We start from the raw sequence: 64,927 nt of genomic DNA, 5'->3' as shown, positions 1-64,927 counted from the left end.
AAAAGGCCGAGAAAGCCCAAAGAAAGCAAACGGGCTGAGGATGCCCAAGGGAAAGCCAAAAGGGACATAGGAGCCCATAAATAAAAGCAGACCAGTGGCCATGCCAAGCCACTGAGAGAAGGAATAAACGGTTGGCCTAAAAGAGGCCCAGCAGGATTAAATTATTACAGTAGGAATAACAAAACGACATTGCAAGAAATAAGGGAAACCAAGGAATGAGCCAAAGAATATGTAAGACCCATCATCAAATAAAGCCTAGCTCCTGAGAGGAGCGGGAAAATAAAAGGCAGCCCATATAAGAGGTCAAGAAACACGGACAACGAGCCTCCAGACCACGGCAGATGAATGGGCAGCAGGCAAGTTTTGGACACATATGGAATGAAGGCACGCGCAAGGCCCAAGCACCACCAGCCTGTACCCAGCCAATACAGAGCATGGTAAGGTTGGGGGGTCAGAGAATCAGAGGGCATGGTTTGGTGGTGGGGAGAGGGGAAAATTTTATTTTGAAGGTTCTGGCTCAGGCTCTTTCGGGGAGGTGTCCTGTTGGGATGGTTTACTACCTAAAAGAGGCAAGCTGAGTTGGAACCATTAGGTGCATGCCATGAGGGATAGGGAGAGAGAAATAACACAGACCGTAGCAGGAAAAGAGTGCCATGGCAGACTAGCAAACAAAATACTCTTCCTTGTCTGGCGATGGGAGGGCGACACAGAGACGGAACAGTGATGGTCGGTTAGTACACCCAGACCAGACAAAGGGAGTTAAGGGTTAAAACAGTAAAATCTGGTCACGGCAAACACTATAAAAGGAGGGTCTTGCCGTGAACAGAGGAGGGGGAGGAACAACGGAACTTGGACTAAGAAATAGAAAACCTAAAAGAAATAGCAAAGAAAATGTAGTGAGAGGAAAGAAAGAAATAGTGAGAATTAGAAAGGTGGGCATGCACCGGTAGGTTGGTCCCTTCTCTCTCTCATGAAATCCGGTCCTCTGTAAGAAAACTTGAGAGTATCTACGCAGAAAACCACTCAGATCCGTTTCCCTCAGGGAGGTTAACCTCTACGGCAAGACTCTTTCCTGAGAGATTGACTGCTTTGAGGAGGAACGTTCTTCCCTTTGTGGTTCTGCTCCTGCGGATTGGATTTCTGGTCGATTTCCTCTAATATTCAAACTAACCCATGCGTATTAACATTTGATGTTCTCTTTTATGTTTTTTTTTTTTTCTTCCGTAAAAAAGAAAACAATTAGTATTGCTGTTGTAATTGATTTTAGGGGCTATTTAGTCAATTCCCCATTAATTGACTAGATATTTTTTGGTTATTTTATTATTATTATGTCTGCTTGCCATGATTTGTCTGAAACAGTTTCGCTTGCCGTGAACATGTCCCTGTCAGACTTAGCTTAGTTTGCGCACAAGCCGAAGCAACTTAAGCTGAAGCTGGGCCAGTCCTGACTCTCTTATCTAGAAAACTTGGGCTTAGTGCAATAGGAGGCAGCCTAACACCACTAGCACAGCCCACCCCCTTACACTCATTTATATATATATATATATATATAGGGGTCCACTTCCTACTGCCCCTTCTCAGTTTGAGGTGGGTAGCAGTTTCGCCACCGTCCCGGATGATGTTGCAACCTTCTTTGCCCGCTTTTGACCAGCCGGAGGTTAACGACCTTGGCCCGGCGGACTTTATGGCTTCTGGTCCTCCTTACGTGGATTTTTATGGCTTCCGAGTTCCCGAGGATTGCGTTTCTCACTTGGTGATGATCTACAGCAGCCGTGACAATTTTATGCAAGAATTCCGTCTTGGCCGTTCTGCTAGGGAGCATTTCTTGAAGATGTTGGGATGCATGTTGAACGACATTGAGTACAGCTTTATTGATTCTGTTTTTGTCGAGAGAATCCTGCAGTGGAGGGCCATGATTCAGGAGCTTATCAGCGTGGGCTTTGCTGTGGAGTTTGTTCTCGATCACCTCCGTGAAGTTGCTCGAGCCCTTTTTATAAGGAGAGTTCAGCCAGCCGTTGATGCTATAGATGCCCGTATCGAGCTTCTGAAGAAAGAGGTGGCGGATTTGGAGGGTCGTCACGAGCGCCTTCTTTCCGGCATTGGTGGGCCCAGTCGTTTTGGAGACCAGACTCTCATTTCCGGACTCTATTGATGATGACGCAGTTCCCTTCCCTTTTCTTTGTTTTCCTGTTTTTGTTATGTCGCATAGAACACTTATACGTTTCCCATAGTATTTATTTGGCGTGTGCTTGCCACAGTTTGGGTTTGTAATCGTGATACTACACCTTGCTACTTCTTTTACTATTGCTATGACATGGTGCTAATACTTCGTACTTTTTCATTACATACTTATGAAAGCACGTTACAACTTTTTCTTTTGTGACATAATCACTTGGAGGAATAAAAAGCAGTGAAGGAAACATAAAAATTTTTTAACAAAAGAAAGGGACAACCACATAACTCTTTTCCCTAAGCATAATAACGTTTCAGGCATTTCCCATTGATGGGATCCATTAAGTCCCGGCCATCCATTTGAGTTATGCGATAATACCCACTTTGATGCGCTTCCCTTATCACAAGGGACCCCTCCCACTTTGGTGCAAACTTAGATGGTCCTACCAGGCCTCACCTGATATAGTTTGCCACCTTTAACACAAGTTGTCCTTCTACAAATACTCTTTCCTTGGTCATCCTGTTGTAGGCTTCAGTCATCTTTTGTCTATACCTTCAGCTGCGTTCCTAGGCCTCTTCTCTCTTTTCATCAAGTCCTTCTAGGTCCTCGCACCTTTCTGCCACAAAGACTTCTTCCTCCTTTTCTTTTTCTCGCGTCTGCATGACCCTTAGGGACGGTGTCATTATTTCTATCGGGCTCACTACCTTAGTTCCGTAGACTAAGGAAAAGGGTGAAAAGCCCGTGGTTGACTTTGGTGATTTTCTATAAGCCCAGAGAGCATCTAGCAGGTGCGTTGTCCATCCTCCCGTATACTCTTTGCTCATTTTACTAATGATATTTATAAGAGTTTTGTTTGTTGCCTCTGCCTGCCCATTCCCTTGAGGGTAATAAGGTGATGACCTATGGTGCTTGACTTGGTAGAACTCTAGCATCCTCCTTACATCACTGTTGACAAATGGTGTGCCGTTGTCACTGATGATCCTGTGAGGCACCCCAAACCTCACAATTATATTTTCTTTGATGAAGTTTACCACTGCTCCCCCTGTGGCCTTACGGAGTGGCACTGCTTCTGCCTACTTAGTAAAATACTCTGTAGCTACTAATATCCATATGTATCCACGTGATGGTGGGTTAACTGGCCCTACTAAATCTAGCCCCCAAGTGTGGAAGGGCCATGGGGTGACCATGCTATGTAAGCCCTGCGGATGGGTATGAATCAAGTTGGCTTGTACTTGACAACTGTGACACCTTTTTACAAATTCTGCCGCATCTTTTTTCATGGTTGGCCAGTAGTAGCCCATCTGCAGCAGGAATCTGTGAAGTTTTTTCTTCCCCTGAGTATACTTCTTTTATCATTTCTTTTGCTTCTTCGGGGCCCAAACACCTCAAAGGATCTCTATCATATCATTTTTTGAAAAGGACCATGTTATGCAAGAAGTAACGTGTTGCCAACCTCTTAAGCTTGTACCTTTCACTGTGCTTTTATGGCAGGATGCCTTCTGTTAGGTACTACATGAAAGGGCTTCTTCAATCTTCGCTGACGAATACAGCGTAACTTTCCTCCCTGTCTGCCATAAGCTGGCAGGTCCCACACTGGGTTTGGACTTGATCTGCATCTTTACCCATACTTGGTCAATAAAAGCCTGCCCTCTGAAGTTTGCGGTAAAGACTGACTTCTCCGCAGGACCCGCAAGTCTTGTCGTGTATTTCTTTCAATTTTCTCTGGGCTTCTTCCTGCCCCATGCATTTGGATAAGACCCCACCTGGCATCCTGCGGTACAACTCTTCTTTTACCAAGGCGTAGTCTCTTAGTATCTTTAATTCTGCTGCATCGTCTCCCTTTATCAAGATTTCCTTTATGGGGATCTGCCAATCCCCTTCGCCCTGTTCCTCCCGGAACTTTTCCTTCAACACCTCAATGATGGATTCTTCCCTCTTGCTGACTTCTATCCTGGTGTTACTCCTTTTGAAGATTATTTGTGAACCCAGTGTGGCTAATGCGTCCGCAAACCAGTTTTTGTTTCACGGAGCATGCTCTATTTCGAAGGTTAAAAATTTTTCTTCCATTCTTTGGGCCATCGCTCTGTATGGGTCTAGGCTAGGCGCCTTCAAGGAAAAGCTCCCCTTGGCCTGGCAGACAACCAAGTTCGAATCTTCTAATACCCTCAAATGTTTGACTCCTATTTCGAGAGCCGTGGTAAGCCCAGTTAGGTAGGCTTCATACTCAGCTGTGTTGTTTGAACAGGGAAATTCCAGCTTAAATGACAGAGCCACTACCTTGTCTTCTTCACGATACAAAACTACTCCTACCCCTCCGGAATGGGTAGTAGAAGACCCATCGAATTTCATTACCCACTGTTCTCTGAATTCTTTTGCCATGGCTACTTCCCCTGGAACTTCATCATCCAACGGGAATTCTTCCTCTCCTGGAAATTGTGCCAATAAATATGCTATAGCCTGACTTTTTACTGCCCTAGGTGTCCCCATTCTCAAGTCGTATTGTGATAACTGTAGCAACCACTAGGATATTCTGCCGGAGAGGATTAGCTGTTGTAACAGAGCTTTAATGGCATGTGACTTAGTCATCAGCCATACTTCGTAGGCCAAGAAATAGTGACGCAACCTTTGCGAAGCGTATACAATGGCCAAGCATGCTCTCTCTGCCCTTGGGTAACGGGTTTCTGCATCTTCTAATGCACAGCTGATGTAGTATATTGCCTGCCCGGTACCATTTCCATCTTCCTGAGCGATTAGTGCACCGATGGCATACTAGTTGGTGGCCAAATAAAGTAGCAGTGGTCTTTTGTGGATAGGGGCCTACACCGTGGGGAGGTTCATCATTATCTGTTGTAGCCTTTTGAAGGCTGTTTGCTGCGCTTCCCCCTACTCAAAACTCTGCCCTTTTTTGAGTAACTTAGTGAAGGCAGAGGTGATTGATGCCAATCCAGGGATGAATCTCCGGATATATGAGACTTTTCCTAAGAAGCTCTTTAACTCTTTTACTGTGGCCAGAGGTCTCATAGTTGCTATGGCCGTGGCTTTGGCCGGGTCCACATCTATGCCTCTGCTGTGAACTAGGAAACCCAAGAATTTCCCAGAGGACACTCCGAATGCGCACTTGAGGGGATTCATCCTTAACTTAAAAACTCTGCATCTTTCGAATACCCTTTTTAACACGCAAAAGTGTTCTTCTCTCCTCTTTGAGTTAACCACTATGTCATCCACATAGTCTTCTAACTCCTGGTGCATCATATCGTGAAATATGGTCGTCATTGCTCGTTGATAAGTTGAACCTGCATTTTTTAACCCGAAGGGCATCACAGTATAGTAGAAATTGCCCATGGGTGTTCTGAAAGCAGTTTTCTCTGCATCCTTTGGTGCCATTCTGATCTGATTGTATCTGCTGAAACCGTCCATGAACGAAAACATGGTGCTTCCTGCCGCGGAATCTATTAGTAAATCCATGTTTGGGAATGGGAACTCGTCCTTTGGACAGACTTTGTTGAGATTTCTGAAATCTACACAACATCTTATCTGGCCGTTCTTCTTCTTCACTGGTACTATGTTGGATAGCCAGCGAGGATGCTGGATAGGCTTGATGAATCCTGCGGCCAGCAACTTCTGCACCTCTTTGACTATCTGCCCTTCTATCTCTATGTGAAATATCCTGGCATGCTGGGCCACCGGCTTGGCCTCTGGGTCTACATTTAATGTATGCGCAACTAGCCTGGGATCCAGTCCTGGCATTTCACTGTAGTCCCAAGCAAAAACGTCTTTGAATTCTTTCAACAGCAGTATCAGTTCTGACTTCTCCTTTCCTGTCAGGCTTGCACTAATTAAGATAAACCTCGGTATTCGTGAATCAAACCCTAGGTCAACTTCTTCCAATTCTTCCTCTGCCACAACCTGTGTGTCCTTTTTTGCTGCAACTTCCCCATCCTTCTCTTCTTCTTTTCCCAAACTTTCTTCAGTGACGCAACATGCCAAAAACTCTTATGTTGTCCTTTTTAGGTGGGACCCACTTGCATCTCACTTGTGGGCCCCACGCGCCTTCATAACTTATACACAATCCTGCCATCAAGGCCTCGGACCCTGATGCACTGAGGTGTTTCGTCTGGCTCTGCAGCAGACACTTCTTTTCTTTTCTTCTTTCGCGCTAGTAGCTCTCTTAGATCGGGTTTTGGGTCACCTTGGACATCTTCCCACCTAGGCACGAAGGTTCTCGTGGCTTTGAAACCGAGTTTTCCCTAGACAGAGCCCATTGGTCATAAAACATGGTTTCCACTGAGTGGGCTTCTGCCTGCTCGAATGGCGAGGGGTTTGCAGCTATGCGTATCATCCTGCCATTCAATCTTCCTTTCACACATTGGTGGTAGGTAGATGGGACTAGTCGGTGTTTGTGTAACCAGGGCTTTCCCAAAAGCACATGATAGGATATTTCTGTTCTGACCACATGGAAACGAGCTAAAGAAGCTATAGGGCCTACTTTCAACCACAACTGAATGTGGCCTACGGTGTACTCACCTCTTTCGCCGAACCCCGTTGCTTCCATTGAGCATCCTTGGATCTTTCTTTCTGAAATTCCTGCTGCTTGCAATGTGCTCAACGAAATGAGGTTTACGGAAGCACCTGTATCCACCAAGGCCCTCTTTATGGGGATTTGATTTATGGATGCTGCTAAATAGAGAGGCCTCCTGTGATCCGGGTGTCCCACCTCCATATCCTCACTGCTGAACGTGATTTCTATCAATTCCTATAGGAGGGCTCTGTCTTCTGGCATTTCTGCTGACAAGCATTCCACCCCTGCCCCGGAGGCGATACTCACCAAACCCTCCGTGGCTATTTTCCTTTTCTTTGCTGTAAGTACCAACTGGTCAAATAAATTTTTGAACTTGGCACTCTGCTGTAGAGTGGTAATCGCCGCGGCAAGTAAGGCCAAGTTTTCTTCCTCGTCCTCTCCCGGGTCTGCGCATATTACTACTACTACTATACCCTTTCCTTTGTGGTTCGGGAGTGGGTTTCTTTGGACTTCCTATTGGGTTAACTCCAATGTGCCTTCTTTAATCCTGCGGTGCACCAACCTGCGAAGCGCCAAGCATTCTGCGGTGGGATGTTGTACATAGTTGTGCAGGCGGCAGAAGGGACGATCTCTCCTTTCTTCCTCCGTGGGCTCTCTAGAAACCTGGTTGGATTTAAAGATCCCGTCTGCTATCCATTTGTCTAGCAGCACATCCAATTCCTTAGGAGTACATGGTAAGGGTGGGGGCGTATCATACTCCCTCCCCTCTGTTTTCCTCCTCCGCTCTCCAGTGGACACTGCCATAGCCTGCGGGGCGTTTCTTTTGTCTGAACTGGGTTTTACAGACTGAGTCGTCTTTCTAGCTTTCTGCAATAGTTGTGCGAATTGGGAAATTTCTAGATTTTCCAGGACAGCTCTGAATTCCCGAATCATGTTGGTCATGCACATTTCTACTAAGGTCCTTTCTTCACAGTAGTCGTAGCAGTCAAGTGCTATGTCCCTGAACCGCTTGATGTATTCTATCAAATCCTCGCCATTCCTTTACTTGGTCGCTTGTAGGGTTACGAGTGTTACTGTTTCCTCTCCGTGGAAGTACTTAGTGTAAAATACATCCACCATGTCATCTCAAGTTGGGATCGATCCTGGTTTTAAGCCGATGTACCAGGTGTATGCCCGGTCACATAGTGACTTTGAAAACTCCCGCAGACATAAGTCTTCGTCTGCTACGTAAGGGCCAATGGTATCAATAAATTTGCTCACGTGCTTAACTGCACTTCCCTTCCTGCCATCGTATTGTGCAAAGTTCCTTGGCTCATACCTCTCGGGGTATGGTTTGCTGAGTACTTTTAGAGGGTAAGGAGGTCTTCGTGTGTAAAACCTCTCCTTTGGTGTTCTGGCTCTCTCTTACTCCAAGAGAGCCGCTACTTTAGCCATAGTAATGAAGCGCTGTTTTGCGTTCCGTGGGACACCTCCTACCAGTGTCTCCTCTCTATCTGCCGCATGCTCTGGGTCATGCTGGCTGCCTTTCTCTTTTGTTTTGTCCGCCTTTAGTTGACGAATCTCTTCCATCATTTGTTGCTGCGAGTGCTGTAGTGATTGCAATACTTCAATAAAAGTGTTGACATTGTCTGCGGGGACTCTTATCTGTGGCTGAGGATCAACCATCGTTTTGTTGGCACCTTCCGTTTGGTTAAGTTATTGTTGGTGGGGCGTTGTTGGCCTGGATTCTACTTGCGAGGGTACGACACTCATATTTCGTGTCGTTCTGGACTTTGGTGGCATTGTTTGCAAGGGGCCTTTTTATTTATTTATTATTATTATTTTTTTTTACCCCTATTTGCTTCCTAACTACCTAGTGAAGTCGCCAATTGTAAGGGGGTGGGCTGTGCTAATGGTGTTGGGCTGCCTCCTGCTGCACTAAGCCCAAGTTTTCTGGATAAGAGAGTCGGGACCGGCCCAGCTTTAGCTTAAGTTGGTCCGGCTTGTGCGCAAACTAGGCCAAGTCTGCCAGGGACGTGTTCACGGCAGGCGAAATTGTTTCAGACAAATCATGGTAGGCAGACATAATAATAAAATAAACAGAAAATATCTAGCCACTTAATGGGGAATTGACCAAATAGCCCCTAAAATCAATTACAACAACAATACTAATTGTTTTCTTTTTTTACGGAAGAGAAAAAAAAAAGCATAACAGAGGACATCAAATGTTAATACGCAAGGGTTAGTCGGAATATTAGAGTAAATCGACCGAAAATCCAATCCGCGGGAGCAGAACCACAAAGGGAAGAACGTTCCTCCTCAAAGCAGTCAATCTCTCAGGAAGGAGTCCTGCCGTAGAGGTTAACCGCCCTGAGGGAAATGGGTCTGAGTGGTTTTCTGCGTAGATACTCTCGAGTTTTCTTACAGAGGGCCGGATTTCATGAGGGAGAGAAGAGACCAATCTACCGGTGTATGCCCACCTTTCTAATTCTCACTATTTCTTTCTTTCTTCTCACTTCGTTTTCTTTACTATTTCTTTTAAGTTTTCTATTTCTTAGTCAAAGTTCTCGTTGTTCCTCCCCTCTGCTCACGGCAAGACCCTCCTTTTATAGTGCCTGACATGACCCGATTTTACTGTTTTAACCCTTAACTCCCTTTGTCTGGTCTAGGTGTACTGGTCGACCATCACTGTTCCGTCTGTGTGTCGCCCTCCCAACGCCAGATAAGGAAGAGTATTTTGTTTGCTAGTTTGCTGTGGCACCCTTCCTGCTATGGTCTGGATTATTTCTCTCTCCCTATCCCTCATGGCATGCACTTAATGGTTCCAACTCAGCTTGCCTCTTTTGAGTAGTAAGTCATCCCAGCAGGACACCTCCCCGAAAGAGCCTAAGCCGGAACCTTCAAAATAGATTTTTCCCTTCTCCCCACCACCAAACCATGCCCTCTGATTCTCTGACCCCCCGACCTCACCATGCTCTATATTGGCTGGGTACAGGCTGGTGGTGCCTGGGCCTTGCGTGTGCCTTCATTCCATTTGTGTCCAAAACTTGCCTGCTGCCCATTCATCTGCCGTGGTCTGGAGGCTCGTCGTCCGTGTTTCTTGACCTCTTATGTGGATTGCCTTTTGTTTTCTCGCTCCTTTCAGGAGTTGGGCTTTATTTGATGATGGGTCTTACATTTCTTTGGCCCATTCCTTGGTTTCCCTTATTTCTTGCAATGTCGTTCTATTATTCCTGCTGTAATAACTTAATCCTGCTGGGCTTCTTTTAGGCCAGCCGTTTATTCCTTCTCTCAGTGGCTTGGCATGGCCACTGGTTTGCTTTTATTTATGGGCTCCTATGTCCCTCTTGGCTTTCCCTTGGGCATCCTCGGCTCATTTGCTTTCTTTGGGTTTCCTCGGCCCTTTTACTAATTCTACATTCCCATGGGTTTTTTACTAACTTCATTGGGCTTCCCTGGCCCAATAACCTTATTCTCATCCTTGGGGTTTATGGGCCTGCCATAAACCCCTTACTTTCTTAGTTTGCATTACTTTGGGCCTGTGGCGGCCCTTTCTTGCTTTTCTATCTCATACACTGCTCATGGGATGCTATTTCTCTCTTTTCGGGCTTCTTCAAGCCCACTTGCCTCCTCAAGACCCATTTGTTTATTTCTTGGGTCTGTGATCCATTATTCCTGCCACTTGGGCCTAATGGTTTTGCTGTCTGCTTTGTTGATTCTTTGTTGCCCTTGTTATTGGGCCTTCTTTCTTTCCACCTGGATTCTCACAAATGACCCTTAACAGTTTTCATAACTCAAAACTCAAAAAATTGAGTTAGAATAATGAAAATTGAAAACCATGACAAAGTGGATCCTATAGTTTAGAATGGAATAATTTATTCATTTAAAAAGTTGTATGGTATTTAAAATAAAAAAGAGGTAGAATAGGATAGGAATTAGGATAGGATAGGATTATTGACTCACTAGCACACGTAAGCCTAATCAAGGACCGAAGCAGGCATGAACCAGGACAAACCGGTGAGTTTCACTCGTATACACTACACACTAGTTTAGTCACTTACTCCACTCCTCTTTAGTAATTATCACCTGTGCCAAGTCCAGTGAACTTAAAGAAACATCTCTCAAATTATAGCAACTTGTCACATAAAATAAAAAATCTAGACCGCCTATATAAATCACATCATTAGCTTTAAGTTTTAACCAATAATAAAACCATATAAAGGCTTTGAAATTGAAACGATCTCAGAGGTTTCATATGAGCTCGGCTGTACTTTATAGACACCCTTAGATAATCTAAACTACCATATTTGGACGACAGAGTACAGACAAGCTATATTTAAATTTATACTCGCTACCAGCTGGCGTGTTTTATGTATATTTGTGTCTTATAAAAAAAAAAATTATACCGTTCTATCAAAAAAAAGAAAAAGAAAAAAAAGAAAAAGAAATTATACTGCTATAGCGATTCCTTACTCTTTTTTTTTTTTTTGAGAAACCAATTCCTTACTCTGTATCTTTCTTCTTTCTTCTTCCGCTTCTTTCAATTAATCTATTTGCTTTTCCTTGTAATTTTCTTTCTCTTTTGAACTCCAAAACCAAAAATTAGATAGCGTAGCGATGCAAAGGTTTATTGCAGCGAGGTCTGTATGTGCCAGTATTTTCACAAGGAAGAGACACTTTTCTACCGCTCTACTCTTCGATGATACTCAGATACAGGTCTCTCTCTCACTCTCTCAATATATGTATGCATGTATGTATGTATGTATGTGTGTTTTTGTTTATGTTTGTGCGTTCCAAAGTATCAGCTCATAAAAGGATGGGATTGCCTTTTATATTCTTGGTGAATATAAGGTATATTTCTGGTTTATTTTTGTGTGTGCGTGCGTGTTTGTTTGTGATTTGCTTGGGAAATTGTGTTATGAATCTAATTTGTTTGATTAGTATTAGGTAATAATGATAGTGCTACGTTTTTTGTTGATTTCAAATCAGTGTGTTGTTAATCTAACAAATTGATTAATCTTTGAAGGAAATGACATGGTCCGTTGATTTATTATACATACGCTAATCTCGAGGTGTTGTATTACAAAAGCAGTTTCTTTGTTCACATGTCAAAAGCCTTTTAGATATATGTTGATTTAATTTGATGTTTTGATCATAACTATCATGGTTGTGTATTTTTGTAAAGTACAAGAGAATTATATAAAATGTTATGTTTAAACTTTCTATGACTAGTTTATTAGAATACTGTTCATTGATAATTGTTTTCATTTATTATATAAAATTTTTAAGAAATTGAAATAACTTAAAAGTAAAATTTGAACTTACAAACATTATACAATTGCAAATAGGAAAGATATCGATTTTTTTTTTTTTTTAAAGTTTTTATTTTTATTTTTATTATATGTCATGAATATTTCTATTAGAGGTTATAAGATACTACTATATTTGATTCAAATATGCACTTTACTTCAATTAGGTGTGTGCTTGCCCTTTACGCTTTACTTCACTTTACATATTCTATTTTAGGTAAAAGATTGAATAACTGCAAAAGAGATGCTTTTATTGCAAAAGAAGAAAGTAGGGACTGATTTTGTTTTTGTCAGTGAGCTCCTCAAACTTCTGTTTTGGTTTTCGATTAACTGTCAATAAAAATTGTAAAAAACATTTTGACTTAGTTTCATGTTGATATGAAAGAAGAGGCACTTATGTGTTTGTTTTTGCTAAGCTTCTCCTTGTAACACAAGAAGCTGTTGAAGAATTTGATCTAACTTAAGAATCTTTTTTTAGCTATTTTTTAGAAAAGCTTTCTTCAAAGAGCATATGCTTCTACCTATAAGAAACAAAAAAGAAAAAAAGAGCATATGTTACTTGCTAAGTAGGTTCTATAATGCCTATAGCATTTTGACATATTTCTATGCAATTTTTATAGTTCAAAGAAAGTGTCGCTCAATTTGCTCAAGGGAACATTGCCCCTCATGCATCAAAAATAGATCAAACGAATTCTTTCCCACAGGTATGTACAAGTTATACTTTTTTCGTGTTATAAACTCTACTTATCCTGTAGTTAAGCTATGAATGTATTTCGTTTTCTTATTTCAGGGGATTAACTTATGGAAACTCATGGGTGAATTCAATCTCCATGGAATTACAGCACCAGGTAGAGTTTTAAATGTATAGAAGAATTTGGTTAATCCACCTTCTATAAGTGTTTTCACTGCCTTGTATTATGGTTTGTGGTATGTTTTGATGGAAGATCTCCATATTCATCTGCAACAAATTTTTTTCCTCCTCTTGGGCTGTGTTATTTCTTATTGTTTAAGATTATGGATTAATTGAACTAAGCATTTCTATTTTCAAAATATGGATTAATTGAACCAAGTGGTTCTATTTCCAAAATAAGTTTTCTTCATTAAATTAATTAAACTAAGTGTTGCTATTTCCAAAATATGGATTAATTGAACCAAGTGGTTCTATTTCCAAAATAAGTTTTCCTCATTAAGTTAATTAAACTAAGTGTTGCTATTTCCAAAATATGGATTAATTGAACCAAGTGTTTATATTTCCAAAATAAGTTTTCTTCGTTAAGTTACTTGAACTAAGTCTGGTCCCACTACAAAGAATTGGTTCCGCAATTTAGTTCATTTTTTATGTATTGTCATCATGTTCCACCCTGTTTTCAGAATTTGCAGTAGTTAACTCTTGGTTCTCTTGTAGAGGAATATGGAGGACTAGGTCTAGGTTACTTGTATCACTGTATAGCGATGGAAGAAATAAGTCGTGCTTCTGGGTCTGTTGGCCTCTCCTATGGTGCCCATTCTAACCTTTGCATTAATCAATTGGTAATAAAGAGAACTATTTTTCAGTTTGTAATAATATTTAGATATTACTTATTCTTAACGCCCTTTTCCTTCCTTTTTGTAGGTGAGGAATGGAAACACTGCCCAGAAACAGAAATACTTGCCAAAGGTTCTTTATTGATCTATTTCCAAATTATTAATTCCCATTATTTACAGCCATGGCTTATTCATATGACAAATACTTGGTCTAGGTTACTAATACTACTTATTCAGATAACTGCTCTAGCAAGTAAAGTATAAGAAGATCAATGATAACATAGCAATGGATAGTATAGCAAATTATGTTGGTTCAAGTATGGCTCATCAAGCAAATGAGTTTTACCTCAAATGTCACTTCTTTCTCCCGCAAGAATGGATGGAGGTCTCAGGTGAGCTTGTGGGTTTAGAACCCATGGGGTACTTGTGCAACTTGCCAATAAAAAATAATGGCTCATCAAAAAAAAAAGTTTTTGATGAATCTGTTGAAAGAGATGGTTGAATACTTTAATGAACTAAATAAATTGATCTCCACCGGTTTGCCAACACCAACGGCTTTTTATATGAAAACTTTCCATGCCTCATATAATCCATAATAAGGTCATAATTTGACCAATCATGGTAATTTGAGTGAATTAAACTGTGATGAAAAAAGGGGAAGAACCTCCAGGTAAATTGAATTGAATTGAATGTTACTTGCTCTCTTCTAATGCACAACACCACTTTCCCCCCCTTCCATCTTCAACTTCGTATATTTAGATGAATTTGCTCTGTTGTCGTTTACTTCTTTTTGCTAACCTTGTGAATCTCTTTTTTTGAAGCTTATCAGTGGGGAGCATGTAGGAGCTCTTGCAATGAGTGAACCTAATGGTAACTTATTTACACTATTACTCCATTTTTGTCTTATGTTTATAGATGTTGTTGAGGCCTATGTAACTTTTCTTTTCATAGTTTGACTGATTTGTCTTTTTTTTTTTTCTCAGCTGGATCTGATGTTGTTAGTATGAAATGCAAGGCTGATCGGGTAGATGGGGGTTATATTATAAATGGGAACAAGATGTGGTGCACCAATGGCCCAGCTGCTCAAACATTGGTATTCTTGTTATAATTGTTTTCCTCTGGTTATGCATGTTATTATCATCGCACATTATTAGTTAATTGTATAATGTATCTAGTGGCAAAACCATTCACTATATGTTGGCAAAATAAATGTCAGTTTACTATGTATGAGGTACATGTTTGCCAACATACAGTGTGATCTTGAAATTTATACTTTCAATTTCTTTTCTCATGAACATGAGAGGATTTCAGATTTTCTATAGTTCTCTGTAGAGAGTATTCTGCCACAGAATAGCCATTACTTTCTGTGTCTAGTGGTCAACTCTCTACGTCCTCACCAGTGGACTGTAGCATATACTGAGGGATGCCACTTAGTGGCATACAAGTTTAGGGTTGGCGTTAATATTTGAGATTCAAATAGATGCAACCTTTTGCTCCATGATAGATACGCTGTAGTGTTGTGACTTGTGATTAGTTTCTCTCTGGTAATGTTCATGTTAGGTCCACCATCTTGTGAGGTTAATGTTTCAACGTTCAGAACTCAATGCTAAGAAGCTTCTTTAGCGTACAGTGTATCAATAATTAATATGAAGTTGGCTTCCTATTTTATTTTTAAATTTTTCTTTGGGTTCTATTGACAGCATTCTATTTGAATGATTGTACGATCATCTTCTCTAAATAATTGACAGTAGGGACAAAATCCCCTTCTTTCAGTGAGAATGACTCCAAGGTTGAAAATATATGGTTTAATCAATTGAACAGATAAAGGCACCCCTTGAATGTTAACCCAAAAAAAAAAGCTAGAAAATTTTCCTGTTTTTTAGTGTTAACCAATTATATTTGCTTCTGAGCCATATTCTTATGCATGCAAGTGAATCACCTGTCTTCGTTTGTGGATAGATAATCATACATCATCTAGGTTCTAACTGCAATTTTCTTGAATCTATTTGAATTAAAATTGAAGGGAAAAGAGTCAACTCTTGTCCTCAAAAGGCATTTTGTTTTGCCTTATTGCATGGTCAAAATTGTGGATGATAACAGAATTTAATAGCTTATACAACTATCAATTTGGCTTTTTAGACTGTATTACTTTTCTTATATTCATGTGTTTCTTACAACTGATTTGTAGAACTGGGACAGGTTGTTTATGCAAAAACAGACACAACAGCCGGCTCAAAAGGAATCACAGCATTCATCATCGAAAAGGGAATGCCCGGGTACTTGCACTAGAGTTGATTTAGTGTTATCTTTTCACATGTGCAAGTCAAAATTTTTATTAGATGTCATTGGGAAATATAATTGAGCAATTATCTAATGTTAGGCTATAGCCAGTCCAAGAGGGGAACTTTGGTAATGGGCCTTCATAGATGGCATGTGCACTGGTTGCAAATAGCATTAGTATGAGCCAGACAATATTTCAAACGTTGGGACTTTTGTACACATGATCAAAACTGTTTAAAACATGATTGTGACTCCCACCTCAAGTTTAGATGAGCAATGCACTGTGGCTACGCCAACTGCATGATGATTTGATTGATAGAGGAAGTAAGGAGGGTTCTGGGAAAGATACCACACACACACACACACACACACACACATATATATTGAGAATAAACATGTTTTCTGGAGGTAGGCATTCATCTTGAGAATATGTTAATTTTCTTAAATAGATACTACTGAACAAGGGGGAATGGTTTCTTTTCATTGACACCCAATGTGAATAAAAATGAAGATTGCTTGAAATGATTAAAAGCAAAATAAAGTAACAATAGGAATATTTAAAAAAAATTAAAATTAAAATTACCTTAGGAGGTTGAAACAGGAACATCTTGAATCCATGATGTTTTTGTAAATGTTAGTTCTTTTGGTGACTGCAGATTCAGTACTGCCCAGAAATTAGACAAACTTGGGATGCGCGGAAGTGATACGTACGTTCTACTTTTCTTTAAATCTAATATCTTTGTTGAAGTCCAATTCTGACTCTGCTTTCCCTATCTTCTACTAACAATGGAATGGTCTGAGCAGATGTGAGCTTGTCTTTGAAAATTGCTTTGTTCCTGAAGAAAATGTTCTTGGACAGGAAGGAAAAGGTCTTGCATTCCATAATCTCATAATTTTGTTACTGGAAGGAAATCTCTTTAATTATGTTGGATGCCTAATGTGAGTTCCAACAAGTTGCACATGCTTAGGATACTCTTATAAATTTAGGAACCCAATTGCTCTTGAAACTTTGGGAACCTAATTACTCGTAATTTTGGTTTGATTTGGAACTGCTAATCAAAGTTGCAGTTGTCTAAACTCCACAACCCCCCCCCCCCCCCACCCCGTGGGAAAATCAGAACTTCTTGTTAAAGTGAATTACTATCACCAATGGTCTTGTTATTATGTCACATTAATAGTTTTACCGAAAAAGTATAGTCCCCCCTCCCCCCCAAAAATCATAATTTCTTGTTAAAGTGAATTATAATCGCCAATGGTCTTGTTATTATGTCACGTTAATAGTGTAACCGAAATGTTTCTAGTTCTTGTTGTAGCAATTTATGATGACAGTCTATCTTACTTTACCCAAGTCTTATCTCTAATAAGATGTTTGCCTTTGATTTCAGGAGTCTATGTCATGATGTCAGGGCTTGATTTGGAGCGGCTTGTACTGGCAGCTGGGCCTCTAGGTATCATGCAGGCATGTCTTGATGTTGTTCTACCTTATGTTCGACAGCGTGAGCAGTTTGGTCGTCCAATTGGGGAATTTCAATTTATACAGGTTCATGATTATTATTGACACAACTGATTATTCTGATGTTGTGTAGTTGTTTCAGTGCGTGAATCCTAACCCTTATGTTGATTATTGGCCTACAATTGCAGGGTAAAATTGCCGACATGTATACTTCTTTACAGTCCTCCAGGCATGGGATTCTGATTTTATGATGCACTGTTATTTACAGTCATTTATCTTTCATGTGGCAGAAATTAACTATATCATTTTTTTTTCAGGTCCTATGTGTATTCTGTTGCAAGAGACTGTGACAGTGGAAAAACTAATCCTAAGGTGCCTTTTAAATTTTGATATTTCCTTCTCTTTACTTTCTTGGGTCCAAGTATAATTCTTCAGATTTTAATGCATCTAACAATATTTGAATTTCTAGCCAGCATGTTCCTGTTCATTGCAAATTCATATTGTAAAGTTGGGTCCATAATGAAATGAATTTTGCTGGTGAATGTTGGAGCTTTTGAAATCCACTCCAATCATCAAAGCTATAATAAATGTCTCATTTTTTTTGGCTATTAGCCACCCACAAAAAAAAAAAAAAAAAAAAAAAAAAATTGCTTTTAGGATTACCCTTGGATTGACAATTAAAGAAGGCAGACAAGTTTTGACTGCAAATACTGGCTGTTCTTTGTTTTACTTATGATTTCTATTAGTCTACATCAATATGAATGCTAGTGTGTGGTGATGTTATACATTATTGGCCCATTTTCTAAAAGCTTAATCATGAAGAATAATCTGTTCTCCAGGATTGTATTAGTGCTCCTTTTTCTTTTAAGCTCAACCCTTGTGTTCTTTTGTACTTGCAAAGCCCACATTCATTTCAAAGTTATTGGGCAGGCTAGCATGTGAGGGAGGCTATTGAAGTGTGTCTACATATTGATATGGTTGCATATTGTCATCTATTGATTTTCCATTCATATGTTTGTTGTAAATGGATTTTGATCAAGTTTGAAGAAACACTGCAAAGTTGCCATGGAATGATGCCCCCCCTGCTCCACCCCTTGGAATTGCCTCCAATTTGATATTGTTATAATTTCTGTTTTGCTGTTTTCTATTGCTTCTATGAATGATTATGGAGCAATGGCAATGCTGTCACATATATTTTTTTTCATTCATGAAAGAGAAAAATTATAAGGTTCTCATATGGCAGCATAAGATGCAAACTGAATCATAAACTAACCGGAACACAAATTTTCAGGATTGTGCTGGAGTAATACTTTGTGCAGCTGAAAGAGCCACCCAAGTTGCTTTACAGGTGAAAGTTCATTGCACAACTTCTGTTCTTATTTATTCTTGTTATGCTTATATAATGGTTGCATTTATTCACTTGATGCATATCTTAATCCTTGATCCTTGGGGATTTTTCTTCCTTCCCAAAGAAGAATTTGTCTATGCTAACATGAGCAGGGATCCTTAGTAAAATAAACTCAACAAATACTGAAGATCTGTAGTTGGTCCTGTTCTACCCCTTTGATTCGTGTAGGGCCATATTGCTTGAATGCCCTAGCTGAAGCCTGTAACATAAGAATTCATGCAAATTTCTTATTTTTCCCCCACTAAGAAATCTGTACAACCAATCCAACAGAGCCCCTCCTTATCTTGACCTGTGACCAGTAGCATTACAGCAGCAATAGAGATTTCATTCATTGAATAGACTACATGCATACAAGTACAATTCCTGCAAAATAGTATGCTTATATTGCCAATGAGTTATAGCTTAAATGACACTTCTTTCATAATAATGGGATAGAGATTGAAGTTGTGGGTTTAAGACCCACTGGGTGTGTTACCAGTTAAAAAAAAAAGTTTGCTTATATTCAATATTGCAGGCTATACAATGTTTAGGTGGTAATGGATATGTGAACGAGTATATAACTGGTCGTCTGCTTCGAGATGCCAAATTGTATGAAATTGGGGCAGGGACTAGTGAGATCAGACGAATGATTATAGGTCGTGAACTCTTTAAGGAACAGTAGGAGAGAAGTTGTGCGTTCTTTTTTAAGTTGCTGGACTGAAGCATCCTCCAGTGTCACTTGTTCCTTCCAGGAGAATCATACATGCAGCCCAAGCTGTTTGAGATTCTTTACAGTAAATATAAAATTTTGCGTCAAGAAAAGAAAAGTCTAGATGAAGATGAATATTCTCTGGTTCACTGGTTGAATAAGATAAATTTAAGGCATGAACTTCAAACTAGCTTGCCATGTCTCATTAAAAACAAAGATGCTGGAGTTGAAACTAATTTATATTCATTATCTTTAACTTAGATATGATTTCAATTTAGTATGTTAAGTTTCAATTTAGCAGTCCTTCAACTTGCATTCGTTTACAATGTAATCCTTTGTGGCTGTCTAATTTGTACCATTATGTCAAACAAAATGGCGTCAACCAAAATGGCGTTGATTTGGGAAAGTAAATAATATTATAAAACTTGTAGTGAGATTGGACGGAACTAGATGGAAGGACAAAAAAAAGAGAGAAAAAAGATATAGTTGAAGGAATGGAATTTAAAAAATGAAAGTTAAAGAATTGATTTAAAAATATGTTTAAGTTAAAGGATATAATTTGTTATTTGACCTTATTTTTATTTTTTATCAAGGTCTGGGAGAAACATAAGTAAGCTTGTAGTCGGTGGCAAGGGAGTTAATTTTGCATCGGAGACTATTTCGGTTTGTCTAGGGGAACAAAATATTTTAGTACGGTTGATACTAGTGTATAGTTTTGGGGTTAAGTAACACCATATATATATATATATATATATATAGTAATGTTACACCATCTAATAACTTTTTATTGGAATAATAATATGAAAATCTCACTATTGTATTACATGTTCTTAATATTCTTAACATGCATATCAAATTTCACGCCAATCAAACTTTGTTTACCATTGGATCCTTATACCTATTTTTGATGCATAATTTTAAACTACAAAATCTTGAACTTTAAATATTTGATTGACACAATTATTGATATTTAATCATCTTAAAATTTTGCAAAATTAGAGAATATATGAAAACAATGTAATTCAATGGCGGCCTTGGTTAAAATTAGCATTTAATAAAAAAAATTGTGGTGTAAAACATATTTTGTATGTGTTTAAAAAATATTGCTAGTGTTAGTACGGTATTGACTTCCTTTGGTTGGTGGCAAGCTAAAACTGTTCCAATCAAATTGTATCCTTAAAAAAAAAAAAAAAAAAAAAAAAAAAAAAAAAAAAAAATTTCAAATTGTATCCATAAAGAATTGATTTCAGTCTCTTGATGTAGAGATCTTTACACATTGCCTCCAACCCTAAAGAATGGATCGTAACGGCAATCAAGGAACATATATCCATGAAAACTTATGAGACATATGTACTTAAGTCTTTTTGTTGGATTTAGACATTTTGTTCCCAATCTTTTTGTCATTACATAGAAAATTCCTCGGCGTCTCTGTGAAAATAATGCGTTTGGACCATATCTGTGAAGCTTTAAATCTTCCACATTCGAGCACATTAGTTTGACCTTGACTCTTCTTTTAACCCTGAAGCCTCCCCCAGTGAAAAGTGTCATTATTGGGTTTACATTGAACCATCCATTAATAAAACAAAAACAGAAACATAAACCAAAAAAAGAAAAAAAGAAAAAAGAAAAAGAAAAAGAAAGAATTCATTAGGTCAAAAGGACGGACTAAGTAAAAAATTGACACTAAAAACCCAAAGAAAAAAAAAGGAAGAAAATATGAAAATTTTTACAGGGAGAAATTATCAGAAGAGTTCTAAAGAGTAAAGCCATCAATGAATCACCAACAATTTTGACCATTAAAAAAAGGCTCTTTATTTAAGAGTACCAAAGGAGGTGGTTAGAAAGTTAAAGAAATTGTTGGTAAAAGACATCAATCTGCCTTAATATATGTAACAAAGCATCAGCCACGGGGCTGCCTAACATTCTGCATGGATGAGAATAAACCAAACGTTTGAAAGAGTTCAATGAACTTAGGACTTCCCTGTGGCATAGGCATGCAAATTTATTGTTCAATATCTTCATTAATAATAGCAACCACTGAACTTAGAATTCACCAGAAAGGAGATAGGTAGCCAGAAGCAGGTGTTTATAAGTAGCACACACAAACAGATCAAACATATAATAATACTTATTAATACAACAGTAATCCTTAAACCCTAATTACTGTGGGAGAAGAATCTGGCTGGCCTACGGATGAAGACTTCGAGGCTTCCATTACAACTGGTGCTTGTTCCAAACAGCTCTGAGTATCGTCGCTGATCAGTCCAATGGTCATCTTCTCCACTTCTTCTTGGGTATATATATGAATCTTGGACACGACATTACAGAACTCGCTGCCACCAGAAAATAAAAACCAACCACAAAAATCATGAATGAGTCACGATCTATACCTTAGATTTTCCAAAAGAACCACAATAAACAAGGTTCATAGTGCCATCAGTTTGCGTTGTAAAGTTCATTATCTCCAGTTTCCTTCCACTGCTTCTTTTGTTTTTATTTTTACATGTTTTAATCATATAATTTTACTACTATATGAATCAACTGAAAAACAAAATAGCTTCACCGGATGCAATCTTTCTTGTATTTAAAATTTTTTTTCCCTACATGCGTCTCTCTGAAATGTACTCTACCATAATGTGAGAACTTATTAATCTCAACTTATTCAGCCACGGCCATTGAACACTGTTGTTATTACCAATAATAATAATAGCATTCATTTTCATTTACTACTACTACAATTATTTTCAGGGGTAAGAGGAGAGATCAAACCTCTCTCTCTCTCTCACATTTTTTTTTCTTACAACAAAAATGTGCCCAGGTGTATAAAGCTGTTTAATTTGATTACCATCACACAATAAACTGGTTATTAGATGTAACAAATAGCAGAAAGTTATTTCTAACAAGAGACACTTACTGCCATGGGTCATCCCCAACGACCATTACATCATTCTCACTGTCGGTGTACAAAATCCGCCATCCTTTATCAGGATCTTGTAGAAGGCCTTCCATGCTAAACAGCCGTTCTAGTTCACTCAGGAGGTCACCGTATCCATTTAGCCTTGAGAGATCAATGGCCCTTCCTACTAAGCTGCCTTGCTTGTGAACCTTCACTCATATTACGTAACATAAGTGGGCAAAGGAAGTAAAAAAGGCTAGTAACTATCCAAAGTTGCTTGTATTGTAGCTTACCTTAGTGCAACTCCTCTTACCAGAAACTTGTGAATTTGGAGTTTCCCCAGTCAAAGAAAACCCAAAAAGTTTACAGCCAGTCACAATTCCATTAAAATTTTCATCTTTTGGATTTCTCATATTTGTCCCTAAAGTGGGAGGAGCAGGCACGTGTGTTGCTGGCCTATGCTCATTTGGTAGATTTGGCTTTCCAAATTCATTTGTTATAACCCCTGTCTGAATAGAAGATGGGTTGAATGAGACATTCTCTCTTGTTAAGTTATTTGCATAAGAGCGCATTCTGGGATCTGAGCCAGCTTTATAAATGTCTTTATAATGAAAATACATGCTTTGAAGGCTCTCTGATTCCAGTGGATAGAAATTGGGTTTGGATGCTTGATACATGTTGAAAGAATTGCAACCGGGACTGGGTTTTCTCCAAGCATCTAAATTAAATTCAGATTTTCTTGTCAGTGATCTCAGTGGGCATATTTCTTGACCTTGCAAGACCTTTGGAAATCTATCAGATTCCACAAAGCCTGTGTAGGTGGTGGGATGAGCCGTCAAAAACTCACTAATATTAGACTTTTCAATCCCAGTTGATGCTCGATTTTGATGTGCAGGGGATCGCATCTCAAAATCCAGTGGACGGTTTACAGTATCACATCCATAGAAGGGTGATATGAAACCTATATTTTCTTGACCTTGCAAGACCTTAGAGGATCTTACAGACTCCTCAAAGTCCAAAAACCCACCCCCTCCTGCTGCAAGAAAAATCAGACTATCTCAATGGAAAATACAAATAACTTTTTTTTTTTTTCTGAAGGAAAATACAAATAACTAAGTGCTAATTTTAGTAGCTCATTGGAAAGATTTGTACCAGTTACAGGGTTGTCAGGTGGGGCTGGCTGCAGACCTGTCCTCAGTTTTTTAAGCCTTGGGGAAGACTGAATGCTCAAGGGTGGGAGGGAAACAGAAGGATCAATCTCCCATGGTGAAACTCGATCACGATGATCACTTGCTATATCCTCGTCCCACCTTACCTATTGTGTATTATAGAAGACATTAATGCTAAAATGGACATGTCATGTTCATTAGAGAACTCCTGTTTTTTAATATGAATTTCATGACACAAAAAAGATACATGTGTAATGTATTCATCATATGCGTTTAAATGTCATTAAGACAGTATTCATTGAAGGGCCTGCCATAGCCATATTTAATTCAATTTTAGACCAAAAATTCATTTGGATGGACACAATAATCTGCACGTAAAGAGTGGTTCCCTAGGTAATTACTAGATTCCAGAATGGTGATTAAATCATGATGTCAAATTTCTATGTGAAGGTGTTTATTAGCACTTTTTTGTTTGTTTGGTGGTGGGGGACTTTCTGCTAACTTACATCAAGAAAATGTACTATAAAAGATCATCTGAGTAAAATTCAATGGTATCTCAAACTTAAGTACATTCACTATAGTTGATAATATTTGAAGAGAAACAACAAAGCTCACCATCAAACATCTCCATTTTGAGTTAGGCCACCTGTAGGGATCCATGTCACTTATTCCAGTGACTACACCACTACACCTGTGAGGAAGCAGAATCGGATATTATATCCTGAGAAGAGAATCATCATGAGGCAAAAATATTGTTCATGTCATGTAATCAAATGAAATCAAAGAAGACCTTCTTTCTGGTGAATCATCCATTTCAAATCTCATTTTGAATCTTGTCCCAATTGTCACTGGATTGGTGATGCTTTTGACATATTTTTGGTAGGGTATGACAAAATCTGCATGACTTGCCCTGCAGTTCAGCATTGAACAGAACATGTTACAAAGTTATTTCTCTCCAAGCATATGCTTTACCAAGTATGCTTAAAAGTTTCTAAAAATCAGTAAGACAACAAACAGACACCTTTTCAATATATATGCAAGTAAGTGCTATTAATTCACATCACATGATTAAAGCTTTTCAATTTGGGAAGACTTCAAAATGCCCAAATAGAAAATAAAACAAGAGAGTTATCATAATGAGTTCAAGTGTGGGGGGGGGGGGAAAGAGAGGGAAAAAAGGGGAAAACTATAGCTTGATATAAAGGTCACATGGAGAGGTATTTAGAATTCCTATTCAATGACTAATTTTTCATTCTTTATCTCTAATATATGTAAATTAGATATACTAATATTTTAAATTTTATATATTGTAATACAAATTCTAGATTTCTATTTTCAATGTGTTATATATATTAAAAATTATATAAAAATTTTTGGAAGCACAGATCTTTCCAGCTTCCTACATGATTGAAACCTTTTAAACCTCCTAAAGTTGAGCATTTCCATGATTCCACACTCAAATGCTCTTCCGCCCTCACATCAACTTCATGGTCTACAACAAACAGCATATTCGACTCTTTTGGAGCTGTTTGATAACACAACCAAGGGGCAACCTGCCCAATGCTGAGGGCCTGGTTATCATACTATTGTGGTTAAGCTCTTTCACATCCTAAACAATAGGATCATTTGCAATGTTCCCTCTAAAAGTTAAATTCGAACAATCAACCCCTAAACTATGCGATTAGTTGTAATGCCCCCACTAGTAGAGTCCTTTCAATTTGAGTCATATGAACCTAAATTTTAACATACTTATCATTTGATAATAATATTTTTAAAAAAACCACATGATCATGTGAAATGTGATAAGTGTGTGAATTTGAAGGTAAATGGAAATTAGAGAAACTTTAAAGGCAGAGGGACATTGCAACTTGACCCCATAATCTAGAAGGTTGGTTGCCGAGATTTGAAGTTTAAAGAGGACATTGTAATTGACCTTATAGTTTAGGGTGGGAGAATGCAGGTCATCCTTTAATCATTGTGCACATTTAACGTAATATAGAGAGAAGCCCCTGAGAGGTGTTATTGGAGGATTCCTAGAAAACTGACATGGTTGGATCCATAGAACAAAGATGGAAGCTCCCAAACCCATCAGCAGACTTTGCAAAAAACATATAGGACTACTCACATTTGTATAGTTTCTTATAATTCCACCCACAATTCATGTACACTCATACATCTTATCATAAACGTCGAACATCCATGAACTACCAATGTATAAACGAATTGCCCGCACATTCATGGAGGCAAGACATGTGATTTGTAGCCATATTCTACAATCTCAATTAAGTTGCTTTCATTCAAAGCATTAAGTGTCTCTCACCCTACTAAGATAAGTTATATTCTCTTGGCAGCACTCTGTTGCTAGTGCTTGTGTTATTTTGCTTTAACAAGGAACAAAGAACATGCTTCAGTTTCCCTTTTCTTTCTCAGTTTCTTTATTTCTTTCTAGCACATATGTTCAAATTGGCCTCGCTTATAATCCGCACGTATGTTTCATTACCTTGTTAAATCTTGCCCTTTAGATCATGCGGTGAATATAAAATACACTAGCATACTCAAGAATTCAGTCATCTGGTTTGTTAAGACTTCCTCTACAGGCTATCATCATCTTAGTAACCACACAAGCCTTAACTCAGGCCTTAATTCAAAAGCTTCAATGAAACATAAAACATACATGACCTAAATTAACAGATTAAATTCTTAGCTAGAGAAGATTTAAGTAAGAAAAAAAATCCACTGCAATCATATTTACTATTGATATCAACTACCAAAGTTACCTGAGAAACAAGACTGTCAATTAAGTTGATAGGAAACATATTATGGAAAACACAACAATTTTAACAATAGTTTATAAGGTACGTTTTCTTAGATAAAATAAGCAGATGATGGCCAGTAGGTAATACCTTGGACTGTAGAAAACATGGAATTTGCTCTTCGTGGATGTTGCATTGGCCACTAGTGAAAGCACTTTCGGATAAGAATTCTCATTGCCAATAATTGAATCGGGAAGACCATTTCTTGGTCGAACAGCTCTTCTAATTCCTAACCTCAGCTCTCCATTTTCACCCCTAGAAAGATCATCATAAATGTTTGAACTTTGAAGACATTAATATAACTAGATGGTGGACACATTGGGGCACATGTGGACACCAAATGGAACATGTTACTTTGAAGGCATGGCATTGAAAATTTTTCCCCCTAAATGTCTGTTACTTGTTTAGTTCAATTAGGTAGCAAATGAAATTTGTCTATTTCTCTACATGAATAGAAAAATTCTGATATGTCCTTAAAAAAAAAATTCTGACATTTTGAGATATGTAGATTTATTTTATTTTATTTTATGGTATAATAGATACTCTTCATTAAGAAAAGGTGAAATAAAATATGCCTTCATTCCTATGAGAAAGGAAATGTACTGAGAGCGATGTGGTGACCAAATGCCACTAGAATTTTGATAAGCATATATACCTTAGAAAGAGCACAGCATCCCCTGAAACAAGATTCTTTTGGCTTACGAAAAGACTCCATCCTGTAGTGAGCAGATGCCGCCTTGGCTGACCTGAAAAGAAATAAAAATCACACTCAATCAATGTTTCTGTCAATTAAACCTCAACAGAGTTCTATCAGCATTACCTCTATAAATATGTCGAAACGTCCATCCCACGCCATGCAGGTCTTTTGCAACAAGCTCTTGAGAGGGCCTCTGCTGCTTATAATCCTACAATAAAGGAAATCCAATCAATTTTGCAAATCAATTTAATCAGAGTGACTCAGTTAAATTATCTATTTAGAAAAGGAGAGAATATAATATCTTGAAAGTCACACCAAAGGAGGGAAACAGTCTTCAGCAGCTCTACGAGGAACAGAGAAGCCTCCATGAGTGCTGGTATCAGAAGCAGTGAGTGTTTTGCAGAACATGTGGGGAGTAGACTTTGTGGGTGATCCTCCACCCCCTTCCTCATCCACCCCTAACTCCTCAAGCTCTTTTCCTTCTGAATTCTTTCCCACCAACTACAAAACAAACAAAATTGGCATCATCATCAAAATATCACCTCTCCCAAACCCCATAAAAGTGGGAGCTTTGTGCACTGTATGTGACATTTTTTTTACCCTCCTAGAACAAAGGAGTACTGTAACAGAGAATTTAATTTCAAAGCGACCAGAATCTAAGAAGTCACTAGAACATTGATTTTTTTTTTTTACTTCTGTTGACATAAAATACTAATATTTGCTAAAAACCAAGCAGCAATAGAATCATACCTCTGGAAGGGGAAGCAAAGTAACCTGTGTGTAGACCTCATCATTCTCCTTGTTTGCCTGTTTCAAGGGAGAACAAACATCATAACTAAGTAAAAAGAATATGAAATTGTGTGTGAGCTAAATTGGAGGAACTTTATAAAGAAGAAGCACACACAATTCAATCAAAACTTAAAAAGGCAAAAAATTGAGAACTCACTAAAAGTTGAACATTTACAACACTGCAGAAGATCTGTGGTTGGAGATCAAAGGTTGGCATCTCCATGGGTGAGAAAGGAGAGGCTGAGGCAGCTTGTTCTAAGTGACCTTGAGGGAAGTAGACAACCACATTTCCTTTCTTGGGCAGAGAGGTGAGAGGGCCAGCACAAGCATGCCAGAGCTCCAAATAAATGGAAGAAGACACATTGGGAGGTGAAGATGAATTTGAAGAACATGAAGAAGTAGAAGAGGACAAACAACAGACACAGCCAACCTTGCCACAATTCCCATTACAATATGCATTCTTCTCCACCTCACTCACTGCATGGTTCAGATCAATTTCCATGAATACCCAGAGTTGGTTCTTGTGTGGCTCAATACAAGTAAAACCAAATAGCCAACCCAACACCACCAGAATATGAAAAATTAAAAAAATTAAAAAAAAAGGAAAAAAAAAAAAGGAGGGGATGAGAGTAGTCAAGTGGTCATAGCAAAGGGTACTACCACAAAACCAAAACTAATAAGAAATTGGGAAATGGGGTCAAATCAAAACAAGGAATTCATATTTTTAATTTTATTTTAAGGGGTACCCACAAAGCTAAAACAGGAGAGGAGTGGAAGCATATGAACAGAAAACAACAAGAAAGTCATGTTTGGAAGGATACAAGCCAAAGAGCTAAAAGATGATAAGAAAAGAAGTGGGTATCAAATAATAACAAGAAATTCAAAGTATGATTCCTCCCCCATTTGCAGGTACTGAGAAGAGGGAGCAGAAGCAGCAGACATAGACAATTGCATAGGAAGCACAGAAGCAAAAGGCAAAAAAAGCCAATGTGAGAGTAGTGGCTTTTGGACTTGAGACTGTTTAAGAGAGAGAGACTGTGTTGGGTGGGGGGGACAGGCTAAGACAGTACAGAACCCACACTCTCCCCCACCCCTCTCTCTCTCTCTCTCCTTTGCTTTATCTTTTTCTCTCTTTTTTTATTTTTTATTTTTTTTATTCATAATTTCTATCACTGTGTTGGTGAGGCCCTCCACCCAGACAAAAGGGGGGTTTTCATTCAATACTTCAAAGTGTACAACACAAAAAAGATATTTCCCCAATTTATAATAATAACAAGCTACCATTAGCATTAGGCTAGCCATCCTCATGAAAAGAAAATAAAGCAACTCATTTAAAGCTAAGCACATTTATAACCTCTTTTGTTTACCTATATAAAAAAATCACATTATTTATTGCCTTGACATATTTTTTTTAGAAAGGGTAATATTTTTGCATTTAGCAACAATAAAATCAATAAAATCAAGCTATTTTTGTAACAGAATGATTCGTGTTTAATCTATATTATGGGGCATCGTTTTACAAAAAAATAAAAACCCTTTTAAGTCAACTGACAATTTCTGATGTTTTCGACGGACATCCATGTTTGTATTCGCTTAACATATATGAAAGGGTGCATATAAGGTAATGAGGAAAAGGTTGTAAATGGTCCAGCAGAAAATGGTCCTGTTGTTAATGGGTAATCTTTTTTCAGTTGTGTTGTATTCACTGGAGGCTTGAGAATTGAGAGATCAGACCAGACAGTGCCACAGTGGTTCATCAATACGAATACAAAAGAGAAATGGAGAGAGTTGTCAATGTGAAAGTTGGGACCCTTGAGACTTTTTGGCAGCAACTATCGTGGGCGTGTTGTTAGTTGTTAGGACTCAGTGACTCAGAGAGCTCTCAGCAGTCCCACCCTTCCTATATCTCAAGTCTCATCACTCTTTGTTCTTTATATTTTTCTGGAGATACTGTTTCTACTCGACCTAATAAGGGAGTGCAACTCAAGCGCCTTTTTAAATTGTGTTTTTGTTCAGCCAACAGAGAATGTATATAAATATATTAATCCTTCAGCAGTGCTTCATTGCTATGTCTATGCAGAAGAAATTTAAAGATGTGTACTATGATTCATCAATTAATTTTACAAAAGTTAGTAGAATTTTTAAATATAGATTAAAAAAGAAACTTTTGTTCCCCTTTATTTTTTGTTTTACATAAATACAAAATTCAAAAGTAATCCAACATTCATAAATGTTTGAAATTTGTTTTATCATAAAGTACCTTATGATAAAACAAATTTCAAACACTTATGAATGTTGGATTACTTTACGATGAGACGCTAGTTTTTTATTTTAAAAAATTAATATTCTCTTTGTCTCAAATTGTTTGGCATAATTAGAAAAATCCAATTATTTAGGGAAATATCATTAAATGTCTTATCTCTTTAAAAAAAGTTAAAAATTTCCTAAATTACCCTTAAACAAATTTATCAAAAAATTATTTTAAAACTTTTTTTTTATATATAATTTGAATAAAGATGACATGTATAGTGGATTTCAAAATTTAGGTTTTTAATTTTTTTTAAATACAAAAAAAGCTCCCACAAATAAATTAAGGGCATAAAGAGAATGTTAATAAATTAATGGTATTTGACTTTTCAAACAGGACATAATTTTTGGACATCCCAAAATGGAATACAGGTCAAACAATTGGGGACGGAGGGAGTAATAGATAACAAGAAGGTAGAAAAATTTATTTAATTTTTTTTTTAGTAAACAGTAATACTTATTAGAACACATATGAAAATAGTTATACTAGTATTTTAAATCGGGTTTATAATACATTACATAAATGAATACATGTGTTTTACCAAAAAAAAAACAAATCTTATTGTATATATAAAACCAATAATTACTCACCACATCAGCAATTGTAAAAAGAAATTAAAAATGTTTGTAATTCTAGCATTTTCCTATAAATAAAATAAAATTCAGATTTTGGTTAAAGAGAAATATTTTCTTTCCTTAAATTATAATCATTTTAATGAATAATCAATGGTTATTGTAATGGTTTGAATTGTTTAGTGCTTTGGAGTAATACTCATTCATCTTATGTAATAGGTTTTACTAATTAAATTTATGATGAGATTCACTATTTATGTAAGAGGAGTAAGTATTGCTTTAAAAGTATATTAAATAATTTTTTATATTTTTCAAAAAAAAAAATTATAATTGTCCGAGTTGTAACTATAATAAATATCAACTAATTATTCAATACTCCATAAGTAATGCTCACTCGCTAGTACTACGGTAACATAATAATGGATTCTCTTAATTAAATTTATGACGGGAGAGGAAGAAATATTACTCTAAAAGTATTTAATAATTTTTTATTAAAAAATGTGTTTAATAATTTACAGTATGCAACATGTATAAAATGAGATTCATCAATTTTACATTATATGCTCTCGCATGCAAAAAGTGGTAGAAGGTAGGGTCTTACTCTACACTACCTTTTGCTTCAATAATACATTTTAAAGTTTTAATTATGAACAGAAAAGGATGATTCATGATTTTGTGTCAGTGTGTGGTCTTGCGAAACTGTTGGTAACGTGAATTATGCTATTGATTGGTATTTACGTGAAAACAATTATCTATAAATTTTCAAACTTTACATGAAAACATTATATGAATAGCTTATGGGCTAGTTTAAGGTTTATTATTGTCCTAGGAAAAAAATATGCAGCTGGATTGAGGGGTTATAATTGTATCCAAAAAGACTACATGTAGAGCCCGACTTAATTATAATGACTAATGAGCACAGCACAACTAAACACAATAACATATAGATTTATTGCTACTTCCTTATAGCTCTTGAAAAGGAAAAGTTAAGGTTCTTCATATGACATAAATAGTAAAGCATAACAAAGCAGCCAATTTATGGGCTAGGTTGAGGATTATTATTTTACCAAAAAAAAAAAAACAAAGAATTATGTAGCTGTTTTGAGGGGCAATGCTAGGATCACATAATTTTACAAAAATTTGGTCACAACTCACCATGTGACGAGTTGTGAATGGTAAACGTGTGGAGTCACATGGACTTACTCACAATTGATCTCCACGCGACGAGTTATGGCTAAAATTGTATAAAATTTTGTGGTGTCAACATTTTCCTGTTTTGAGTGTTATAATTGTACCCAAAAAGAAGGATACATAGAAAAAGCCGAAACCATCCTGTTGCTGGGGCCCTGGGTCTCCATGAAAGAAGGATCGATGGGCGAGTGGATTGGAAAAGTTAATGGGTGACAAACGCAAACTGTGGGAGAGAGAGACATGCAATAGTGACATTACAGAAATAAGCCTAGAGGTACAACAAAATTCACTCATGACAAATTTTACAGTAACGTGAGGCAGCAAGTTGTTGACGATGAATACTAAAGTAGTATCAATGGTGGACATTACGAGAATTAATAAAAACATACAAAGTTCCAATTCAACATTTTGTAAAATTTGTTAAGAAAACTGTTGTGTATGTAACATCGCTCGACAATACAACAGTAACCTGCACCTTTGGCGCTGCTGCACTGCATAGCCCCCAGGCCCCTCCACCACATCACAGATTACACTCCTCTCTCTCTCTCTCTCTGTCTCTCTCTCTGTAGTATCCTCTAATTTACTAAACTATTCTTGCCTCTTTTTCTCTACATGAATTCTGAAATGTATGTTTCGTACTGACATTTGCTATGCACGGGCAGTCCTTCATTAAAAAACAAGGCTTTTACCCCAATCAACTGTTATAGCGGGGGAGCAAGGAAAATATGGGCATTCTATTTATTCTTTGTTGTTACTTGTCAATTGGCAATTGCTGGCAATTGCTAAGGTCTTTTGGGTTGGGTTGGGTTGGGTTGATCCGCAGGTCAACTTTTGTTCTTGTTTTTGTTTTTTTTGTTTTTTTCTTTAAGAGAAATACTTGTTATGTGCAAACTGTTTTGAGAAAGATTATTATCGCAAAAAGTTTTTCAATTTTTGTCACAACTAGTTGTGCCGAGTTGTGAATGGTGAATAAAAATTTGTGAGTTCATAAGGTTCACATCTCCACCATTCACAACACATCACGTAGCTAGTTATGATAAAAGTTATATAACTTTTTGTGAAGTTAGCATTTTTCAGCTGTTTTACATACCACCAAAAACTGTGAATTCAATTTTTTTGGGTTGTGTGTAAAACTTTGTAAGATAATTTGTGTATAATAAATACAACCTTTTTTCAAATTTCACTTTCTTGTTTGGGTTGGTTATTCTCATTCTTCACATTTTTAGAATATCAAATGTTATCTCTCTTTAGAGCAGTGATGCAAATCTCCCCAAAAAATATGTAAAAGGCATAATGATGTTCACCTAAATGCTTAAATATTATCATGCATGATACTTTTCTATTCTTTTTGTCTTTGTTAATAGAAATAAATTGTAGCACTTCATGTATTGGGCTATATATTTTTACGACATCGATAAATTCAAATTATCTTTTTATTAGATTTTGTATAATATAAATTTCTTAATAGTTAATGCCTAGAGCCGTTATTGTGATTTATACAGCGTCCTACAGTAAAATGCAAATACGTAACACCAATAATTGATATGTCAATCTCTTCGTTCCCTCCACTAGGTCCATCACCTACTAACAATCTATCTATCATTGTATTTGACAATGACCTTGAGGGTAACATTCTTTATTCAAAACCCATAATTTGTGTTCTTGTTATTAATAACCTTTTTCTTCTTGTTTTCAGGAAATAAAATTTATGTAAAACAGTTAAATAAATTATAGTAACTCATTTATTTTATTTGTTTTTAGTCAAGATAATTTTTTGTATAAAATTTATGTAATATGCTTGTAGCGTTAATTGTTTCCTGTAACACATTCTCATATTTTCAAAACTATTTTAAAAAAATTAAGAAAAAAAAACAGTATCTGCCTATGTAGTAATCCTACTATGATTATGTCTTTCAAGATAAAATTTGAGATGCTAGTTATTATTCTATTATTGTCAAAACTATTTCTTTCAATTTTGTTTTATGTTGTGAAATCATTGGACTAGTGAACTATGAACTGTAAACTATAGTGCTGCAATAATTTATCTATTTTATGAATTCTAATATTTGTGTCTTTTCGGGCTCTTGTACTAATATTGTTGCACTAAGAGCATTGTAGTTCAATTAATATTTCTTGGTGTTTCCAATAAAGACAATTAGGGTTTAAATCATTTCTCTCTTAACTATCAAATTACCATAAAGATATTGTAATTGTGATTTGTGACCTCTTTTTGAACCATTTTGGCAATGACTAAATGTAGAGAGTATTGGAAGTCAAAATCTACAAGTAGCTCCGTTTTAATTAATATAATTAAGATGATAAGTCATTATCTCCTTTTTTTTTTTTTTTTTTTTTTTTCAAGATGTTATAAGTTTAATTAACAGCTGAAATGGCCCTTTCTTTCATGTTCGATGATGGATTGGTACGCCATTATCATATAACAAACTCATAATAAGGGCCTACAGTGAAAGGATAATTTTAGCCCATGGCCATGAGTGGCAAATACATATTGATGGCAACATGACACCCTTAATTCGGCGACAAATGCAATGGACAAAAAAATGGCAGCCACAGCTTCATTACTAAGAATTATATATATATATATATATATATATTACTAAAAAAGTCGAAATCATAACATATAAGAGATGAATGGAGTTGTCATGGTTACTTCATTTTCTTGACATACCAATTTATAATTTTGTTATACATAAAGTGGAGTATACTTGCTTTAAAAAGGGTAGAGTATAGTGTATTCTATTAAAAAAAAATCCCATTTTATTCTGGTCTATTTCAAACTTGGGAATTGGAATTCCCGGCCAAAAGAAGAAAATGTTAAAAAAAAAAAAAATTTGGAGCCTCTAAATAGGCATTATTGGAAAAAGTTATTGCTTTTGACACAAAAAATCATCTTACATGGGGAGTGAAGAAGATTTCTAGGTGAACATAAATGAGTTTTTTTAAGAGTAAGTTGGATGACCTTTTGGAACGAAAGATATTCATATTTTATAATGTTCGCTTACGATGATTACGCTCTTTATCAGCATACCAAGTAAGACATCAATTGGTTTTTTATGTAGATGAGAATTGAACTCTAGATCATTTATTCAACTATCAGAAATTTTATCAGTTGAGTTAACTGGAACCTATAGCTAATTTTTAGTTTTTATTATACTTTTTTTTAACCTTAATTTAAAAAAAAAAAAAAATTCTGATAAGGAGTATTGGTATTGAAGTTTAAAAATCCACTTCCTATATGTCATATTATTCTTCCCTCTTATATCACCTTTTTTTTTTTTTTTTTTTAATATACTTGTCTCACTTTGTTACCGTGCAATCGTATTTACAATAATCGATAGTCACCCTCCCAACATGGCCACATGGAATTTTGATATTTTGCTATACATCCTCTTGCTCTTTGTGTTTGGAAGTAATGTGAATGAATATGACGTTGAAAATGATTGTTGAAGTATCTAATTCGGAAAATTGGGTTACACATATTGACATTCGGTGTTTGATTGCTCGTTATCAGCAACAACTAACAACCATAATTCTAGAGTGACAACAATTTTTATAATTGCTAAAGGTGGTAGTTTTTATTGATAACTTAACTCTCGTGAATATTATTGTTTAATAGAAATTATTTTCCTATTTCTAGGAATATCTAAAAATTAATAATTTTATAGTTATAATAAATTAATAATGGAGGTGGGATACTTGAATTTTGAATTTTTTTTATAAAAAAAAACAGGAAATATCATTAAGATATAAGACTCTTGAAATTTTTAAGGAGAGACTAAAATATGAAAGAAAAAGTGAAAATATAAGTTTGAGAATACATTGTGTTTGAAAGCAATTTCTTAAGGAAGTAATTCCTAAAAAAAAAAAAAAAATTTAATCAATTAATGTGTTCTCCATTTTTAATTTTAACCTCTAATTCACAAAGATTAATGAAACTAATTAAAATATAGTGAACCTAAAATTATCAATATTCTTATTATTATTGACATTAATTTTTCTAATAAAACATTTAAATAATTTTTTTTTAGTATTGCTTTTGAAAAAATGATGGGAAAATTTTCAAGCTTCACATTTTGGTTTCCCAGTTTAATTTCAGCTTAAAAAGAGGGAGGGTTAGTGGGAAAAAGATTACCCTTACTTTTTATCACTTTTTCCTCACCTTTAACTTTAGTTTACCTTGGCTTCTATTGGAATGTCACATATTTGAATCTTAACTTGAAATTAAGGTTGTAAATGAGTTGAGCTGTGTTGAGTATTAAAAGTTTTAGACTAATTTATTAAATTTTATTTCGAACACAAATTGAGTTCAAGGTTATCACCAAAAAAGATTATATATTCAAGATTCGTACATTTTCTTGTTAAACAATCTTGAGTTTCATTCATCATTAATGGATCTAGTGCACTGGACTCAATTTTTGCCCATTCCATGGTGTACTTTGACATGCGTTAATAAAAGTCTAATATTTTTAATAAAATATGCTAACGGGCATTCGAATGCACTCGTTAAGGAAGAATCCACTTGTTAAGGAAGAATCAAGCAAGTTTCACTGTATTGAGAATTAACAAAAACAAACAAACAATAGTTGATTGATTGTAATGAAAAACTCAACCTAATCAATCCATTTAGACACTCACTTTAAAAAAAAAAAAAAAATTAAATGAATAATAGTTTCATTACCTAGATATTAGTCACTTGTCTAAGAGAATCATTCCTTTCTTTGGTGAGAAACTTACAAGAGAATGGTGGATACGTAAAGTTGCTTATTTTTCACCATACTGATGAGGAGCGAGGGAATAAGTGAGCGTCCACGCTTTGCTGAGTGCACGTGGGTATTGAATTCTTTTTTCAAAAGGAAAGCTAGTTAACATTATGACACAGATACTGAAATGTCACACCAACATTTGTCGCTGAATATAATTAACCTCACTTTTATTAAAGGCCAATACAAGTGTCTTCTCTCACAGGGTTTATCCCAAAAAAAATGAAAAATGTGTTTACTACTTCTCACCCCAAAAAAAAAGAAAAAAAAAAAAGAAAAAGAAAGAGAGAGACTGTGTGTTTCTTTCTGTGTATCCATTAAAAAAAGCCACTGCTATAGTCACAGCGTGTGAAGCAGAGAGAAAGACAGAGAGATAAAAAAGAGAAGTCCCTCGAGACTCATGCCGGCTACTTTCTGCAGCTCCCAATCACTGCTCGACAAACACAACTCAATTTTACTCTCTCTCTCTCTCTCTCTTTCTCTTTCTCTAATTCTTTGTTTTTTCTTTAATCAAAATTTGTGTTTGTCTGGTGCGTTGTTTTTGTTTGTTTATCTTTCTTCTTTAATTTCTAATCGCCCGCATTCATCGTACCCTTTCTCATATGTCCATGTCTCCCTAAGCCCAAGGCTTTATACGACGATGACCCTACTAGCCTACTAGCTACTCATGCATGCACAAAAGTGTTGGTTGGCACACACTTGTCCAAAGTTGGTGAGAGATAATATTCTTTTCTAATAATAATAATAATAATAATGTGTGTGCTCTTTTGTTGCAAATCTTTTAGTAAATTTACTAATCTTATAATATACTCCATTCATTTTGGTTTAGATAATGTGACACCAAAGTTTATTACTATTAGTTGTTAACTTGTTGTATTATATGTGCATATAAAATTAACCCTAAAGGTTGCATGTACGATCCCATATAACTAGGCTTGGAGTAGCTTAGCTTAATAAAGCTAAACTCGTTTGGCTTATGTGCCTAAAAAAGGAGCCTATATACCCACTGTAATTCTGAAAATAGACCCCGTGGGTCCTATTTTTGGGACAAATGGTATCCCCATGATTACCAACTTGCAATTGGAGTATCTTAGGCATAACTAAGTGCTTTTAACAAAGTTTTAATTTGACAACCAAATAAAAAAAAATGAGAACGAGGGTCACACACACATTCGTTTCATTAAATTCTTTTTAAGGACAATACTTTACTCAGAAACATTATTATAGATAAAAGATATTGTGGTTTGGGGCTAAGATATGCTTTTAGTGCTTTCATTATCGCTAAATTATGATAAGGAAAGGGTTGAGTGAGAGGGACCCATACTCGATCCATGTCTCGCGGCTCAAAATATTCCTTAATTAACTCAAAACTCATATATTCTCTTCTCAAAAATTGTACAACACCATTATAAAAGTGGGGGAAAATATAAGGGGTTAACTGAGGTCCAATTTTGGAGATGAAAAGAGGTTCAACTGCTTTCGGTAACATCTAAGTAAAAAAAATTTGGAGCAATAACTTGGTGGTAGAGAACTGTTTTATTTTTGCATTTTGTTTTCAATTTTTTTTTTTTTTTTTTTTGGGATACAAATCTTAAAGCCCAACTTCGGCCCAACTGATTTAAGCCTCCTGAGTCTTGAGGGTCTCGAGCACTAACGGAAACACGCGTATGGTAAGAGCATTTTTGTAAACAATATACTCTATTTTACATTTTTTTGGCCTTCGGCCTCTAAATAGTTTTTCTCATTTTTATTTTTTTTTTGGTATAATTTTGTTAATTTTTTACGGTGGATTCAAGTAGTTTATTAGGCCGGGGTGTAATCCAAATTGTTAGTTCATGTTAGAAATACTGATTGAATTGTATTTATCAAGAATTAAATTGTACAAGAGGATATTTATATAAAAGACGTATGAGTGCAGTACAAGTATGTATATTGCATAAGATAAGAAAAGTGGGTTTTAAGCCGAAAGGATATACACATGCTAATAGTCCAATCAAACCTTGTGTATAATTAATTATGCAACTTAATTCCATACTCCATAGAAACCACTTTAAGAGCATCTGCATTAGTAGTTGCATAATTTTTGTAAATTTTGCAAAAAAAAAAAAAAAAGTTTTTTTTATTTTTATTTTATACACCCACTTTTACAAAGCACTCACATCAGTTTATCTATTTTACATATTTATTCAATAAAATATTAATTCTTGACTCAATACCCAGCCACCATCAATGATCAAACAAAGAAAAAAGAGAGCAACAACGATCATCAACCCATCTAACCACCATCATCAAGCCAGCCTCCATCATCAACCTACCCATCAAAATCCTAAAACCACTAATCAAAATCATCAAAACCCACTAATAAAAATCATCAAAACCATCAAACAAAGCGATTGGCAAGGTAGTGACGATCGGTGTGAGCAACGACGAGTGAAGTGATCGGTGGTGGCACTACTGTGGCGAGACTCGCGATAGCAGCGAAGATCAGTGGAGGAAAAGAGAGTGTGAGGTGAGAGTCAGACCAAAGAGAAAAAGAGAGAGTGAGGTGGAGAGAGAAAAAAAATAGTAAAATATTAAATGCAAGAGCTATAGTAATCGTGCATATAAAAAGAGAGTGAGGTGGAGAGAGAAAAATAGTAAAATATTAAATACAAGTGCTACAGTAACTGTGCATATATGCACGGTTATTGTAACTCCTAAACCCTAACACTTGTGCATTTATACACAATTTTACACCCACTGATGTGGATGTTTTTTTGTCAAAATGTGTAAAATGAAGTGTTTTTTATATTTTCTAAGACTTTGCATCTATTGATGCGGATGTCTAAAAGGATCTTAAGTTTTTTTTTTTTTGGGTGGGGGTGTTGTTTCGAGGGCCAGTTTGCATTCTAGCAAAGAAAAACTAGCAAAGTCATTGTTGGAATGAATATTGCGTTGCAGGAAACCAATTTCAATCATGGTTATTCCCAACCATTCTTTTGTTTCCCTTACATGGAACCTAGAAGCTCCAAAATAAATGTGCCTGCCCCCTTAAAACTTACAAGTCCAAAAAATTGATGCCCTGAATTCTTAACACACAGGAAACTCTGACCCCTATCATGTGGCTATGTTTTTATAGATAATTTGAGAGTGATAATTTTATATAAATTATATCTCTTTGCAACTTGCCAAAGGGGCAGTTGTAATATCAACCTCAACTATTAGACCCATAATAATAATAACATCTTTGGGATATCTGACAATTGATAAATACTAAATTTCATCGTGGTATGTCAATAGGGTCATAATCATAAACTCGTAATAATCTTATAACAACAATTTGGTAGGGTCTCAAAATGATTTTTGTTTTTATGTAAAAGGGAAATCTAACAAAGCATAACTTCGCACCCAGGGGCTTGTGATAACAATATATATTTTTGTCTTATAAAGCTGATTTTTAAATTTTTTTTTTAAGAGAGTTTTAACCTATGACGTCCTTTCTTGATGATAGTTCTTTATCATCAGACTAAAAGACTAATCGGTTTTTGGTGTAAGCGGGAGTTGAATCCCAGATATCTTATTCAACTATCAGAAATTTTATTAGTTGAGTTAGCTATAACCCATTATGAAACTAATGTTCTAAATCCCATGAACTTGACAAAAGGGAGCAAGTGATTTAAAAAAAAAAACATAGTTAATGCCAAAAAAATTAAAAAAAACTTATTCTTTATTTGGTGGAAATATATAATTCCTATATATATTTACTTTTCTTTCACGTCGTTTGAGGCAATTTTTTTTTTTTTTAATAAAAAAATGGAAAATTTGAAAATGATTCTGTATATCCATATCCACAGTTTTTGGGCTGTAGTGGGCCAACAAGTGCACTGAGTTGAAGACTTTCGGTTTTTTGTCAAGTTTGGCAGCAGATTTAGCTATGCTCTTGCAATACTGGGCCAATATGTTTGTGATACTTGTTAAGAAGTGGGCTCCAGCTTTAATTTTTGTTTTGTCGAACTTGGACATGATAAGATCCATTCACGAATTATTGGTGTTTGATATAAACTGGGCCTGGTTTCAAAAACGTGGCCTTATCAAATTGTGTCTTATGTCTAAGGTTAAACTTTCTAAAATTCTAACATGCAAGTTTGTTTTGTTTTGCTTTATTTATTTTTTTTTTAATTTTATTTTTATTACAATAAGCGAGGAGGGGAGATAGTATACAAACCTTGATTCTCCTCTTAACTCAATCTGATATTTTCCGTTATTGTTTTTTCCGAATTTTTTCAATCAATCAGTAAATTTTAAAAATTTTCAACAATTTTACATATATTTTGTCAATATATACAATATATGGGTTGATAGGTTGATATATTTCTGAATAATATTTTAAGAAATTTTGTCATTACTGGAGAGAGTTTTAACCCACCAATCAATTTTCTGGAGTAAATGAAGATTGAATCCTAGATCTCTTCTTCAACCATTAAAAATTTACTAGTTGAACTAATTGAAATCCACAAATTTTATTACTATTGATATCGAGATAAATGCAGATTTTTTTTTTTTTTTTTGAGAATCGATTTTTAAAGATGTTAACATGTTTCTTTCGAGAACTAAAACTTTGATTTCATCGATCGGATATATGCATAATATGGCGATTGAGTTTGGGCAATATGATGTTTGCATATGGCATCGTCATTCAATGGTCATGTCGTTTTGTGTTTAGAATATTTTTTTGATGTACACGTGGTATGTAAGTTAGGGAGCACATTGTGTGTGAGTGTTCCCCCAAATTGTCTTGCAACTTGTCTTGGTTAATTTAAATTTGGGTTTAATTTATATGAAAAACGTTACGTCTACATCTCTTTTGCAAATTTTTATTTTTTTGGTGCACACGTCTATCACTGATTTTGATTTAAAGTTAGACAGATGCGACAAATGGAATCTTGGTTTAGTCTACGGAAAAAAGTGAAAAAAAAAAGGTGTTAATTAGTCTATAGGGAGCACCACTTCTTTGAATGATTATGCGGCCCAAATTGACTGATAGAATGCAGCAAGTTTTTTTTTTTTTTTTTTGGAGAGATAATGCAGCAAGTCTATAAACGCAATAAACTTTATAATTTTAAATTTTTTTTTAAGGAGGTATGTTATGATTGATATATATATATATATATATATATATATATATATAATAAAAAGGGTAAAAATTAGTTCACATACCTTATTATATACATTTTCATACACACTTAAATTGCACATCAATCATGATTTAAAATCAATTTCCAACTTGAAAATTGTGACTTCAAGTCATGATTTATGTACAATTTGAGTATGTATAATAAATACCACCCTAATAAAAATTAGGACATTGGTTAACAATTAATTTTAGGAAAGTTTTGATATCACTTTTATGGGAAATGAAAAAAACTGTCAAAATATTAATTGTTTTTTTTTTCTTTTCCCATAAAAATTTTCTTTAACTAGATTGTTAACTAATACCCTAAGGGTACTCATTAGCATGATTCATAAAAATTTGTGTAAATGATAGAATCATGTAAAAGTAATTTTGAATCGACTACAATTTGTGTGTGTATATGTGAAACCAACTACAACTTATCACATTTGGAAATTGTGAAATTAAATTATGAGTTTTTTTAATGTCTATAGCCGTGCTTTAGTTAATTGGCCGATGCTACCATATATGATTGATAGATGCAATGCTTAGGCTAGCTTGACTCCATGAGTTTAGTTTGGGATTTTGGACAGCATTAAAAATTTTTTTTATGTCCATAACTTTTTTACAACAAATTATAAGTAATAAGTTGTTATTAGTTTTAATTTAAACCTACAAGGCTAGAATTGAAATTACTTTTTTGTCACCAATAATAGCCTGTAACAACTTGCTACTTATGATTTATTATTATAAAAATATTGTGAACATAACATTTTTCTTAAAATAAAAAGGGGGGAGATTGAGATTTTCATCCATTTGGTACGGATGAAAACTAGAATGGAAAGTAAGGATGAGCAACATTTTCCATCTGGGCCTAGGAAATTTAATCCACTTAAGTTAGAGAGAAAAGAGGAAGGAAAATAGAGAAAGGAAGCACAATTTCAATATTCTCCCCGATGTAATTCTAATATTCATTTGTTAATACAATATATTATTGTAATAAAACTTAAGTACTATAAAAATAAAAATAAAAGTAGTTTCTCTTATATAACAGTGGTATGATGTTTCTTTCATTTATCTTCTCCTCCCAAAATAAAGGAAAGATACAATTCTCTATTCTCCTTACTTTTTTATTCCCCTCTATCAAAGCACACATGAAGGTGTGGTTTTTTGTATGGAAGACTAAGCCTATATTTGTACCCCTAACTTTAAGCTTAATTCTTTGTTATTCTGGTGCACTAATGAGGAGCAAAAGCACATGACTCATATCTCCCATGCGAGTTTGATTGGTAGATTTATGTATATTTGAAAAAATTCTTAGGTACTCTTGGAGTATGGAGAAATAGTGCTCTCTCTTCTCACATTCATGATGAATCCCGCCATGAATTTAATGAGCGGATCTCACCATGAATATGAGAGGAGAAAGTATCATTCTCTATATTTCAAGAGTACTTAAGAATTACTCATAAAAAGTACTCGACCTGACATTTCACATGCTATTAGCATGATTAGTCATTATACACATGATCCAGGGAAAGATCATTGGCAATTTGCTAAATGAATCTTGAGATACATTTTGGGAATTGATAAATTGGGTTTAAGACTTGAGAGAAGATTGAAGATACACAGTTGGTTAATTATGTTGACTTAGACTGTGTTAATGATCAAGATAAGTGTCCAGTTATATTATGGGCTACTTGTTTACATTTGCAAAAGCATTAGTGAGTTGGAGCCTTTGGAGGTCAACTCTACACTCCATTGTAGCATTGTCAACCACTGAGGTTGAATATATGGAGCAATAAAAACCAACGATTTTTCATTTTTATCTCATACAAGAGTTTCATTTAGATTTTCTTCATTCCTATTATTTATTTAGTGATCTTTCTAAAATTTGCAGTAATTTTTACAACTTAACTCGTGTGGAAGTGCTATCCCAGTCCCACACATGTTTTTTATTTTTTAAATAAGATTATCTTTGTTCATTTGATTAAAGATTTTTTTATTTTTTATTTTTTATTTTTATAAAAGCTAATAATACTTTTCACAATTAATCTTGTATGGAAGGCCCTCTTGCACAACAGTAACCAACTTTCAAATTTTTAAGTATACAACGCTATTTTATAGATATTTATAATTAACAGATGAGCTAGTACATACATAAACTGAACTTGGTCAAAAAAGCCCGCTCCCAACCCTCTAAATAGGCAATCATCTTGATCTTGTTGGCTTTCATTCTTAAAACTCTAATTTTGAGTTTTAGTGGCCTCTGTCAGTTCTATTTGCGCCATATTATTTGAACTATCCATGCCTGTGGCTTGGTGAATTTCTTGATGTTCTTCAACAATTTCAATTTCGCTAGAAACATGGGTGACATTCTCAGAGAATGTTAGCACCCGGTGAATGTGATGATGAGAAGACAAATCGGGGGAACTAAAGGTTCTGTTGCTGCTTGATGGAGTAGACAAATAATCTGGACCATATTGTGAAAGATCTTGTTTTCGTTTCTTCTTGTCCCTCGATTCAGCATACCATTTCTTTATAACATGCACTGTTTGATCTTCTAGCGCCGCGCTTTTGAATTGTGATCCCATCTGTGCAAACGATAGCCCAGTTTATATATAAGCTAATAAGAATGTGCATGCATGAATTCATACATGTAGATGCACATATAAATACCTGGGTTACAAGAGCATAGAGGGGAAGAATAATGTAGCCGCACAAGACCTGAACTATCACCCTAGAGATAGAATTCAAAAAATAAACAACTTAATTTCAGTGAACAAATTTAAATCAATAAGGCTAGGCACACAACAAATCTTACACTAAAATTGTTGGCATGACACATTATAATTAGAGCAATATCATTTTTACGTTGGAAATATGGTACGTAGAAATTTCTTAGATGGTGGTGATGAGAAAATAAAGAAATTATTACTTAGTTAATATATGGACAAGATATTGAAAAATTGGAAATATGGTATTTAGAAATTTCTTGGATGGTGGTGATGGGAAAATAAAGAAATTACTTAATTGGGGAAACAAAAGAAGAGGGAAAGAAATTCACGTACGCTAATACCATCCGGATAATGAGAATTTCAGGGCTTTCATGGTAGCAAGACTTTATTCCATATTGTAACTGAAAAGTAAAAGAAAGATGAACTTGTTAAATGAGTGCACAATTACTTGATTATATATATATAATGCAAATAGAATAAGACCAAAAGGAAGCCATACCGTGACCCAAGCAAAGAAAGAAATCTCAAATGCATTCTGGAAAAAGAAGGATAAATTAAAACAGTCAGTCAATTCATTTTAGCAATTACCTAGAGTAAGAAGATTAATTAACATTTTTTGATTTAAGTATGAGGAGGAATATATTACCATAAACAAAGTAAAATGTAAAAGGGTTAGGACAAATTTTGGGTGATTGAACCAGAAGAGATTGTCATTGGGTTGCACCATAGGTGCTCCTTTGATTACATGAGTCTGATTTTTGAGTTCAATAGCCATTTTCGCTACAATTACTTCGAGTTTGGTTCCAAGAGTTAGCACTGTCTACAATGCATGAAAATCGGCTGTTAAACATTGTAAGATGTCACAACTATAAGAAACTGCATTACAAATTTTGAATATACTTACAATTAATGGGATAAATGATACCCAGAGGTAGAAATGCGAACCTGTTTTAATTTATGAATATAATTTATTAAGTTATTTGACTATAAAGATGGAACATAATATGATAAAAAGAAATATAAAGTAATCAAGGACTCTTTGCTCACCGTACACATCCACAAGTATGAAAATGACGACGATAAACCACATTACAGGGCTGTTCACATAGTTTAAAAAATATGTTAATTAAGTTTGATAATATAGATATCGAAAAGTAAAAGCATAGTTAATAGTATGAGAAAGTCTAGAAACATAAATATTTCAACAAAAAATTTGACACTTGGTTGATGTGGCAGATTGTGAGCGGTCGGTAAAAAAATGAAATCAATAGTAGGTTTGAATGAGAACCAATAAAAACGTGCCAACTCAACATGTATGAAAAATGTTATTAAATTTTTTGTGTATGTAGTATTACTCTAATAATATAGGAGATGAAATTTATTTAGTACAAAATAAATATAAGTTTTGTTTGATTCGAAAAACAAATAAAAATTCAGCATAAACAACCGAAATGAAAATGCATAAATAAAAATACAAAAAGGATAATATGGAATGAATAATTAGAGATAGAGGAGTCAATTTGAACAATTCTTAAATCTTAGGAGGAATAATACAAAATTGATAATACAAGGGATCAGTTTGCAATTGATCCATACTCGTTCTACATTTTACCTAATTTTTTTTAAAATATATTGCAAATGAGACACGGAATGTAAGGTGTATTGTGAAAGTTGTTATCTAAAGTAGACACGAAAACTTTTTGTTAGTCCAAAATATAAAAATTATGTATAATTAGATGTGAATGCTCTAAGTCATGGTTTGAAGAATACCCTTCATTTCTTTTTATTACATTATACAAATTGATTTATATTAAATAAAATATCTATAGTCTTATTTCCTTTTTCTATTATACAAACTGATTTATATAAAATAAAATATCTATAGTCTTATTTCCGAGGGAGAGAGGGAGAGAGAGAGGTGCCAACAATTGCATAGCAATGCTTACATGTTGGCCCTTTCAGGCCATCCTTCATTTTGATGTGAGCTAGCAAGGCCCACGGATCCCATTTAGGATGGAAAAATAGCCCAAACTAACTACAATTTATTTACCTACTGCGGATCGCCCCATTATTTTGGATTTGGACTAAATGGGGTTTGATGGGTCTATTGAGCATGCATATCAAAGTTTGCTGGACTTTTTTATTCTTATTATTATTATATTTTTTAGATAATAATGATTTTGATATAGACAGAGTTTTGAATCCGAGATTTCTTATTTGATGACAAAACACCTTATAACTAATTCAACTAGCTAAAACTCACAAAAATTTGTTAGACTTGGCAAGCAGGAAAAAAAAAGCTATTGATATAAAGTGGAAGATGAATATCAATCATCAATTGGGCAAACGAATTTTATAGTGGGTGTATAAATTCAAAACCTGATGCCCACTACAACTTTGAAATCATCCTCCAGCGATCGTTGTATATACTTTTGGAAATTGTAGTTGTTATTTGCTGCCAAATGGGCCTACAAAATCAGTGGAAGAGAGTCATATTAGTGTCATCCTAGCTTTTTATCCAAAAATAAATAAATAAAAATAATGACATAAGCAGCTAAGCTCTTGTATATTGTGTACACATTGAATCTCATTCATCCAAAAATAAAGAAAGAAAAAGGCAGAAATTGAAAATAGTACATTCCAATTTCTAGATAGTTTAAAATATTTTGTTTACTAATTTTTTATTATTATAAATTCTAACATCTTGAAGACACTTTTGTTTATTGCAGCTTGGTAAAGAAATTACACAATTCTAAATAATCTTAACATGATTTTGAGAATTGTGAATTATATAATATAATAATTAGGGCTATAAATGAGCCGAGTTTTGTTAAGTATTGAATGTTCAAATTTGACTTAAGCCTAAACCAAGTCTATAATCAATGCTTAAGCTTGAGCTCGTCAAAAGGTACAAAACACTAAACTTGGTTTGGCTTAATTCATTAGTCAAGCCTAGCTTGAACTCAAATTCAAGATTTATATTGAGTTTTTGAACTCGAGATCTAACACAAATACATTATCAAGTTCTTTTGTTTTGAATGAGTGGTCCTAGCTTCCAATTAATTAAATGATTAGTAAGATATGAGTTTATTTTTCAAGTCCATGATAAACTTATTACCAAGTTCATATCAAGCTTATTAGTTATTACTAAGTCTTATTAGTTATTACTAAGTCCACGCTAAGTCTTATTAGTTATTACTAAGTCCACGAACCTAAACCTGACTTGTTTTTTATTGGACTCTTTGTTCATGAATAATTTTTTTAGCTTGAGCTTGAGTCATTTATCAAACAAGTCTAAAATCAAGGTTCAATTAAACTTGGCTTGTTTATTAACAAATAAACATAAATGAGTTTTTTATCGAACAAATTACAAATTGTTTATGAACGACTTAGTTAATTTATAGTCCTAAATAATGAGTATCTAGGATGAAAACTGTAATTCAGAAAGATAGAAGGAGAAACTAACTGAGATAAAACCGTGGCGTAGAGTGAGGTAGTCAACTCTGGCTACTGAATTGAAGAATTGACGGAAGAAGCATTTCTGGTTCAATTCAAATTTATATACAAAAATTACACTGTTAGAGCTACGTGTGTAAATTCTTGAGGGAAGGACAACAATGGAAGTATATCACAATTATGAAAAGAAAATGAACTCACAATCCAAAGAAGGAATGATATTCTTGTAAAAGAACTCATATGTCGGCGCCCAAAGGTTGTTTGTCTTGTAAATCTAAATCGATCGGGATCTAATAAAGAGTCATGATGTGAAAAAAATAAAATAAATAAAAATGGTGGAATCAGCTTGCATGTATATAGTAAAAGAATGTGAACCCTCAAATAATCTTTATTTAGCCATATTGAAATAATGATAAATAGTGGACATGCATGATGATTCATATTCTTATACTGGCATGGGATAAAAGCCAAAAAAAAAAGGAGAATACCAAGCATATGCTGAGTTTAAAAATATGTCATCAGAAAATAAAAATTGCAAATAAGATCTGACATTTTTACTAACCTAGTAAATTTTTTTCAAACATTTTATTTTTCATTGAGGTTCTTTTATGACCACAACAAAATCTCACAATGACTGTGATGGCATTTGTGACCATCATTGCCATCAATTTAATTAGCATGGTAGAATTTGTGGCAATATCCACATTCTTTATGGGCTGGGGTTTGGCAATCATGATATTTATCTTAATTTTTACACGAATTATTTTCTTCATTTGACCAAACAACATGACTCTTCAAAAACATGGAAATCTGTCCTGAAAGGCTTCTGGGTTATAGCAATGGCCTCGTCTAGACTCAATGTATTTTGATCTACTATGGGACAACAAATGACTACTCTTTGTTTTTTTTATTTTTATTTTTATAATGTGCTGAACTATTTTTGTGTATATAAGTACATATTTCATTATATTATAATATTAATATAGATCTCCATTTCTAGATAAAAATAATTTTAGTCTTTTTAGGTCTTTCAGAAGTAGAGTTTTCGAGGTCTTTGATATGTTAGGACTTAAAAATTTGACTTAGCAAAATGCTAGGACATAAAAATTTGACTTAGCAAATTTGACTTAATGTGCGTATGCAAAATGTTTATGCTGAGAACTAATGCAGGACCTGTTGGTCCACAAGATTATTAGTTTCCTGACCTTTTTTAGGTGCGTATGCAAAACGTTTCTTATTTTCTATGTCAATTTTTTGTAGATTTCTGCACAATAGAACATGGCTGCAGCAGAAGAATATGTTCTATTAAGAAGATAGTTATTGACTTATATTTGGGTAGTGTAATTCTAGTATATTTATTAATATATCAGCACAAGTGAATTTGACTTATATCAAAGAGGTGAGTGTTGATTTTTTTTAAATTATATATATATATATATATATATATATAAAATTAAAATATTAGGATTTATTTTTTTTATATTATTATTATTTTTTATTTTTATATATGACGGATTTTCTTGTTGTCCACAAAGCATATATAATTGAAAGCTTGTACGTTTATAAACAAAAGTCATGTTTGGTTAATTACATACACAGAGTATTCTGCCTAGAAGAAAAAAACAATGGGAAATGGAAGAAAAACCAACCGTTTCAGCAACAAAAAATAATCTGAGCATTTCCAAGTTGCATTATTTAAAATTCATTGACTACAATTTTATTTATATTTTTAGTATTCTACGTAGCAGCGCTTTTTTTTTTTTTTTTTTTTTTTTTTTTTTTTTTTTTTTTTTTTGTGTGAAACCATTCTACGTAGTAGCTAACTGCCTAACACAATAAACTTTTTTTTACGAATTAAAGACTACGTACAAGTCTACAATTATGAAAATGGAGCAGACCAGCGAAAGTATGAACCAAGTTAAAGAGGAAGCTAAGAAGTAAGAAGTAGAAGACACGTTGTAATTATGATTTTTTTTTAATATTTGTGGATGATATTCTTTCTTTCTCAATTTTCGATTAAAAAGAAATTTAATATATTTTTAAGTCCTTTTTCATTGATGTGCTAGAAAATCAAAGTGGCTAAAAGGAAAAAATTCTCTAAAAATGGGTAGAATACTGTAACATAATCTCACCATTAGCTACTCGGTATTCAACTGTCTGAGTTTCTTTCTCCCAAGCTTCCCAGCGCCTCATCTATTAACATTCCTCCAATTCCAATGGCCAAATTAGAGGACCCAAAAAAAGAAAAAAAAGAAAACAAAAAACTATTTACATCTAGGTTTTATATCAAGCTTCTTAATTATTGAAGTTAATTTTGAGAGAGAGAGTGTGTATTGCTGGTAAAAAATATTTATATCAATGAGTTATATAATGTTATTTTTCTTAGTGAGATAATAAAGATAACTTTATTTTAGAATAAACTTATAAATTAAAAAATGGAAATGGTGTCACCTTGGTTATTTTGTTTTGACAAATGAATTTATGACCAATCGTACACCGTAAACCGTGGCTAAAAGTTGTTGTGTAGCCTTTTTGTAGGCAACTGTGCATAGTGCATTAAAGAGTTTACTCACAAAATATATATATATATATATATATATTTTTTAAATTAAAAGAAAGTTTAGGTATGTGAAAAAAAAGTCCAATTATATAAAAAGAAAAAGTGAAAAACACATGCAAGTATGCAACAGCTTTTTTTTTTTTTTTTTTTTTTTTTTGAATATAACAAGTATGCAACTACTTTAAATTTGTGTCCGAATACGAATCATTTTCTCTTATCATTAAAGTGCATTACAATTCATAACTAGTCGCTAACTTATACTATGCATAGAAAAGTTATTGAGTGTGAGACTTTAATAATATTATATTAATTTGTTATGACTTTTTTGCGTGATAGTCTAAGAAATTATGTCATTTTTCAACCTTCAATGGAATTTTATACCTGAAAAGATAAGTGACGTTCAGCGGCAAAGCCATCAATATTTTCCAAGGGGCCAAGCTAAAGAGTAAATACAATAAAGTTCTTAAGGAAAAAAATTATTTCATAAATTGACTTTAACTCAACAAAATTGTGCCCTATATTTTTCATTCGGGTCAACACGACTAACCTGTTTAATAAACATGTTGTGTTTATGTTTAACATATGAACCTGTTTGACCCATTTAGCTTATAAAAGTATTAGCTTTTGTTATTATTGCATTTTAATTTTAGATATATGATAATTGATAACAAGTTATTCAGGTCAGGTATGACTTATTAATCAAACAAATTATTAAACAGGTTAAACGTGTCGTGTTGGGTCAATTTTTTTAATAAATAGGTTGTGTTAGAGTTGAAAAATTCTTGACACGTTTATTAAACAGGTCGGGTTCGTGTCAACCCATATAGCTAAATACTTATGGGTCAACACGATACGAACTCGATCCGCGAACACAGATTACCGCCCTTAGTCTAAATATGAAATTTGATCATACATGTTTATTTTTAAATAGAGATTTTTTACAATTAAGTTTGTATATGGAATTTTATATTTTAGTATTATGCATTCATTATGATTGTGTTTTTATATAGAATTATATATATTAAAAATTCTAAGGTTTGAATATAGATAGAATATAATATAAATTTAATTAAAAAAATAATGGTATAATGATGTGTAAACTAAAATGATAAACTCTCAAAAGTTTACGTGGCACAATTTTATAAAGTAAAACAACTTCAGTTTTGTATAGATTATAATTATGTTTACAAACTCTTCTTAAATCTCTGAAATGTAGCATATATTATGATGCACTACTGAAATCTTAATTAGAATAACAAATAAGGATGCCATCCTTGAATATTTTGTCCAAATTCATATAATGCTCACAAAAACGGCCAGTACGATTTCAACTATTCTCTCCTTCAATTGTTTCAACTGATCTTTATTTTATCTGTGACCTGAGTACAAGAACAAATTTAATATTTTATACATAATATTTTGCCTTTGCAAATTTACCGTAGTCCATTATGTATTGCGTGCATTGACTTGCATATAATTAGAGCCAACGAGGGGGCAGCTGTTTTACACTTAATTATTTTTTTATTTAAAAAAACTCTAAGATCTTGTATTCAAATTAACTGGGTTTGAGGTTGAGATTTCCACCAAAGATTGCTCAAAAAGGAAATTAATAGCGAAAATTTAAAGGATTGTTATTCCTAATGAAAAAAATACTAATTGTATTTCTTGTGCATACATCTTTTCTACAAAGATAATGTACAAATAAAACTAATTTCTTATTTCTAATAAAGGATTGCTTATAATTGATAACAACTTTCACTAAAATATTCAAAAGTAAACATGCAATTTGCCTCAAAATTAAATTGCCAAAGAGTAGGCATACCTTGGCCCTTCCTAAAGCCATGGTCAGAAAACTATAGACAATCTGCATGATCGCTAACACAAAGATGAAATTGTTGAGCTGAAGGATCCCTTCTTGTGATATAAAAGATGTCTTTCCCTGCAAACCAATCACAATTAATAATGAAAAGAAAAAAAAAGAAAAGAAAAACTCCTCTTTTCTAAACTAGAAATGTTACACACAATTTTTCAAAAAAAAAGAAAAGAAGTAATGTTACACACCATATTTTCATAATTACTAACATGATATATTGCCATTAGAAAAATATCATAGGTGACACCAATTTTATTATGCACGAATCAGAATAAAATTATTTAAATAATTGTGAAAAATGTCATAAATAATTAAGATTGATAGAACATACTTGAGAACCACAATAATCAGAATTGCTAGTGCCAGTACTAGTAGTAGTGTCAGCTTCTGTCAATCTTCTTTCTAGCCATGGAATATCCCCAAAAGCATCTTTTGCCTGCAATGAATGTTCAAATGTGCCAGTCCCTATGTGAGAAAATCCTACTGCTTTAGTAGTTTCTATTGATGCACTTTTACGGCAAGGAAGCATTGAGTTTGCAAGATTGATGGGTATGCAGATTTTGGCAATGTATCTTTGAGTTACGGCTAATATAAGAGACATGAACCCCAAGAACATCAACACTGCAACAACACCAAAATAAAACCAAGTATATAAATAAATCAATCGGACACTTACACATAGACTGATTAAATTGTATAATTTAGAAACCTACCTGATTTAAGCTTCTCCACAGCTTCAAACAAAGAAGTCTTTCGGTGTCTTTTGAGCAACTGCACCAATAAATTAAACCATAGTTAATAATCAAGTAATATTAACAACCTTTGACTTAGCATTTATGAACTTAAAAGCACGAAAGTTCATCAATCAAATTGCAGACCATATTATATACTATCCCTTGTGTAAATCAATAGTTAATTTTGGTTTACTTACATTGGAAAGAAGATGGATCAAGTACTCGATAAAGATCGAGAGGTAGATGAATATAAAGCAAACGATTGCCAAAGCCCAAACAGGTGTGTCTTGTAGAGATGGAGAAGTGCTTTCTCCCTCGGAAGCCATGTTTAATTTCTTCTCTACGTTTCTTCGTGAGAGCTTGTTGATGAGTATCAGCTGGGATGAGAAATCAATAAAGACTAGACACTGGAATTTGTGAATGAAAATATATAACACTACCAAAGACCAAAGAAGTCTAGAATGAAAGTTTGAAGAGGTGTTTAGCGTTTAACCCTTCAATGCTGCTTTGACTTTGGCCATCTTGATATAAAACCTGCCTTAGGGGGAGGTCTTACCTTCTATAGAAGTTTGAATCAACCGAGGTTAGCAGTTGGGGACCATATATTTTATTTTTAATTTTAAATATAGCTCATAGATAGTAACGGGCGGCTATGCCAACATGCCTAAAATAAAGTTATTTGGGCATGTCAGTGTGTACGTGGGGCAGCCAAGGCCATGCTGCGATGACCAAAATTTGATTTCTCAATGTTTCCATTAGAAACACAAGTTTAACTACAAAACTCTTAATAATTATAAATTTTATCATACAAAAGAAAATATTAGAGCTACTATAAAATTTATTTCACAATTTATAAATTAATGTGTCAAGAATTTGGTTAATATCACTAAAATAACATAATAAATGTTTAAATTATTTTTTGTGATTAATAACGTATTAATTTATAATAAAAATTTTTATACTAGTATCCCAACATCACTTTAACCAAAATCTTAATAAAAATTTCACAGAAAAAGCTCCGCCCATACACGTTACTATAGGGATGTACAAGAAGTTTTCCTCTCCTTTGGGAAAGGGTGGCAGACAGAGAAAGTAGAGTAATATTTGGCCACATACATGACATCTGTCGAGCTGATTCTCCACGCACATATTTTATAAAAGACTAAAATAAATTAAATGATGGTTGGGTCAGTATTTTGATTTTAATTTTTTTTAAGTGAACTTTGATTTTTAATGTTTAAAATATTTTCATAATTTTTTTACTCCCTAACCTTTTACTTTGTTTTAATCATTTTATTTTGTTTTAAGGAAAATGCTAACGAGTACTTTTAAGGCACTAGTTAATAATCAATTTTAGGAAAGTTTTGATACCACTTTTATGAGAAATGAAAAAAATTGTCAAAATATTAATTACTTTTTTTTTTTTTTTTTTTTTCATTTCTCATAATTTTTTTTTAAATGGATTATTAATTAGTGCCCTAAGGGCACTCGTTAGCATTTCACTTGTTTTAATTAGGGCTTGTGATGGGGCTGGTTTTGGTAGAGGGGTTCTACACTGCAGTTATAGGAGCAATTATTCTTCATGCTTGTTCACGCACCTTACTTGTGGACAGGTGAGAATCAGTCAACACAAGGTGTGGTGTACCGTACTGGTTTGGTGCAATTAGATCGGTTATTTCTCTTTTTTCTCAAGAACTAAACACAATGCAATTAACACCCCCAAACCATGTCATAATCATTAAAAGTCTCAAATATTCCACACAAAAAAAAAAAAAATTACAATATTTCTCTAAAAAAGATCCCATTTCAAATCACAAATAATAATAAATAAATAAATAAATCCAACCCTGAAAAGATAAAATAAAACCATTGAAAACAGAACACACAAGCAAAGCTAGTAGAAAGCATTGCAAGGAGGAGCATAGTAAGTATTGAGCATAAAAACCTTCTTTGACTTTTAATGTTTAAAATATTTTCATAATTTTTTTACTCCCTAACTTTTTACTTTGTTTTAATTAGGGCTTGCGATGGGGCTGGTTTTGGTAGAGGGGTTCTACGTAAAAATCCAACCCTTAAAAGATAAAATAAAACCATTGAAAACAGAACACACAAGCAAAGCTAGTAGAAAGCATTGCAAGGAGGAGCATAGTAAGTATTGAGCATAAAAACCTTCTTTGACTTTTAATGTTTAAAATATTTTCATAATTTTTTTACTCCCTAACTTTTTACTTTGTTTTAATTAGGGCTTGCGATGGGGCTGGTTTTGGTAGAGGGGTTCTATGTTGTAGTTATAGGAGCAATTATTCATCATACTTGATTGCGCACCTTACTTGTGGCGGGGTGAGAATCGGTTAACACAAGGTGTGGTGTACCGTACTGGTTTGGCGCAATTAGATCGGTTATTTCTTTATTTTCTCAAGAACTAAATACAATGCAATTGTTAGATTTATGATTAAGTGATTAAATTCACCATTTCCTAATAGTTTAAGTTTTTGGGATAATCGGTAATTTAACATAGTATCAGAGCAGGAGATCCTGAGTTCAATCCCATTTAGGCCCACAAGTGAGAGGGAGTGTTAGACTTATGATTAAGTGATTAAATTTATCATTTCCTAACAGCTTAAGTTTTTGGGATAATCAATAATTTAACAGCAATTAACACCCCCAAACCATGTCATAATCATTAAAAAACTCAATTATTCCAAACAACAAAAACAAATTCACAATATTTCTCTAAAAAAGATCCCATTTCAAATCACAAATAATAATAAATAAATAAAAAACAAAATCCAACCCTTAAAAGATAAAATAAAACCATTGAAAACAGAATACACAAGCAAACCTAGTAGAAAGCATTGCAAGGAAGAGCATAGTAGGTATTGAGCCTAAAAACCTTCTTTAGAAACTACCTAAGAATAGCTGTGACAAAGAGAAGAGAGGAAAGAGGGAAACTCTGAGAACAATGGCATCGAATGGCAGAGGAAGTTGATAGCAAGTGATGGAAAGAGAGACTTGTTTCAGGGAGGCTGACTGGAGAAAGAGAGGGTGAATGTTTGATCTATATATATAAATCTAAATTAATGGTTCAAATTGAAACGACGTCGTATAAAGCTTAGTGACTTATCAGTTTTTTTTTTTTTTTTTTTTTTTTTTGAGAATTAGTGACTTACAAGTTAAAATGACGTTGTTCGAGGTTTTTTTTTCAAGTCCAAAATGGCATCAGATTTTTTTTAAAAAAAAAATGGAATGGCATCATTTTATCATAAATAGTTTTTAAATTGAAACCTACACACACATATTAACTGGTGTGATTTTTTGTTGGAGTGCAAAAATAGCCACCGCTTGCTACACTGGCTGTCTTCGATGCTCCTAAAACGTGGTCAAGTCAACCACAGCTCCAAACACCTACGGTGGAGCCTTGTAACAGCCAGTATATGTAACAATATTTTGATTTTTCTAACCATTAAAATTATTATTGGTATATAATCACAGTGATATGAATGTTTTTTTCTTGAGAATTTCACGGGTTTGAAAAATGTTTTTGAGTGTTACTTTGACAAAATTTTCAGTAGAGTAATGGAAGAGAGGTCTCTTCCTCTATTGAAGTTCCAGAGAAAATTTCTAAGAGTTTCTTTTAAAGGACGTGACTTTTAGATGATTAAACCTTATCTCTAAGGGAAATTGGAAAAATCACATAAAAAGGATTAGAGAAAAAAAGAAAAAGAAAAATCTTATGCACTTGTCCTAGAGTGCTGATGCTAATTCGTTAAGAGTACCGATAAGCACTTTTGAGTTTTGACCACAGTTTTTCAATTTTATTGTTTTCTCCATCTTTATTCAATTTGACTCCAATTTTCTGGTACTTTTTACTATATAAATCAATGTTTAAGATTGTGATAAACTTCTTTACTCTTTGGGTTTACCCAGATTATGATTAATTTCCTTAAATTATAAAAAAATTACCCCCCCCCCCCCCCTCTTTTTTTAAATGTCTTAATAGATAATGTTTATATACATCAATTGTCCTTGAATTTTAAACATTTGATTTGATTTGATGAAGTCTAACTATTATATAGGAGAACTTGAGTGGATCTCCTTATTTTGTGCCACTCTCCTCATAGGAGACGTGTTGAGTCAGTGGGATGAGTGAGAGCAATTTTTAGGAAACTCACTCCCACATTCGGAAGTAGTGGACTTGGGAGATAAACTCCAAATATGATGAATGAAGATAACGAAGTTTTGAACATGGATTACTATGGACGATGACATTGTGTAGACGATCCCGTTAGATGAGCAGCTTGGATGATGACTCATTTTTATTCTTCATCAGTTGTGCTTCTTGAACACGCTAAAGTAAGACTCAAATAAATGTAAATTACGTTTTAATTTTGAATATGTCAATACATAGAAATATGACACTAAATCATCAAAATTTTGTGGGTTCTAGTTAGTTTAACTAGTAAAGTCTCTGATGTTTGTATAAGAGATTTGGGGTTCAATCCCCGCCAACACCAAAAACTGATTGGTATCTTGGTCTGATGATAAAGAGTTATCATTAGGAGCGGACGCTATAAGTTGAAACTCTTTAAAAAAATATTCATCAAAATTTTTATTTGGTACCACATATGCAAATTACTGCCTCCACCACTGTTCTAAGATTATTCCATACGATAATCTTAGACATTTAAGGGAGTTATTATCATCATTATTATTGGTTGCTGTTATAACTATAATTATAATTCTGGAGACACGTCAATGTGTTTCTTGTATGCCCAATTGAAAAAGAAGAAATATATCTCTTTCTTGTATGCCCAATTGGAAAAGAAGAAATATATCTGTACATCTCAATTTGAGTAATGTTACATACACAAATTATTTTACAATATTTTTACAAACTGCTGATGTAAATATAAATATATTAATCCTTCAGCAATGCTTCATTAATTAATTTTACAAAAGTTAGTAGAATTTTTAAATATAGATTAAAAAAGAAACTTTTGTTCCCCTTTATTTTTTTTGTTTTAGACAAATACAAAATTCAAAAGTAATCCAACATTCATAAATGTTTGAAATTTGTTTGATCATAAAGTACTTTATGATAAAACAAATTTCAAACACTTATGAATGTTGGATTACTTTATGATGAGACACTAGTTTTTTATTTTAAAAAAAATTAATAATAGGTAACAAGAAGGTACAAAATTTTATTTTAGTTTTTTTTTGTAGTAAACAGTAATGCTTATTAGAACATACACAAAAATAGTAATACTAGTGTTTTAAACCGGGTTTATAATACATTACATAAATGAATACATGTGTTTTTCCAAAAAAACCAAATTCTATTGTATATATAAAACCAATAATTACTCATCATATCAGCATTTGTTAAAAAAAAATTCAAAATGTTTGTAATTCTAGCATTTTCCTATAAAAAAAAAAAAATTCAGATTTTGGTTAAAGAGAATTTTTTTTCCCTTAAATTATAAACTTTTTTATGAATAATCAATGGTTATTGTAATTGTTTGAATTGTTTAGTACTTTGGAGTAATACTCATTCATCTTATGTAATAGGTTTTACTAATTAAATTTATGATGAGAATCACTATTTATGTGAGAGGAGTAAGTATTGCTTTAGAAGCATATTAAATAATTTTTTTATATTTCTCAATTTTTTTTTAATAATTGTTTGAGTTAATATTTAATACTCCATGAGCAATGCTCACTCGCTAGTACTACGGTAACATAATAATGGATTATATTAATTAAATTTATGACAAGAGAGGAAGAAATATCACTCTAAAAGTATTTAATAATTTTTTATTAAAAAAAGTGTTTAATAATTTACAGTATGCAACATGTATAAAATGAGATTCATCAATTTTACATTATATGCTCTCGCATGCAAAAAGTGGTAGAAGGTAGGGTCTTACTCTACACTACCTTTTGCTTCAATAATACATTTTAAAGTTTTAATTATGAACAGAAAAGGATGATTCATGATTTTGTGTCAGTGTGTGGTCTTGCGAAACTGTTGGTAACGTGAATTATGCTATTGATTGGTATTTACGTGAAAACAATTATCTATAAGTTTTCAAACTTTACATGAAAACATTATATGAATAGCTTATGGGCTAGTTTAAGGCTTATTATTGTCCTAGGAAAAAAACATGCAGCTGGATTGAGGGGTTATAATTGTATCCAAAAAGACTACATATAGAGCCCGACTTAATTATAATAACTAATGAGTACAGCACAACTAAACACAATAACATATAGATTTATTGCTACTTCCTTATAGCTCTTGAAAAGGAAAAGTTAAGGTTCTTCATATGACATAAATAGTAAAGCATAACACAGCAGCCAATTTATGGGCTAGGTTGAGGATTATTATTTTACCAAAAAAAAAAAAAAAAAATTATGTAGTTGTTTTGAGGGGCAATGCTAAGATCGCATAATTTTACAAAAATTTGGTCACAACTCGTCATGTGACGAGTTGTTGACAAATTGTGAATGGCAAAGGTGTGGGTGGACTCACATGGACTTATTCACAAGTCACAATTGATCCCCACGCAACAAGTTATGGCTAAAATTGTATAAAATTTTGTGGTATCAACATTTTCCTGTTTTGAGTGTTATAATTGTACCCAAAAAGAAGGATACATAGAAAAAGCCGAAACCATCCTGTTGCTGGGGCCCTGGGTCTCCATGAAAGAAGGATGGGCGAGTGGATTGGAAAAGTTTATGGGTGACAAACGCAAACTGTGGGAGAGAGAGACATACAATAGTGACATTACAGAAATAAGCCTAGAGGTACAACAAAATTCACTCATGACAAATTTTACAGTAACGTGAGGCTGCAAGTTGTTGACGATGAATACTAAAGTAGTATCAATGGTGGACATTAATAAAAACATACAAAGTTCCAATTCAACATTTTGTAAAATTTGTTAAGAAAACTGTTGTGTCTGTAACATCGCTCGACAATACAACAGTAACCTGCACCTTTGGCGCTGCTGCACTGCATAGCCCCCAGGCCCCCCCACCACATTACAGATTACTCTCCTCTCTCTCTCTCTCTCTCTCTCTCTCTCTCTCTCTCTGTAGTATCCTCTAATTTACTAAACAATCCTTGCCTCTTTTTCTCTACATGAATTCTGAAATGTATGTTTCGTACTGACATTTGCTATGCACGGGCAGTCCTTCATTAAAAAACAAGGCTTTTACCCCAGTCAACTGTTATAGCGGGGGAGCAAGGAAAATATGGGCATTCTATTTATTCTTTGTTGTTACTTGTCAATTGGCAATTGCTGGCAATTGCTAAGGTCTTTTGGGTTGATCCGCAGGTCAACTTTTGTTCTTGTTTTTGTTTTTTTTTTTAAGAGAAATACTTGTTATGTGCAAACTGTTTTGAGAAAGATTTCTATAGCAAAAAGTTTTTCAATCTTTGTCACAACTTGTCGTGCCGAGTTGTAAGTGGTGAATAAAAATTTGTGAGTTCATAGAGTTCACGTCTCCACCATTCACAATTCATCACATAGCTAATTATGATAAAAGTTATATAACTTTTTGTGACGTTAGCATTTTTCAGCTGTTTTACACACCACCAAAAACTATGAATTCAGTTTTTGTGGATTGTATGTAAAACTTTGTAAAATAATTTGTGTATAATAAATACAACCCTTTTTCAAATTTCACTTTCTTGTTTGGGTTGGTTATTCTCATTCTTCACATTTTTAGAATATCAAATGTTATCTCTCTTTAGAGCAGTGATGCAAATCTCCCCCAAAAAATATGTAAAAGGCATAATGATGTTCACCTCAATGCTTAAATATTATCATGCATGATACTTTCTTATTCTTTTTGTCTTTGTTAATAGAAATAAATTGTAGCACTTCATGTATTGGGGTATATTTTTTTATGACATTGATAAATTTAACTTATCTTTTTATTAGATTTTGTATGATATAAATTTCTTAATAGTTAATTCCTAGAGCTGCTATTGTGATTTATACAGCGTCGTACAGTAAAATGCAAATACGTAACACCAATAATTGATTTGTCAATCTCTTCGCTCCCTCCACTAGGTCCATCACCTACTAACAATCTATCTATCATTGTATTTGACAATGACCTTGAGGGTAACATTCTTTATTCAAAACCCATAATTTGTGTTCTTGTTATTAATAACCTTTTTCTTCTTGTTTTCAGGAAATAAAATTTATGTAAAACAGTTAAATAAATTATAGTAACTCATTTATTTTATTTGTTTTTAGTCAAGATAATTTTTTGTATAAAATTTATGTAATATGCTTGTAGTGTTAATTGTTTCCTGTAACACATTCTCTAATTTTTCAAAACTATTTTTAAAAAATTAAGAAAAAAACAAACACTATCTGCCTATGTAGTAATCCTACTATGATTGTGTCTTTCAAGATAAAATTTGAGATGCTAGTTATTATTCTATTATTGTCAAAACTATTTCTTTCAATATTGTTTTATTTTGTGAAATCATTGGACTAGTGAACTATGAACTGTAAACTATAGTGCTGCAATAATTTATCTATTTTATGAATTCTAATATTTGTGTCTTTTCGGGCTCTTGTATTAATATTGTTGCACTAAGAGCATTGTAGTTCAATTAATATTTCTTGGTGTTTTCAATAAAGACAATTAGGGTTTAAATTATTTCTCTCTTAACTATCAAATTACCATAAAGATATTGTAATTGTGATTAGGAACGTCATTATCTTTTTTTTTTTTCAAGATGTTATAAGTTTAATTAACAGCTGAAATGGCCCTTTCTTTCATGTTCGATGATGGATTGGTACGCCATTATCATATAACAAACTCATAATAAGAGCCTACAGTGAAAGGATAATTTTTGCCCATGGCCATGAGTGGCAAATACATATTGATGGCAACATGACACCCTTAATTCGGCGACAAATGCAATGGACAAAAAAATGGCAGCCACAGCTTCATTACTAAGAATTATATATATATATATATATATTTATATATATATTACTAAAAAAGTCGAAATCATAACATATAAGAGATGAATGGAGGTGTCATGGTTACTTCATTTTCTTGATATACCAATTTATAATTTTGTTATACATAAAGTGGAGTATACTTGCTTTAAAAAAGGGTAGAGTATAGTGTATTCTATTAAAAAAAAATCCCATTTTATTCTGGTCGATTTCAAACTTGGGAATTGGAATTCCCGGCCAAAAGAAGAAAATGTTAAAAAAAAAAAAAAAAATTGGAGCCTCTAAATAGGCATTATTGGAAAAAGTTATTGCTTTTGACACAAAAAATCATCTTACATGGGAAGTGAAGAAGATTTCTAGGTGAACATAAATGAGTTTTTTTAAGAGTAAGTTGGATGACCTTTAGGAACGAAAGATATTCATATTTTATAACGTTCGCTTATGATAATTACGCTATTTATCAGCATACTAAGTAAGACATCAATTGGTTTTTGATGTAGGTGGGAATTGAACTCTAGATCATTTATTCAACTATTGAAAATTTTATCAGTTGAATTAACTGGAACCTATAATTAATTTTTAGTTTTTATTATACTTTTTTTTAACCTTAATTTTTTTTTTTTATAAAAATTTCTGATAAGGAGTATTGGTATTGAAGTTTAAAAATCCACTTCCTATATATGAGAAAAGAAAGAATTGGGAAAAACTGAATTTATTTTATTAACTTACCATCTGTCCTTATATACATCTACAAGATCAGCTAGAAACGGAAACAGAGCATAAGCTCTGATCTAAGCTAACAGAAACAGAATAACAGACTAACAACTTCTCTCACGTGTAAGTAACCAACCTACACACGTGTAACAACTAATGGAAGAAAAATAAAACTAAACTACAGGTCGTATGTCTATACAACTACTTAAACGACAAGAGCTTCTGAGATCACTTCTTCAACTTCTGCTATACACGTTGAACCTGTCTTCTTCTGCTTCAGGTGTTTGCCTTGATCTTGATACTCCCCCTCAAGATGGACTGTGGGTTGATAAATGTTGATAAGTCCCATCTTGGATAAAAGTCCTGACAATTGCTTATGACTCAAAGCCTTAGTGAGTAAATCTGCCAATTGGGATTGAGTTCTAACATGAATGAGTTTGATAACTTTCTCCAACACTTTATTCCTTACAACATGGCAGTCAATTTCTATGTGTTTCGTTTGTTCATGGAAAACAGGATTAGAACCTATGTGGAGTGCTGCCTGACTGTCACAGAACAACAAAGCTTCTTTGCTGTGATTAATTTGAAGATCCTTTAGCAGATAAAGAATCCACACTACTTCACAAGTTGAAACAGCCATAGCCCGATATTCTGCCTCTGCTGATGATCTGGAAACAGTGGATTGTTTCTTTGATTTCCAAGAAACCAATGAGTCTCCAAGGAATATACAATATCCAGTAATAGATCTTCTGGTATCTGGACATGAAGCCCAGTCAGAATCCGTGAAACCTTTTACATGCAACTCTGAATTGGCTGAGAAGAAAATTCCTTTACCTGGTTCATTCTTCAAGTACTGCAAAACTTTAAGTGCTGCCTCAAGGTGTGGTTTTCTTGGTTTAGCCATAAATTGGCTCAGTTTGTGAACTGCAAAGGTGAGGTCAGGTCTAGTGATGCTTAGGTACAACAACCTTCCCACCAACCTCCTATACTGCCCTGGATCATCAAGCAATAAACCTTCATGCTTGCTGAGTTTCAAACTTGGATCCATAGGAATTTTCACAGGTTTGCACCCAAGAAGCCCTGCATCCTCCAAAATCTCAAGGGCATACTTCCTTTGACATAGGGAAATGCCTTTTTTTGTCCTTGCTACTTCCAAACCAAGAAAATATCTCAATACACCTAAATCCTTTAACTGAAATTTCTGATTCAATGTCATCTTAAACTGATCAACTTGCCCCTTATCATTGCCTGCTATGAGAATATCATCAACATATACTAACAAGGCAATGAATGAACTTCCTTGTTGCCTAGTGAAGAGTGAGTAGTCAGCCTTAGATTGAATAAACCCAAGTTGAATCAATGTGTTTGAGAACTTAGAAAACCACTGTCTGGAGGCCTGCTTAAGTCCATAAAGTGACTTATTCAATCTACATACAAGCTGTTCTCCATGCTCCCCCTTGCTGTGAAAACCAGGTGGAAGAGCCATGTAAACTTCTTCATGCAAGTCACCATGTAGAAAAGCATTATTCACATCAAGTTGGCTAAGGAACCAGCCTTTCACAGCAGCCACTGCAAGCACAACCTTCACAGAAACCATCTTGGCAACAGGGCTGAAAGTTTCAAGGTAATCTAAACCCTCTTTTTGAGTAAACCCCTTTGCTACTAACCTTGCCTTGTATCTTTCAATAGCCCCATCAGCCCTATACTTAATTCTATAAACCCATTTGCAACCTATGGGATGTTTATCAGGAGGCAAAGGAGTGACAGTCCAAGTATTATTGGCTTCCAAGGCAGCAATTTCAGCATCCATGGCATCTTGCCACTTAGGATCAGTTGCAGCTTGTGAAAAGGACTTTGGTTCTGTGTTGGTACAAATTGAGCAACAGAAGGATTTGTAGGTAGGAGATAGAGTATCATAAGAAAGATAAGAAGAAAGGCGATGTGAAGTGCCTGACTGAGACTGATTGGAGATGATGGTTGAAGAAACTTGGTTGCAGTGATAGGCCTTAAGGTAAGAAGGAGGTCTAGGCACTCTACAAGACCTTCTAGGAACATCAGTAAGCATAGTTGGAGTAACAGAAACAGCATGATCAGAAACATCAGGAGCAACATGATCAGAAATATCAGGAAAGACTGGATCATCTGAGTCAAGATCATGATGAAT

The 64,927-nt window shown here is 34.3% G+C and overlaps 4 protein-coding genes across 9 annotated transcripts; 1 reads left to right on the top strand and 3 right to left on the bottom strand.

The window, feature by feature from the left end:
* Positions 1–4,195: 4,195 nt before the first annotated feature.
* Positions 4,196–4,660, bottom strand: LOC126690312 (uncharacterized). Its single transcript, XM_050385446.1, has one exon. It carries the CDS (start codon positions 4,658–4,660, stop codon positions 4,196–4,198), a length of 465 nt encoding a protein of 154 aa, XP_050241403.1.
* Positions 4,661–11,100: 6,440 nt separating this feature from the next.
* Positions 11,101–28,989, top strand: LOC126726252 (isovaleryl-CoA dehydrogenase, mitochondrial). 3 transcript variants are annotated; one of them, XM_050431488.1, is made up of 15 exons: positions 11,101–11,387; positions 12,601–12,684; positions 12,771–12,828; positions 13,386–13,510; positions 13,593–13,637; positions 14,326–14,374; positions 14,488–14,597; positions 15,704–15,780; positions 16,441–16,491; positions 16,589–16,653; positions 17,170–17,324; positions 17,426–17,466; positions 17,555–17,609; positions 18,529–18,585; positions 28,607–28,989. In XM_050431488.1, the coding sequence occupies exons 1-15, from the start codon at positions 11,289–11,291 to the stop codon at positions 28,688–28,690; spliced, it is 1,155 nt and encodes a 384-aa protein (XP_050287445.1). In that variant the 5' UTR covers positions 11,101–11,288; the 3' UTR covers positions 28,691–28,989. The 3 variants fall into 3 exon arrangements, with proteins under 3 accessions (XP_050287445.1, XP_050287448.1, XP_050287438.1); XM_050431481.1 differs by lacking the exon at positions 28,607–28,989 and adding an exon at positions 19,160–19,593 and having other exon boundaries at positions 11,106–11,387; XM_050431491.1 differs by lacking the exons at positions 16,441–16,491; positions 16,589–16,653; positions 28,607–28,989 and adding an exon at positions 19,160–19,593 and having other exon boundaries at positions 15,693–15,780.
* On the bottom strand, positions 21,325–28,626 carry LOC126726239 (auxin response factor 4). 2 transcript variants are annotated; one of them, XM_050431462.1, is made up of 12 exons: positions 27,855–28,626; positions 27,659–27,715; positions 27,224–27,409; positions 27,032–27,116; positions 26,867–26,957; positions 26,302–26,466; positions 24,189–24,308; positions 24,014–24,089; positions 23,382–23,544; positions 22,523–23,265; positions 22,248–22,438; positions 21,325–21,666 (listed from the first exon to the last, which is right to left on the bottom strand). In XM_050431462.1, the coding sequence occupies exons 1-12, from the start codon at positions 28,197–28,199 to the stop codon at positions 21,483–21,485; spliced, it is 2,406 nt and encodes an 801-aa protein (XP_050287419.1). In that variant the 5' UTR covers positions 28,200–28,626; the 3' UTR covers positions 21,325–21,482. The 2 variants fall into 2 exon arrangements, with proteins under 2 accessions (XP_050287419.1, XP_050287427.1); XM_050431470.1 differs by having other exon boundaries at positions 22,523–23,262.
* Positions 28,990–43,751: 14,762 nt separating the features above from the next.
* LOC126726212 (MLO-like protein 3) lies at positions 43,752–53,583 on the bottom strand. 3 transcript variants are annotated; one of them, XM_050431423.1, is made up of 16 exons: positions 53,254–53,583; positions 53,036–53,093; positions 52,654–52,943; positions 52,272–52,388; positions 50,831–50,887; positions 50,022–50,082; positions 48,091–48,179; positions 47,900–47,974; positions 46,813–46,901; positions 45,481–45,530; positions 45,338–45,378; positions 45,080–45,253; positions 44,933–44,968; positions 44,767–44,834; positions 44,375–44,435; positions 43,752–44,289 (listed from the first exon to the last, which is right to left on the bottom strand). In XM_050431423.1, the coding sequence occupies exons 1-16, from the start codon at positions 53,380–53,382 to the stop codon at positions 43,942–43,944; spliced, it is 1,743 nt and encodes a 580-aa protein (XP_050287380.1). In that variant the 5' UTR covers positions 53,383–53,583; the 3' UTR covers positions 43,752–43,941. The 3 variants fall into 3 exon arrangements, with proteins under 3 accessions (XP_050287380.1, XP_050287388.1, XP_050287395.1); XM_050431431.1 differs by lacking the exon at positions 50,831–50,887 and having other exon boundaries at positions 53,254–53,581; XM_050431438.1 differs by lacking the exons at positions 47,900–47,974; positions 48,091–48,179; positions 50,022–50,082; positions 50,831–50,887 and having other exon boundaries at positions 53,254–53,582.
* Positions 53,584–64,927: the final 11,344 nt, after the last annotated feature.

Source organism: Quercus robur, chromosome 1, assembly GCF_932294415.1.
Source record: "Quercus robur chromosome 1, dhQueRobu3.1, whole genome shotgun sequence".
NCBI lineage: Eukaryota > Viridiplantae > Streptophyta > Magnoliopsida > Fagales > Fagaceae > Quercus > Quercus robur.
Note: the sequence above shows the minus strand (reverse complement) of the source record. Positions and strands in the feature narration are given on the sequence as shown.

Coding starts and splice junctions, on each gene's coding strand:
- LOC126726212 (XM_050431423.1), bottom strand. CDS start 53,382: ATGGCTTCCGAGGGAGAAAGCACTTCTCCATCTCTACAAGACACACCT. Junction 50,888..52,271: donor TGGCTTTAGGAAGGGCCAAG/GTATGCCTACTC, acceptor TTTACTCTTTAG/CTTGGCCCCTTGGAAAATAT. Junction 50,083..50,830: donor AACGTCACTTATCTTTTCAG/GTATAAAATTCC, acceptor GAATGTTAATAG/ATGAGGCGCTGGGAAGCTTG.
- LOC126690312 (XM_050385446.1), bottom strand. CDS start 4,660: ATGGGGACACCTAGGGCAGTAAAAAGTCAGGCTATAGCATATTTATTG.
- LOC126726239 (XM_050431462.1), bottom strand. CDS start 28,199: ATGGAAATTGATCTGAACCATGCAGTGAGTGAGGTGGAGAAGAATGCA. Junction 26,467..26,866: donor GATGCTGTGCTCTTTCTAAG/GTATATATGCTT, acceptor TGATCTTTCTAG/GGGTGAAAATGGAGAGCTGA. Junction 21,667..22,247: donor GTTGGGGATGACCCATGGCA/GTAAGTGTCTCT, acceptor TTCTGGTGGCAG/CGAGTTCTGTAATGTCGTGT.
- LOC126726252 (XM_050431481.1), top strand. CDS start 11,289: ATGCAAAGGTTTATTGCAGCGAGGTCTGTATGTGCCAGTATTTTCACA. Junction 12,685..12,770: donor AAACGAATTCTTTCCCACAG/GTATGTACAAGT, acceptor TTCTTATTTCAG/GGGATTAACTTATGGAAACT. Junction 17,467..17,554: donor ACTTCTTTACAGTCCTCCAG/GCATGGGATTCT, acceptor TTTTTTTTTCAG/GTCCTATGTGTATTCTGTTG.